This window comes from Dermochelys coriacea, chromosome 24 (genome assembly GCF_009764565.3).
Source record: "Dermochelys coriacea isolate rDerCor1 chromosome 24, rDerCor1.pri.v4, whole genome shotgun sequence".
NCBI classification, from domain to species: Eukaryota; Metazoa; Chordata; order Testudines; family Dermochelyidae; genus Dermochelys; species Dermochelys coriacea.
The window spans coordinates 13,706,891-13,774,918 of NC_050091.1; the positions used below are offsets into that span (position 1 = coordinate 13,706,891).

General features: G+C 60.4%; 4 protein-coding genes across 5 annotated transcripts; all 4 read right to left on the minus strand.

Annotated features, from left to right (window-relative positions):
- Positions 1-8,262: 8,262 nt before the first annotated feature.
- On the minus strand, positions 8,263-20,373 carry LOC119847638 (V-set and immunoglobulin domain-containing protein 10-like). Of its 2 annotated transcripts, none has more exons than XM_038382574.2 (11): positions 20,189-20,373; positions 17,013-17,345; positions 16,536-16,799; positions 16,077-16,361; positions 15,596-15,850; positions 14,696-14,968; positions 14,251-14,538; positions 13,601-13,684; positions 12,741-12,802; positions 12,469-12,612; positions 8,263-12,183 (listed from the first exon to the last, which is right to left on the minus strand). In XM_038382574.2, exons 1-11 carry the CDS (start codon positions 20,250-20,252, stop codon positions 12,091-12,093), a joined length of 2,145 nt encoding a protein of 714 aa, XP_038238502.1. In that variant the 5' UTR covers positions 20,253-20,373; the 3' UTR covers positions 8,263-12,090. The 2 variants fall into 2 exon arrangements, with proteins under 2 accessions (XP_038238502.1, XP_038238501.1); XM_038382573.2 differs by having other exon boundaries at positions 13,601-13,714; positions 20,189-20,372.
- Positions 20,374-22,579: 2,206 nt separating this feature from the next.
- Positions 22,580-31,163, minus strand: ETFB (electron transfer flavoprotein subunit beta). The gene is made up of 7 exons (XM_038382609.2): positions 31,034-31,163; positions 30,151-30,306; positions 29,589-29,747; positions 24,930-24,992; positions 24,587-24,745; positions 23,005-23,186; positions 22,580-22,768 (listed from the first exon to the last, which is right to left on the minus strand). The coding sequence occupies exons 1-6, from the start codon at positions 31,088-31,090 to the stop codon at positions 23,016-23,018; spliced, it is 765 nt and encodes a 254-aa protein (XP_038238537.1). The 5' UTR covers positions 31,091-31,163; the 3' UTR covers positions 22,580-22,768; positions 23,005-23,015.
- Positions 31,164-31,821: 658 nt separating this feature from the next.
- LOC119848105 (claudin domain-containing protein 2-like) lies at positions 31,822-33,714 on the minus strand. The gene is made up of 3 exons (XM_043501925.1): positions 32,497-33,714; positions 32,145-32,264; positions 31,822-32,055 (listed from the first exon to the last, which is right to left on the minus strand). Exons 1-3 carry the CDS (start codon positions 32,813-32,815, stop codon positions 31,979-31,981), a joined length of 516 nt encoding a protein of 171 aa, XP_043357860.1. The 5' UTR covers positions 32,816-33,714; the 3' UTR covers positions 31,822-31,978.
- A 132-nt stretch (positions 33,715-33,846) lies between these two features.
- Positions 33,847-37,202, minus strand: LOC119847671 (protein NKG7-like). Its single transcript, XM_038382622.2, is given in 7 exon segments — positions 33,847-34,149; positions 34,517-34,651; positions 34,895-35,041; positions 35,482-35,661; positions 35,664-35,699; positions 36,587-36,701; positions 37,176-37,202. Coding segments are annotated over 7 exon segments (678 nt in total). The 5' UTR covers positions 37,188-37,202; the 3' UTR covers positions 33,847-34,096.
- Positions 37,203-68,028: the final 30,826 nt, after the last annotated feature.

The following is a 68,028-nucleotide window of genomic DNA, read 5'->3' on the forward strand; positions in this document are numbered from 1 at the left end:
CGGGCAGAGAGGGAGAGCGCGCGAGAGAGACCTTCTCCTTTCCGAGAGAGACGAAGAGAGAATAAAAAGAAATAAATCTTATCAAGAACCCCAGCACTGTGAGGGAAATGTGAAAAAAGAAAAAAAGAAAAAACGACAAAAAAAAATATGAATTTCTTTCTACGGCCATTTTCCGTCACTTTCCATCCCAGACACTTCCAGCTGGACTTGTTCTAAAGGGACAAACAAACTGGCCTGCAAAGACACAGGGCTTTAAAGGGTTAACGGCCAGTGCTTCTGTGCCCCGTGGGGGCCCCTGCAATAGGGCTTGTGGTGAGGTGTTGTTCCCCTTCTCTGGGAGAGTTTGGGGTTCTCAGCTGCCGTGAAAGACGAGCTTTCCTGGCTTTCACAAATGTGGGGGGCTGGGCCTTTCTGTAGCACATGGAGTTTTTGAGTGGGGAATTTCCCTGGTTTGGGGCTGAAAAATTCCTCAGCAAACAAAGTTTCTTGGGCTGAGAATGAGCGTTGTTTACACAGGTTTTGGACTCTGAATTTCCTGATTTCATGAAGCTTTCCTGGCTGAGATTTTCCTTCGTTCACAAAGTTTTCCAGGCTGAGAATTCCCTTGGTTTACACAGGTCTGAGGCTGAAAATACCCTTAATTTACAAAGGTTTTTGGGCTGAAAATGTCCTTAATTCACAAAAAAAATTGGGCTGAGAATCACCCTTGTTTACCCGGGTTTGAGGCTGTGAATTTCCCTTGTTCACAACCTTTTTGGGGCTGAGAATGGCTCTGATTGACACAGGTTTGAAGCTGGAAATGTCCTTAGTTCACAAAATTTTGTGGGCTGAGGCTTATCCTAATTTACACTGAGTTTGGCTTGAGAATTTCCTTAATTCACAAAGGTTTTAGGGACTCAGAATTTCCCTAGTTTAGTTCACAGGATTTTGTGGACTGAAAATTACTCCAGTCCTGGGTGCAGATTTATTTCGTTCATGAAGTTTTCTGGGGTGAGAATTTCCCTGGTTTACTGAGTTTTCGGGTGAGCCTTTCCTTTATCCAGCGGTTTTTTTGTGAATTTCCTTAGTGAACAAACCAAAGCAAAAAATATCCCCCTTTTAGCTGTCAGTTGCCTCACTTAATCCAGTGATTTGCCCCAGCGGGAAGTTTTTCACCTAATAAATTCTGTTGCCTGGCAATTTTCATCGTTCATGAAGTTTTGTGGCCTGCAAATTGCCTTCAGTCAGTGCCAGTTTTTTGCCTGGGAATTCCCCAGGATCACAAAGTTTTGGGGGGTGAGAATTTCCTTCATTTTTCAATCATTTCCCCACCCCCTGGCTCAGAGAAGACAGAACTGGAAGCTGGCTGCCGCCTGGGGATTTAGATTCAACACCTTGATTCTGCTACATCCCTGCACTCTCGGCAAGAGGGGGCTCACATGCCCTGCTCAGGTGTCTGGCTTCCCAGCCCTGGACGGAGGAAGGCTCATAGCTGAGCATTGGAACCACCCGTCTCTTCGGCTGAGGAGATCCCCTGCCCTCTCTCCGAGCACGGGGGCGCGGCTGGTCAGGTCCGAGACATCTCATCTGCTGCTCTCAATCCCCACCGAGCCAGAGTGAGTCAACCGGGAGGGGACTGCTTGGGACGGGTTTCATGGGGCTCAGGCTTCGAGCAGTTGCCGGGGGGGCAGGGAGTAGGGGGGTGGGCTTCTCCTGGGGCCTGACAAATGTTTGCAAAGTTGGTGTCATTGTCCGCAAAGTGGGGACCTGGTAGCGGGAGACCAGGAGACCCTACAATAACAAAGGGGCCCACTCAGTCCCAGCTGCTGCAATGATGCACCAGTTTGCCGATCCCCTCTGCTTGTGGGAGATGTTAGAGTAACAGAACATGAATGCAGTCCTGGCATTTATGAGAGACCCTACATTAACAACCAGCATGTGTACAGCCTTGTCCTTCCCAAGAGACCCTACAATAACAAACTAGCCTGTGTACAGTGCTATCCTGCCCAAGAGACCTTACAATAATAACCAGCATGTTTACAGCCTCGTCCTGCCCAACAGACCCTACAATAACAAACTAGCATGTGTTCAGTCCTATCTTGCCCAAGAGACCCTACAATAACAACAACAGCCCTCCCCCTCCCCAAAGACCCTACCATAACAACTGGTATGCGTACAGCTCTATCCCTCCCGAGAGACCCTACAATAACAAACCAGCATGTGCACAGCCCTCCCTCTCCCAAAAGACCCTACAATAACAACTGGTATGCATACAGCTCCACCCATCCCGAGAGACCCTACAATAACAAACCAGCATGTGTACAGCCCTACCTATCCTGAGAGACCCTATAATAACAAAACCAGGGCAGTCAGTATCAACTTTCCTGAGAGATCCTACAATAACAGATGGATATTTATCACCTTAATGAAATTAAGTTAATGAATCTGACTAAGGAATTTCCTTCATCCTTTGTAATAAGGATTTGGGCTGGCTGGGAGGCATTACACAGCGGTTTGTTATCGCAGGGTCTCCTTGGAGTGCTGGAGGTTGCTCGCTTGGCTTGTTATTATGTGGCCTCCTGGGAATAGCTGGGCTGTATAGACTTGGTATAGTATTGTAGGGTCTCCTGAGAATGCCAGAAGTTGTGCAGGCTTGACGCATTATTGCAATGTCTTTTGGGAGGGCTGGGGGAGTGGTGCAGGCTTGTCTTATTATTGTAGGGTCTCCTGAGAGTGCCAGGGGCTGTGCACGCTCAGTTTATTATTGTAGGGTCTCCTGAGAATGCCAGAAGTTGTGCAGGCTTGACGTATTATTGCAATGTCTTTTGGGAGGGCTGGGGGGCGGTGCAGGCTTGTCTTATTATTGTAGGGTCCTTTGGGATGGCTGGGAGTTGTGCAAATTAGGATTATTATCGTAGGGTCGCCAGGAAGTGCAGGGACTGTGCTCGCTTGGCTTATTATTGTAGGGTCTCTTGAGAGTGCCAGGGGCTGTGCACGCTCAGTTTATTATTGTAGGATCTCCTGAGAGTGCCAGAGGCTGTGCACGCTCAGTTTATTACTGTAGGGTCTTCTGGGAGCCAGGGGCTGTGCAGGCTTAGTTTATTATTGTAGGGCCTCCTGGGAGAGGTGTGTGTTTGCATACACCATGAGAGCAGAACTCCTTCCAGGCGTATTACCTGGTAAACATCTCCATCGCTGATCCTCTAAGGTCCTAGGACGATAGGTTATTCGATGTGCTCATCTAGATGTGTAAGCAGCTCACTCCATGCGACCCCAGATCAGACCCCTGGGCCCATCGAGGCTGGTATCCCGCCTCTCTCCCAATGGATCAGCTCGGGGGGTGGGCATGTCTCCCACAGGGAGCTGCCGTTTCAGGGAACAGCGCAAAAGATCCCGCGGTTCTGGGATAGCCGGGCGGGAATCAGATCCTCCATTTTCGCAGGAAAATCCACAATTTTTGAAACTCCCGAAAAGGAACCAAACGAAATTTGAAACTTTCTGTGAAATGAAACTCTGGAAGGGGAGGGGGTCATTTTGGGTCGATCACCTCGTTCTGGTCCCGTTTTGGTACATATATATTTTTTTAACTTCGTTTTTCCCTACTATATTTTATACTATATACTCCCCACTGTATTTTCCACTGCATGCATCCAGTGAAGTGAGCTGTAGCTCACGAAAGCTTATGCTCAAATAAATGTGCTAGTCTCAAAGGTGCCACAAGTCCTCCTTTTCTTTTTGCGGATCCAAACTAACACGGCTGCTACTCTGAAACCGTTCTATAAAAGCAATCTTTAAACGAAAAAAAGAGAAAGTTCCACTGGAGAATTTCCAACTGCTCTGGGGAACACCCTGAAACTCCAGTGGGAATTTTCCCCCCACCGGATTTTTTCTCAGCACAGAACAGGGAGTAAAAACATCATCGGATCAGACACGTGGGTCAGGGCTGGGTTGACAAAGAGAATCTTGGTCACCTCGACTGAGCTGTGAACAAACGTCCCCAGGTTTTTGGCCTGGGAATTTCCTTCGTTTTTTGGGTTTTTAAAACAATGGTAAATGTCTTTTGTTCCAAGTGTGTCTGTCCATGTGCAGTGTGCTTGCCCGGGCGCTAGATTTAGCCACGTTATTTTTTTTTATTTTTTTTTTATGGTACCAGCAAACATAAAACTGCGTAACAAAGATGATTCGCTCAATAGCGGTCATTATTATTGATCAGGTGTGTGATGGTCGTGCCCAGAACCCCCCATCATGGACCAAAGCCCTATCGCACCAGGCGCTGTACGTTTGAGGGCCATTTATTAGGTGTGTTACGGTAACACCCAGGTGCTGCAGTCATGGCCTAGGACCCCAGTGAGCTGTTTATTAGGTGTATGATAGTGTCAGCCAGAACCCCAGCTAGAGAGGAGGGTGCATGGGCCCCCCCCCCGCATACCTGGGTTCTATTTCTGGCTCTGCCAAAGACTTCCTGGGCCATCTTGGGCAAGTCACACCCAGCCTCAGTTTCTAAGCCCAGCACTGGGGGCGCTGTGTGTAGGGAGTGGGGTGGGGGGTTCTCCCCTGGCAGGCAGGGCCGGCCCCGATGTCCCAGCATGGCACAAGGGGGCACTGTGCTTCAGGGGGCAGGATACCGGGCTAGATGGGCAGGCCACTCACTGGCTGGACGCGCGAGCTGGGGCTGGGGGTGGCAGGAATCAACGGGCAGCATTGACGCGCCAGCTGCTGAGTGCCCAGAAACCAGGAGCCTCTCACTGCTCATGGGTCTTGTTAACCCCTTCCACCCACCAGTGACTGCACCTCAGCCACAGAGCTGCGGGAGGGGGCAGGGCTGAGATCGCTGGGGGCTGCGGGTCAGGAGTGAGGGGCACCGGGGAGCTAAGGACTGGGCTGGCAGGGGGCTGGGGGGCAGGGCTGGGATGGCAGGAGGCTGCAGGTCGGGAGTGAGGGGCACCAGCAGAGCTGGGGGGAGAGCAGAGCTGGGGTCGCTGGGGGCTGTGGGTCGAGACACTAAGTCTAGAATCTCCCATTGTTCCAGTTTCTGTTCACGAATCTCACATCTCTCATCTCCCCCCGCAGAGAAATTCCCCCCCCCTCCGACCTTCCGCCATCAGCCGTAGGGGGACCCTGCTCCCTTCCTCATGCGTGTGGCCCCCTTGGGCCAGTTTCAGATGTTGCTCTATATGGGTATAATTCATCCCTCCATCCATGCTCCATATGCACCCATCCCCCAATCCATCCCCCCCCACCACATCCATCCCTCCAGCCCCCCCACCCCACCCCACCCCTCCAGCCATCCATCTCCCCACCCCTCCATTCATCCACAGATACACCCCTCTGTCCGTCCGTCCCACCCTCCATTCCCATACATCTCCTCCATCCTTCCATCCCCACATCCCCCCCTCTCCCCCCGCCATCGGTCGGGCAGGATAATCTAGGCAAAGCCAGTCCATGCTCGCAAGGGGCCGGGGGGGGGGGGGTCACTGGAGTCGTAAACGTCTGCAGAACCATCCATTCAATGTTATTCGCTCTGCGGCCGGTGGAGGGGGGGGGGCACTCGCTCCGCTGCCCTCCCCCCGCTCCGCCGCCGGCAGGAGGTGGCAGTTTTGCTAACACCCTGTCATTGGCAATGGGGTGAGTTGGGTATCACTGGAAAGCCCCCTCTACCCTGAACCCAGGGCGCCCCCGGCCCCAAGACCCCGCTCCCATCTCCGCCCCTTCCCCTGAGGCCCCGCCTATGATCTGCCTCTTCCCATCCCTGCTCTGCCGTCTCCCCCAAGAGCCTCCCGCCTCCCGCCGAACAGCTGTGGCTGATGGGTGCTGAGCTATTTTCTCCCCGTGGGTGCTTCAGCCCTGGAGCACCCACGGAGCCGGCTCCTCCCTGAGCCCTTCCCGAGTCACTTGCCCTCTCGCCAGCGGGTGCAACTGCTCCCCCTGTCCGCGGCACGGCTGCATCGGGGCATTGGGCTGGGCATTGGGCTGTCCCACGAGAAACGCGCCGGCGGGACGCCTCCGGGCCGGTGCGCAGTTCAGCGGTGACTGTCTCCACCGTCTCGAGAGACTCCGGGGCCCGACTCCAAGCAGCGTTACCCTGGTGCTCTGCAACCTTTTCTCATTGGCGGACCCCTGAGGCATTGGGGGGGGGGGGTGCGGCCCACATCATCTAGTCCATCTAGTCCAATCCCCTGCTCAAAGCAGGACCAACCCCAACTAAATCATCCCAGCCAGGGCTTTGTCAAGCCAAGTCTTAAAAACTTCTAAGGATGGAGATTCCTAGGGATGGAGATTATGTGCACTAACGTATGCTAAGCACGTAAGTTACATGTGCAAGCTATAGTTAGCAAATGGATGTTGTGAATTTGATTTACAGCTGTTCACGTGGGACTCAGGAAGTGCTCACAGCCATGAACCAAGTGTCAAGCCTGTGCAAACAAGGAGCAAACTCTGCGCAATAGAGGTGCAAGCAATGTGTAACCATGGCATAAGTTGTCTGTAAAGCAGGGGTGAACAAGGTGTAAACTGCATGCAAACAAGGTGTAAACTACAGGTCAAACCTATGTAAACAAGGTGCAAACTCTGAGTAAATCGAGTGCAAACAATGAGGGAGCAAGGCCTAACTACTGTGTAAACCAGCTTGTGTACAGGGCATGCAGAATCACTGTAAAGCGTGTGTACATTCAGTGTAAAGCAGATGCAAATACGTGTAAATGAATTGTACAGTCTGTGTAAAGCATGAGTCAGTTACATGCAAGCCAAATGTAAGTGCTGTGTAAAGCACATGCAAGCAGAGTGGGAGCTAGTGGCAAAAAAAAACAACCCCATACCTAAAGCCTGGCTAAAGCATGCGTAAACAGGGTGTACACACTTTGTGACCATCATATAAACAGGGTTGAAACCACATGCACAAGAGCATGTAAACATGAGTAAACCAAGTGTAAGCCACACGTAAACATGGTGTATGTTTCGGGTACAGTACATGCAAGCCGAATGGTAATTTTGTGCAAACTACTTGTCAACTTGGTGTAAACGAGGTGTAGAACGGCACCCACAGAATGTGTGAACATGTAAAACCAGGTGTAAAGGTTTTGCAACTTGCATGTAAGCCAGGTGTCAAGTGTCAGCCACAGGTAAACTGTGCAAGGCTGGTGCTGGGAGTGTGTCTATTCTGTGCAAAATACATGTCACACCCTGTTTTCAAAGCACAGGTAAACGGCGTGGCCAGTACGGGTAAATGTGGTGTAAACTCGCAGCCAAGTGTATGTAAACGTGCATAAAGCACATGTAAACTGAGTGTAAACCTGGGGCAAGACCTCTGTAAACCTAATGTAAAGTATGTGTAAACAGTGTGTAAACATTGTGCAAAGCAAGTGTAAACATGGTGTACCGAATGTATGAACAGGTTTCGACACTGTGCAAAGCAGGTGTGATAAGGGTGTGCGGACCATGTAAACAGAAATTAGCATTGTGCAAGCCAGGTGTTAACACAGTGCAAAACACAGATAGAGAGGGGGAAACCACCCACTTGACAACCCTTTTTGGTTTGTGCGCTCGGAGCTCGTGCAAAGCGGTGGCTGGCTCCTGACTTGGTTTCTCCCAGAGCCAGGGAAGTGGGCTGGTTTTGGCAAGGGGGGGGGGGTAGCTGATGTGGGGGGGCGTAAGAGCTTTGAAGGGCTGAATGGCTTCTTCAGGTGACCTAGATGGGGGAGTCCTTGTTCTCTCCATCTAGGAGTGTTGCTGGGATCTCAGGCCTGGGGGGGCAGGTTAAGGGTGGGAGGGCGGCTGGAGTGGCTGGGGTGCACCTTGCACTGGGAGGGGAGTGGAGAAGGAGGAAAAAGAGGAATGGAAGAGAGAAAGGCAAGCAGCAGGATGAAGGGAATGCAAGCAGGGAGTGCAAAGAAAAATGGAGGAAGGAGAAATGGAATACGTAAGGGAGTGGTGGGAGAGAGGGAACAGAGAAGGGACCGGGAGGAGGAATGGAGCAGAGCAGGGAGTGGAGGGGTAGCCCAGGAGAGAGGGAATGGAGAAGGGACCAGAAGGAGGAATGGAGCAGGAGGGAGTGGAGGGGTAGCCCAGGAGAGAGGGAACAGAGAAGAGAGCGGGAGGAAGAATGGAGCAGAGGAGGGAGTGGAGGGGTAGCCCAGGGAGAGAGGGAACAGAGAAGAGACCGGGAGGAAGAATGGAGCAGAGGAGGGAGTGGAGAGGTAGCCCAGGAGAGAGGGAACAGAGAAGGGACCGGGAGGAGGAATGGAGCAGAGGAGGGAGTGGAGGGATAGCCCAGGAGAGAGGGAACAGAGAAGAGACCGGGAGGAAGAATGGAGCAGAGGAGGGAGTGGAGGGGTAGCCCAGGAGAGAGGGAACAGAGAAGGGACCGGGAGGAGGAATGGAGCAGAGGAGGGAGTGGAGGGATAGCCCAGGAGAGAGGGAACAGAGAAGGGACCGGGAGGAAGAATGGAGCGGAGGAGGGAGTGGAGGGGTAGCCCAGGGAAAGAGGGAACGGAGAAAGGACCGGAAGGAGGAATGCAGCAGGGAAGGACTAGGGGCAGGCCGCCCCAAGGAGGCCAGGCCCAGCCCAGAGGCTCACAGGGGGCTCGATTCTGTATCTCAACGTTTGCAACACAAATGGGAAAAAACGACAAAAAAATCTATTGTAAAAAAGGTGGGGGGAGACTTTATTGCAAGAAGCCACTAAAAAGCCACTTTGTCTTCCATTGCCACCGGGGTCTGGGGCCGTGGGGGGGGCGGTTCATTTCTCTCCCCCCACCATGCTCCCCTCGCAAGGGACTCTCTGGGGGCTCTCGCTCGATTTTCCTTTGATCCAAACACCCTTTCATTTCATTTGTCAAAACTCCGTGGGGAGGGGGAACGATGTGAAAAAAAAAACCCCATAAAATATAAATCCCGAGAATCCTTTTTCCAATAAAATGCAATAAAAGCAGCAACTCACGCCTGGCGTTTGGTGTGGGGGGGGATGGGGCCCCGAGCCTCAGTTTACCAGCAGCTGGGAATGGGCGCCAGGGGATGGATCACTGGATGATTCCCTGTTTGGGTCACTCCCGCTGGGGCACCGGGCACTGGCTGGATGGCCCCTTGGTCGGACCCAGTGCAGCCGATCTTACGTTCCTATGTGGGGAGGCTGGATGGAGGGGTGTGGATGGAGATAGATGGTTGTGTGTGGGAGGGGTGGATGGATGGATGATAGTGGGGGAGGGGCTGGCTGGGGGCAGAGGGAAGATGGCTGGAGGGTGGACGTGGGTATGTCCATTGGGGGGCTGGGTGTCACATTCACACTCCCCAGGGTGGGGGAATCACACCCAAAACCCACTCCGCCCTGGGGAGCTGTGGGTGAGGCGGGGGAGGGGCTGTGTGAGTGCCCCCAGGGGCACTCAAAGGGGGCTGGGAAAGCAGGAGGGGAGCGAGAAAGGAGGGGAAAGGAGAATAAAATGGGGGGGAGCCCATGGCATGGGGACGGGCACTGGGGGGCACAGAGACCCCCCAGCACAGGGAGTGGGTCCCTGAACTTGAGGGGTCACCCAGGGAGGTGGGGGATGGAGGATGCCATGGGCCCGGTGGGTGCACAAGCTGACCCGACACACACCGCCCCCACCCTGTATTTCTGTATCTGGCTATTTCCCCTTGACCCGCAGAGCCCAGGGGGCAGGATCGGGCCTGGCAGGCCAGAGAATTTGCTTTTCCCGCCACTGGAAAGGGAGCCGCCATCTTAATCAAGGGCCATGGGTCAGGAATGAGGGGCACCGGCAGAGCTGGGAGGTGGGGGGAGCCCAGCACTGGGGGAGCGGGGGGCTGTGGGTCGGGAGTGAGGGGCATCGGCAGAGTTGGGGGGCGGGGGGAACGGAGGGCTGGGCTAGCGGGGCTGCGGGTCAGGAGTGAGGGGCACCGGCAGAGCCCTGCAGGACGCTGGAAACTGTTGGCTCGGGGCTGGGGGAGGGGGCGAGGCCAGCATGTGTGGGGCGGGAGGGGGCAGTACGGGGACGGGGGCAGGGGACAAGAAGCTGGCAGGAAACTGCCACTCAGCGGGGCCTAACAACGGGAACCCCCCACAGCATGGACACAGACCCCGCTTTGCCCAGCTCCCCCACCCCCAGGACTCCTGGGTTCCATCCCTGGCTCTGGGAGGGGAGTGGGGTCTAGTGTGGTGGGGGGAGGTGGTGGGGGGGGTGGAGCCAGGACTCTGGGGTCCTATTAGTGGTTGTTTGCACCTGTTTCTATGTGCAGAGATCCCATATCCCAGCCCTGCCCCCCCACCCCTTTGCTGGTACCCCTCAATCCCAAGCCACAGCCCCCTGCTCCAACTTTAGGGTCTCTCCTATTTCCCCTTCATCTCTCCTAACTGTGTTGCTCTGACATCAGTCCCCCCTCCTTTCTCTCTGAAGCCAAGGGGTTAAATGAATTAGCCCCTCCATCCTGCCTTGGTTTGTTACCCTCCTTTCCGCCCCATCGATCAACCACTCTGGGGGCTTCCCCCCCATATGCCTGGGGCTGGAGGCCCACATAGCCCAGCGCTGGGGTCATGATTCAAAGCCAGAGTCAGTCAGGGATGGATTGTCTGTGCAGGAGGGGGGTGCAGCGAGCTGGAGTTTAGGGGACCCTGTGGGGAGGGGCTGAGATGGGGGAGGTCAGTGTGGGCTGCAGGTAGGAACACACACACAGAAGGGCTCATTCCCGCCCCGAGGAGGGGGCAAACTCCTGTCCTTCATATCATGTGGGAGGGAGTTCCACAGGTTAATCGTATTTAAAAGAAAATGTGCCCCAGTGGCAGGTCTTTCCCTGTGGATTCAGGCTGGTCTAGGGAGTCAACAGCCACCAGCCTCCACCACACCCACCGGAGGGAGGGGCTTGATGGGCAAGAAAAGTTCCAAAAACATGTTAAAAATATAAATGGCTGTTACGCACAAAATAGATCAACACCTGCAAGAGCGGCGCCTTCTGCCGAAACACCCGCTGTCAATCTCCCGTCCTGCCTGTCACCACCCCGCCCCCAGCCCGCCAAACCAGGCATCTTCAATGGTGTCACAGGTGGGGGGGGACGGATCAACGGCGATGGAAGGATGGATGGATGGATAGAAGGAAGAATGTGGATGGAGGGATGAATGGACAGAGGGGTATGGATGGGGATGGAGATGGATGGATGGAGGGAAGGACGGATGGAAGGAAGGATACAGATGGAGGGATGAGTGGACAGAGGGGTATGGATGGGGATGGGGATGGAGATGGATGGATGGAAGGAAGGATGCGGATGGAGGGATGGGTGGATAGAGATGGATGGAGGGATGGAAGGAAGGATGCGGATGGAAAAATGGAGATGGATGGAGGGATGGAAGGAAGGATGAGGATGGAGGGATGGGTGGATGCGAATGGAGGGATGAGTGAACAGAGCGGTATGGATGGATGGAAGGAAGGATGCGGATGGAGGGACGGGCGGACAGAGGAGTATGGATGGGGATGGGGGATGAGGATGGAGATGGATGGTTGGAAGGAAGGATGTGGATGGAGGGACGGGTGGGCAGGGATGTGGATGGAGATGGATGGAGGGAAGGAAAGATGCGGATGGAGGGATGGGTGGACAGAGGGGTATGGATGGGGATGGAGATGGATGGATGGAAGGAAAGATGTGGATGGAAGGATGAGTGGACAGAGGGGTATGGATGGGGATGGAGATGGATGGATGGAAGGATGCGGATGGAGGGATGGGTGGACAGAGGGGTATGGATGGAGATGGATGGATGGATGGAAGGATGCGGATGGAGGGATGGGTGGACAGAGGGGTATGGATGGGGATGGAGGATGCAGGCACAGACAGATGTAATTCTCTCTCCAGAGATCTAATCAGAGCAAAAACAGGAAGTCCCACCCTCTTCCCAAGCACACCAAGAAAGACAGGAAGTCTCGCCCCCTCCAGGCCAGTCCCTTTCTCCCAGCCGAGGCCTGTGGACCCCTCCTAGTCCCATAGTCTATTCTGGGGAGGTTGGGGGGCCAGCACAGGGCCAGGGGACACTCCAGGGGTCCCAGACAGTGCCCACGGAGCCTCGTCCTATGCAGGCTCAGTCCATTGTATAGGTGCCTCCCGGACGCCTGGCTCCCATGCTGGATCTCCTGTGCCAGTCACACCCGCGTGGCACTGCGCGCAGTCCTGGGGCCCTGCCCACTGACCAGAGATGGGAGCCCGGGGCCCCTGCTGTCTCCAGGACACCTGGGCTGGGAAGAGGAAGGCGAATGAGAGACGTACAGCCAGGGGGTAGGGTGGGGGCTCTCCCCTGGCAGTCAGGGCTGCCCAATGCCCCTGGGCAGTGCTAGGGGGCACAGCAGGGGGGGGCAACAGGGTGCTGGGTAGATGGGCGAGGGTTCAGCAGGGGGCGCTGTGCTTCAGGGGGCAGGATGGTGGCTCAGCAGGGGGTGCTGTGCTGGGGGGATGGGCGAGGGTTGAATGGGGGTGGAGTGGAGACTCAGTAGGTTTTCCATGCTGCGGGGGGGGGCACTTACCCAGGAGGTGGGGGGGCCGTGGATGCGCAGATGGTCCTCGTAGCTGATGGAGGACAGGTCGCCATCCCCCCAGGAGCAGCGCAAAGATGCCCCAGAGGGGGGTGCCGGGGGCTCAATGGGGTCAGACTCTCTCCCGTTCGGGAACTGGAACAGAGCAACCCACCGTCAGCGTCCCGCTTCAGGATGGGGAAACTGAGGCACAGGCAAGTCATCATCAGCTGAACCCAGCTCTAGGCCCCGCCCCCCAGCTGGCCCCACCCCCTCTCTCTCACCTGACGGGGAAGGTAATGCTGGTGGGTCCCGGGGGGGGTCAGGGGCATCTTCTCCTGCTTTCCTAGGATGGAGAAAAGGAGCCCAATTGGCTGGTGCCAGGAACACTCAATTCTCATTGGCTGGTGGTAAGACCACTGACAGATTCGCTTTCTTTTCATTGGCTGGTGCCAGGGCACCCCCCCCCTTCCCATCTCCCTGAATTTTGATTGGCCGGTACCAGCCCCCTCTCCTCCACCCCAACTGAAACAGTGAATTCCGACTGGCTGGTGCCCGAAGCCCTGTGTCTCCCCTCAGATTCCAATTGGATAATGCCAGAGCCAGTGCGTTTGGATTGGTCAATGGCAGCAAGACCCTTTGGTGCTCACTAGCCAATGACAATGGCCCCTTCTTCCTGATTAGGCAGTAGAAGGCCACTAAGCCCAACCTGGCATCTGATTGGCTGAGAACAGGAGACTAATTCCGCCTTTTGGCTGCGATTGGACAACATCTAATTGACTCCGCCCCCTTGCAACTGATTGACCAACGGTGACTCCCCTTTGCCATGTGATTGGCCAAAGCCTGGGGAAAATCTCACCCCTTGCATCTGACTGGCTAGAAACAGCTCAATGACCATCCTGCATCTGATTGGTCAGCACATATTTTAACAACCCCACCCCCACTTGTCTTCTGATTGGTTGCGGGCATAGCAGTGATTCCAATCTGTGCATTTGATTGGATAAAACCAGCCCTCCCTCCCATTGGCTGGGACCAGGGTAGCAATTCTACCCTTGTGTCTGATTGGCCGAGAGCGGTGTATCCTACCCCCAGACCTCCTTCCTGGGATGCTTTGGGGGCGGGGGGACCCCGGCTTTGGACTCACCCCATCGCGCCCGGAGGAACCAGGTCAGGAGCACGAGGAGGGCAAGGAGCAGGATCATGCCCAGGATCGAGCCCAACACGATGCCTGCGATGGCGCCAGGACCCAGGGTAGAGGCTGCAGGGAGAGAACCCAGGAGTCCGGGCTTCCAGCCCCCCCCCGCTCTAACCACTAAACCCCACTCCCCTCCTAGAGTCCCGGCTCCCAGCCCCCCTGCTCTAACCACTAAACCCCACTCCCCTCCCAGAGTCTCGGCTCCCAGTCCCCCCACTCTAACCACTAGACCCCACTCCCCTCCCAGAGTCCCGGCTCCCAGCCCCCCCTGCTCTAACCACTAGACCCCAACTCCCCTCCCAGCCACCCCTGCTCTAACTACTAGACCCCAACTCCCCTCTCAGAGCTGGGGAGAGAACCCAGGAGTCCTGGCTCCCAGCCCCCCCTGCTCTAACCACTAGACCCCACTCCTCTCCCAGAGTCCTGGCTCCCAGCTTCCCCTGCTCTAACCATTAAACCCCATTCCTCTCCCAGAGCTGGGGAGAGAATCCAGGAGTCCTGGCTCTCAGCCCCCCTTGCTCTAACCACTAGATCCCGCTCCCCTCCCAAAGCCAGGGAGAGAACCCAGGAGTCCTGGCTCCCAGCGCCCCTGTTCTCACCTGATGGGAGCGTCTGCGTGTGGCTGGGCTCCCCAGCCTGAGCTCCCAGCAAGGGCAGCAGCTGGAAGGAATAGGGGGTGTGGGGCTGGAGCCCCATCACAGTGCTGGAGCGAGTGGCGCCCCCTAGCGTCTGCAGCGTCTGCCACTCCCTGGCCGCCCGGCCCTCAGGGGGCCCCAGGACCTGGATCCAAAACCCAGTGACCACGGAGCCCTCCGGCACCACCCAGCTCAGCCGGGCCGAGCTGGGCTCTGAACCACGCGCCAGGCTCCAGCCGGAGATGGAGGGACCTGCACAGAGGAGGGAGAGTTAGAGGGAGGGGCCTGTGCCCCTGATCTGTGGGGACAGGACTCCTGGGTTCCATCCGCAGGTAGGGGAAGGGAGTGGGGTCTAGTGGTTACAGCAGTGGTGGAGGGGAGTTGGGAGCCAGGACTCCTGGGTTCTCACCCATCAGCGTGAGGTTACTCTCCTGTGAACCCAGCGGGTTTTGGCACCGCACTGAGTAGCCCCCCAAGTCCTGCGGGGCTGTGAAGTTGCTGATGGTGAGTCGGGCCCCATCGGCGCTGACCCGGTACCGCCCGCCCGGACCCAGCGGCTCCCCGTGCCGGGCCCAGGCGATTTCCACGGGCCGGTAGGTGCCCTGGCACTGCAGATCCAGCAGGACGGTGCCCCCAGGGTCCAGGGAGGCCTGGAATGAGAGAGAGACCCCAGAGGGGGCTTCTGGGGGGAGGGGGGAAAGAGAGGGTTGCGGGGTTGATTTGGGTGGAGTTGCCAGGTGTTAACCCCGCCCCATCATTCCAGGTCCTTCCCCCTTGGAGCTATCTCCTCCGATAGCATCCTGGCCCCACCCCCTGGATGCTAACCCCACCCACAGAATCCTGGCCCCTCCCCCGGATACTAGCCCCACCCACATAATCCTGGCCCCTCCCCCTGGATACTAGCCCCACCCACAGAATCCTGGCCCCTCCCCCTGGATGCTAGCCCCAACCATAGCATCTGACCCCTCCCCCTGGATGCTAGCCCCGCCCATGGAATCCTGGCCCTGTCCCCACCAGCTAGACTTCAGCTCCACCCTCACACTCCAGGCCACACCCACTGGATGCTAGCCCCACCCACTTGCTTCATGCCCCACCCACTGGACATTCACTCCTCCCATCCCCCCCATCCATGGACACCAGCGCTGTCAACATGGCCCACATCCCGCCCATGTGGCAGGGACCCCCTGCCCCTCCCCCTCCCTAGAATTAGGGTCAGGGTCAGTGCTCTCTACCCATCGGGCCCAAGCCCGGTGCTGCCCCCGGTGGCCAAAGCCAGTACTGCACCCCGGCATTGGGGCTGGGGTCTCACCAGGAGTCATGCTGCAGGTCCCCTCGGCGGCGAGGTGTCTCGCCAGGCAGGTGACCCGGGTACCATTGAGGGCGGGCAGGAGAGAGGTCAGGGTTCGCTCGAGGGCGGGGCCGACGCCCTGCTCCCCACCCCCTGGCAGCCCCTGCAGACTGAGGCTGGGAGCCGGGGAGCCCCCCGGCCAGGAGCAGCGGAAGCGAAGGGCCGTGCCATTGACCATGGAGTCCAGGGAGCAGACGGGGGAACCGGGGGGGATCTCTGAGAGTGGGGAGAGAGAGAGAGAGAGAAACAGATCAGCCCCATAGCCCCTCCCCTGCGCCCAAGCCAGCCAATCCCTTGCCCTGGGGCTGGCTGGGAACCTGGCGCCCCCCTGGAGGGGAAAGGCCCCGTGCCCCATTCCCTGCCCCCCGAGCCAGCCTGCCCCAGCCCTGGGGACAGATGGGAGCTGGCGCCCCCTGGAGGGGAAGGGTCCAGGGGCACTCACGGATGACAGTGAGGGTCACGGTGGCGCGGAGCCGGCGCTGGGTTTGCGGGTTGCTGGCGAGGCAGGAATAGGGCCCGGCCTGGCTGAGCTGGACCCGGGGCAGCGTCAGGTCCGGCTGGGCCGGGACCAGAGGGTCGCTGGCATCGGCCAGGCTCCAGTAGATCTGGGCGGGGGGGTCCGACGGGGCCCAGCAGGACAGCCCCACCGTGCTGTTCACCCGGACGTAACGCCGGGGCTCCGGGTCACGGTCCGACGAGATGCTGATCGTGGGGGGCTCCGGCCCGTCTGGGAAGGGAACCAGAACCGAGTCAGAACCAGGGGGAGTGAGTCTGATCTCCCCTGCTGCCCCCTTGGCCCAGGCAGCCTGGGATCCCTGCCCCAGAGGGGCCCAGCCCTCCTGCCCCCCACCTTTCTGGCCCGGCTCAGGCCCATCTACCCCGACGTCCGGCCTGCACTCACAATAGACCCGGATCTGGGCGGTGCCGGTGCCGTTGCTGAAGGGGTTGGACACGGTGCAGTTGTAGGTGCCGCTGTCGTTCCGGTCAGGCCAGCTGATCTGCAGGGTCCCAGCCGAGACCCGGTACCGGGGGTTCTGGTCCGGGCTTCGCCCATCCTTGGTCCAGGTGATGGTGCCCCGCATGGGGGTGCAGGTGAGAACCGCCAACCTGGCGCCTTCGGTCACCTCCAGGGAAGGGGGCGTCACAGAGACCTTCCCTACCAGCTCTGCGGGAAGGAAACAGGCATGGGGAGAGAACCCAGGTGTCCTGACTCCCAGCCCCTCCCCCCTCTTCTCCATCCACTAGACCTCACTCCCCTACCAGAGTGGGGACAGAATCCAGGTGTCCTGGCTCCAAGCTCCCCCCCACCAAACACTAAAACCCACTCCCCTCCCAGGGCTCAGCATAGAACCCAGGTGTCCGGGCCACCCCCACTTACCGTACACCTCCACCTGGACGTCTCCCCGCCACACCTGGCCCCCCAGTGGGAAGACCTCGACCGTGTAGGTGCCGGCATCCTGGAGGGCCATGGGGGTGATGGTAAGCGTCCCCCCTTGGGGGTCCACACTGAGCCGGCCCTGGTACACCTGGGCCACGGCCACCGAGCCGTTGGGACCCAGGTGTCCGTCCGCCAGCGCCATCAGGTTCCTCTGCCACACGATTCTGGGGGGTGGCTGAGTAGGGGGGTAGGAGAGTGGGATCGAGAGGTTCCCCCCCAGCAGCACCACCAGGGGCCCGGGGGGCAGCTGGAGGGGGAAGGGGAGCGCAGCGCCTGGGGGGAGACAGAAGGATGCTGGTTAGTTCCAGGCTCGGTTCCACCCTCCCACCCCTGCCCAGGGGTCCCAGGGAGTCTTTGCCCTCCCCCTGTCCAATGGGCTGGTCCAGCTCCCCCCACCCTCAACATGGAGACTGAATCCTCTCCTCTGTCAGTCACCCCCCACCCACTGTAGCCCCCCAGACTGGCTAAGTAGCCGCTCAGATCCCCACACATTGCCCACCCCCCGTGCCAGCTGTGGGCAGCCAGTGGCAATGGAGGAATAGAACCCAGGAATCCGGGCTCCCAGCTCCCCCCAGCTATAACAACTGGACCCCACTCCCTCCTGGAGCTGGGGATGGAACCCAGGAGTCCTGGCTCCCAGCCCCATGCTCTGACCACTAGACACCACTCCCCACCCAGAGCTAGACCTGACAGGTATGAGCAGAACACTGTGTGGGGCAGGGCAGGGCTGGGCTAGCCGGGGGCTGCGGGCCGGGAGCGAGGGGCACCGGCAGAGCTGGGGAGGCAGGGCTGGGCTAGCCGGGGGCTGCGGGCCGGGAGCGAGGGGCACCGGCAGAGGTGGGGGGGCAGGGCTGGGCTAGCCGGGGGCTGCGGGCCGGGAGTGAGGGGCACCGGCACAGCTCTATCTGGGCCATTTTCCACCGCGATGACCTTGGCAGCTGGTTCTTGGCCTGGATTCTGCAGCCTCCAGCCTGGCCCCCTCCTCCCCGTTGCCCCCTCAGCTCCCTGCAGAGCCCCCCCACCCTCAGATCTCCTCCCCACCCGCCTCTGGATGAGTCAGGGACCCAGCTGCCCGGGGACAAGGGGAGAAGGAGCCTTGATGGGAGCAGCTGCCTCGTCCCAAAATAGATCAATGCAGAGAGAAAACTGGCAGAAAGTCAGCGCTGCCGGTGCCCCTCACTCCCGACCCGCACCGCCTCCTAGCCCAGCACTGGGCTCCCCCCAGCGCTGCCGGTGCCCCTCATTCCCGACCCACAGCCCCCTCCTAGCCCAGCCCTGGGCTCCCCCCAGCGCTGCTGGTGCCCCTCACTCCCGACCCGCAGCCCCCGACTAGCCCAGCCCTGGGCTCCCCACCCCCCAGCTCTGCCGGTGCCCCTCACTCCCGACCCACAGCCCCTCCTAGCCCAGCCCTGGGCTCCCCCCAGCGCTGCCGGTGCCCCTCACTCCCGACCCACAGCCCCCTCCTAGCCCAGCCCTGGGTTCCCCACAGCTCTGCCGGTGCCCCTCACTCCGGACCCACAGCCCCCGGCTAGCCCAGCCCTGGGCTCCCCACCCCCCAGCTCTGCCGGTGCCCCTCACTCCCGACCCACAGCCCCCTCCTAGCCCAGCCCTGGGCTCCCCCCAGCGCTGCTGGTGCCCCTCACTCCCGACCCGCAGCCCCCGACTAGCCCAGCCCTGGGCTCCCCCCCCCCCAGCGCTGCCGGTGCCCCTCACTCCCGACCCACAGCCCCTCCTAGCCCAGCCCTGGGCTCCCCACAGCTCTGCCGGTGCCCCTCACTCCCGACCCCCAGCCCCCAGCTAGCCCAGCCCTGGGCTCCCCCCCAGTGCTGCCGGTGCCCCTCACTCCCAACCCGCAGCCCCCTCCTAGCCCAGCCCAGCCCTGGGCTCCCCCCAGCTCTGCTGGTGCCCCTCACTCCGGACCCGCAGCCCCCTCCTAGCTCAGCCCTGGGCTCCCCCCCAGCGCTGCTGGTGCCCCTCACTCCGGACCCACAGCCCCCGGCTAGCCCAGATCTGGGCTCCCCCCAGCTCTGCCGGTGCCCCTCACTCCGGACCCACAGCCCCCGGCTAGCCCAGCCCTGGGCTCCCCACCCCCCAGCTCTGCCGGTGCCCCTCACTCCCGACCCACAGCACCTCCTAGCCCAGCCCTGGGCTCCCCCCCAGTGCTGCCGGTGCCCCTCACTCCCAACCCGCAGCCCCCTCCTAGCCCAGCCCAGGCCAGCCCTGGGCTCCCCCCAGCTCTGCCGGTGCCCCTCACTCCCGACCCACAGCCCCCTCCTAGCCCAGCCCTGGGCTCCCCGCAAGCGCTGCCGGTGCCCCTCACTCCCGACCCGCAGCCCGGCTCCTTCATAGCCACGAGTCCCCAGTGCATTGGCCCTGGTGATTTGGTAATAGCCAAGGAGGGTGATTTCCTGCTGCCTGATCCCTCCTGTGGCTGGATTTAACACAGGATCCTTCTTCGTTCCCAGCCTCAAGGCTAGCGAGCCGTCCCCGTGCGGCGTTATGTGTGGCTGTTCCCCAGATGCCCCACCCCAGAAGCAGCTGCAGCTCTGTGCTGGATGAGCCCCCCCCCCCATCCCCTGGAAGCTGCCCCAGTCGATTGCAGCCTGGCCATGGGCAGGGCCTGGGGCCACAGGCTGCGTCAGGCCGAGTCGGGGCTGGGGGGCAGCGATGGGGGGTGCTCGCAGCGAGCCTTGGCTCTGATTCATCAGGTCCCTGGGGGTCAAACGGGGCCTGCTGCTGGGGGAGGGGAATGGTGTTAGTGGTTATGGGGGGGGCGGGCTGGGAGCCGGGACTCCTGGGTTCTCTGGGAGGGGGGCTCGGGGCAGGGGGGAGGCAGGGAGCCAGGACTCCTGGGTTCTCTCCCGAACCATTTCCTCCGCCAGCCCAATTCCGTGGGCACCGAATCCCGCGCCCCTAGCTGGGGGGGGTCAGTACGGGGCGCGGGGCAGGTCCCAGGGAGCCCTGGAGGCTCCGGTGAATCTTCCCTTAGCGATGCTCTCCCGTGTTGACGTTTCCGGGACCGTAACCCCCCCGGTAGGTCCGGGGGGAGGGGCCAGGCCCCCCTTAACCCCTCCCCCCGCAGGATCCCGCTCAGCCGGCCCCCCCCCCGCACTCACCCAGCAGCAGCAGCAGCAGGAGCCGGGCGGCGCCGGCCCAGGTGTTCGGGCACCTGCCGGCCATGACAGGGGCGGGGGGGGGGAACCTGGCCGGGCGGGGGGAGGGGCAGTGGGGCCGGGACACAAACACCTTCGGGGGGGGAGGGGGGGCGGACAAAGGCTCAGTTCTCCCGGCGCTGCAGGCGGGAAACCGGTTAAGCCAGCGGGGCAGGAGGGGCAGGGAGAGGGGGATGGGGGGATAGGAGGGGCAGGGAGAGGGGGCGCAGGGTGCGGGGCATGGGGGGATAGGAGGGGCAGGGAGCGGGGGCGCAGGGAGCGGGGCATGGGGGGATAGGAGGGGCAGGGAGAGGGGGATGGGGGATAGGAGGGGCAGGGAGAGGGGGCGCAGGGAGAGGGGGATGGGGGGATAGGAGGGGCAGGGAGAGGGGGCGCAGGGTGCGGGGCATGGGGGGATAGGAGGGGCAGGGAGCGGGGGCGCAGGGAGCGGGGCATGGGGGGATAGGAGGGGCAGGGAGCGGGGGCGCAGGGTGCGGGGCATGGGGGGATAGGAGGAGCAGGGAGAGGGGGATAGGAGGGGCAGGGAGCGGGGGCGCAGGGAGCGGGGCATGGGGGGATAGGAGGGGCAGGGAGCGGGGACGCAGGGTGCGGGGCATGGGGGGATAGGAGGGGCAGGGAGAGGGGGCGCAGGGTGCGGGGCATGGGGGGATAGGAGGGGCAGGGAGCGGGGGCGCAGGGAGCGGGGCATGGGGGGATAGGAGGGGCAGGGAGCGGGGACGCAGGGTGCGGGGCATGGGGGGATAGGAGGGGCAGGGTGCCGAGCACAGGCGGGGAAGGCGGAAGGAGGTTGCGGGGCGGGGGGGGGTCGAGACCTTTCTAGCAATAGGTCCCGGAGTGGGGGTGGGGAGCAGGGTGCCGAGCGAAGGCAGGGGCGGGGCGGTTGGAGGGGCAGGGTGCAGGGCACAGGCAGGGACGGAAGGAGGGGCGGGGGGGCAGGGTGCGGAGCAAAGGCAGGGGCGTGAGTGGGGCGGGGGGTGGGTGGGAGGGGCAGGCAGGGAGGGGAGCACAAATAGGCAGGGGACAGGGTGTGGCGCACAGGCGGGGAGGGAGGAAGGAGGCTGCAAGGGGGGCGACCTTTCTAGCAATGGGTCCTGGTGTGGGGGGGGGGTCTTCCTCTGTGGGGGCACCAGCCCCCATTGGTGGAGGCGGCAGCTGCTGTAATTAGCAACAAGCAGCATCAGCTCTTTGCCCTGCTCCCCAGCTGCCCCCCCTCCCCGGAATCGGTGGCATCTCAGTGCTGAGCAAACTGCCCCCCTGCAGCGTTATATGTGGCTGCTCCAGCCCAGAGGTGGCTGCATCTGTGCGTCAGCCAAGCTGAGCCGAGCCCCCGCAGCAGTTAAATGCAGGGTAGGGAAAATTGTGTGTGTGTATGGGGGGGAGGGGGATCATCAGCCTCTTTGGCTTGGAAGCAGATGGACTCAGGCCCCCCCAGCAGGTGGCCCCGTTCATGGGGCCATGGCAGCCGTTCACCCCCTGCCCTAGCACTGAGTTTAGCCAAAACCTCTTCCCCCCTCCTTTGCCCTACAGGGCTCCACCCATGGCCCCCTGGGAACCCCCCCATGCCAGCCCTTGCTTGCCAGGACACTCTGCAACCCCCCTTTTCACACTGGATTTGGGGGGATCGTCCCCTCTTCAGCACGGATTTGATGGACCCATTAATAAAGTGCCCCCCCGGGGCTGAGCTGCCGCAGGCAGGGCCCCAGAGCCAGGGTGCAGGATGGGCCCTGAGCTGGGCCAGCTGTGGCAGAGGAAGAGGTGGGAACCGGGCTGCCACCACCAGGGGCTCATCGCCCCGGCCCTCCAAGGGCTCTGCTACGCCCAGCACATGGAGCCACGCGGGAGGATGAACATTCACAGTGCCAGGGAGTTCCACAGGGGAACAGCAAGACATCCCTCCTTTGCTTTTCCTCCAATAGCCCCAGATCCGGGGTTGCGAGCAAGGGGAGGAGGCACCTGGCCGAGCCCCCCAGGGATTGTTCCCAGCTCTGGTGAGGGGCCCCTGTCCGTCCGTGTCTCCCTGGGGGGCCTGCGCCAGCTCCTGGACATCATTCCTCCAATAAGCCCCACCCCCAGGCATCCCAACCCCAATCCTCCAATAAGCCCCACGCCTACCCCCATAATCTGCACCTCTACCCCATGCAGCCCCACCTTGTCTTCCCAAGCCATGCCCATCCTATGATAAACCCCACCCCCACTCCCTGTACACCCCACCTTTATTCCACAAAACCCACCCTCAGTCCCCCCTCTGGGCCTGGGGGGCCCCAAAGCCAGGGCCCCTCCCCAGGCACGGCTGGGGTGGAAGCGGGGACGGATGCAGGACAGACGGACAGCGACTCTCCAAAGACCCAACGGGGTTTATGGTTCCCAAGCACGGGGCTGACGAAGCAGCGGCTCGGGGGACAGCCGGCGGGGCCGGAAGGCAGCATGGTTACAAGCACGGGGGGCAGTGCCAGGTCCCGGGGACCCCCAGGGCACCGCCCGTCACAGCAGCAGGAGAGCCGGGTCCAGCGGCTCCAGGAGGGGCTGGAAGAGAAACAAGCCACAGAGAAATCAGTGCCAGAGTTGGGGGGACAACTCCAGGGTCGGGGGGAGGGGGAGGGAGGAGCCAGGACTCCTGGGTTCTACCCCTGGCTCTAGGAGTGGAGTGGGCTCTTGTGGTTAGAGCGGGGAGGTGGGGGGGCTGAGAGCCAGGACTCCTGGGTTCTCTCCCAGTACTGTCAGCATCTGCAAGGGGAGAGTGCCCCCACCCGTGCACTCACCAGCCGGGGGCTCAGATCAGGCCCCCCTCCTTCAGCTTGCCCACGAGGTCATCCACGGTCTCCACCTTGACGCCGGCCTGGCGCTGGGGCGGCTCTTCCACATGCTGCATGGCCAGCCGGGAGGAGAGATCGACCCCCAGGTCCGATGCCTTCAGCACCTCGATCTTCTTCTTCTTGGCTTTCTGAGGAGACAGCCAGGCGTGGAACCCAGGACTCCTGGCTTCCAGCCCCCCTGCTCTAGCCACTAGAGCCCACTCCCCTCCCAGAGCTGGGGATAGGACCCAGGAGTCCTGGCTCCCAGCTGCTCCCCACTCCCCTCCCAGAGCCGGGGATAGAACCCAGGAGTCCCGACAGGATCCAGTTCCTGACATTTCCCGCACAGCTAACGCCGATATCGTGGTCTGGTGTCGTGTGGCTGTTCCGGTGACACGCTGCACCTCCAGACGGCCCCTGCTGACCCCCATATTCACCACTCAAGCGTGGCTGGGATGTTCCACAGGGAGCAGGCCGGGTAGGGTATCGTCCGATCTGCTGAAACCCGCTGTCCTGTCCAAACACCCTCCCCCAACCCCTGGGGGTTATGGGATTTTGCTGCATGAAATACGCTACTGACACACACGGGACCCCCACCCAAGGGGCCGCTCACCGACCACTGCTCAGCCGGGGAGCTGCTGTCAAAGGATTTAGCTCAAGGGGGACGGATCCAACCCATGGCTTAGGTGGACACGACCCCAGCGGGGGACCGTTCAGGCTGCGTCTGGGCCCGCATCTGCCGGGCACACGGTCTGAGGGGACACAACAGCGGACGGTGGCACCGTGCCTCGGCCTGTCTCCTCCCCCGCCGACGCTGGCAGCACCCAGGGCGCGGGGAAGAGAAAACTTCAACCAAGGAGCCCGGCCCTGGTCTCGGAGGGAAACCGGCGCGTTACGGCTGGGAACGTGCAGCGGGGTGAGAAAGTGGCAGATCTCAACCTGCCCAGGGGGAGACGGTGTCAGATGGACATTGGGCCTTTAGCTTCTTGTTTCTTTGCTCTTTGCCGGCGACCGCTTACAGCCCCGTACGATCCAGCTCTCGGGGGTTCATCGCCTCTGAGCTTTCCCTCTAACGGGGCGCTCGGGAAACCTCAGCTCGGTTTGCAAAGGCTGGTGCATGTCCTCGCCGCATCGCGGGAGGGGCTGACTGGGTAACTAGGCAGCCGCCCAGGGCGGGAGGGTACAGCTGTGGGGTGCCGGGCGGGACCTTGCCCCGAGTGAGTGGCTCTGGGAGCATTCCCGCGACCTAGCTGGGTGGGGGGCGCCAGGGCCCGGAGGGGTTTGGGGCTTGTCACTAGCGAAGAGTTGAGAGAGACAGCCCAGGCCAGAGAGTGAAAGGGGCTCAGCCGTAACCTATTTCCAGGTTGCACCCCGGGGATCCTGTCACAGTTACCCGGCTGTTGCGCCCCAGAAGTGGCTACATCTCTGTGCCAGGGGAAGGCTCCCCGTATAACCAGCCCCCCGCCCCAGAGGTGGCTGCGTCTGAGCCAGGGGAGGGGTCCCCGTATAACCAGCCCCACGTCCCGCCCCAGAAGCGGCCTCCCCTCACCATGATGTTGGGCAGGGTGGCGTAACGGGGCTCGTTGAGGCGCAGGTCAGCTGTCACCACGGCTGGCAGCCTGAGCCGGATGCTCTCCAGCCCCCCGTCCACTTCCCGCTCCACCGTCAGCTGCTCCCCCTCCAGCGTCAGGGCGGAGGCGAAGGTCCCCTGCAGGGCACGGGGAGGAGGTGGGTGTTAGCGCCCCTCACCCAGGATCCCCCCCACAGGACCAGGATCCTTCGCCCCCAGCCCTTACAATTCTACACTGCCGGGACCCTCCCCCCTCCCCCACAGCTTCCAGTGCCCCCTGCTGCCAGGACACTGCCCCCCCTTCCCCCATGGGGGCAGGCACCTGGGGCCAGTCCAGCAGCGCAGCCGTCATCTGCCCTGTCTGGTTGCAGTCGTCGTCGATGGCCTGGGAAGAAGAAAAAGAGTCACACCCTGAACAGGCCCCTTGGGCCCCTTCCCATCACCGTAGGGAGCAGTGTCACAAGCCGGGATGGCACAGCAGGCGAGATACCAGGGTAGATGGGCCCATGGGACTGAACAGGGAGGAGGCAGGATACTGGGGTAGATGGGCCCATGAGGCTGAGCGGGGAGAACATAACATAAGAATGGCCAGACTGGGTCAGACCAAAGGTCCATCCAGCCCAGTGTCCTCTCTACCGACAGTGGCCAATGCCAGGTGCCCCAGAGGGAGTGAACCTAACAGGCAACGATCAGTGATCTCTCTCCTGCCATCCATCTCCACCCTCTGACAAACAGAGGCTAGGGACACCATTCCTTACCCATCCTGCCTAATAGCCATGAATGGACTTAGCCTCCATGACTTTATCCAGTTCTCTTTTAAACCCTGTTATAGTCCTAACCTTCACAACCTCCTCAGGCAAGGAGTTCCACAGGCTGACCGTGCGCTGAGTGAAGAAAAACTTCCTTTTATTTGTTTTAAACCCGTTGCCCATTAATTTCATTTGGTGGCCCCTAGTTCTTATATTCTGGGAACAAGTAAATAACTTTTCCTTATTCACTTTCTCCACACCACTCATGATTTTATAGACCTCTATCATATCCCCCCTTAGTCTCCTCTTTTCCAAGCTGAAAAGTCCTCGCCTCTTTAATCTCTCCTCACATGGGACCTGTTCCAAACCCCTAATCATTTTAGTTGCCCTTCTCTGAACCTTTTCTAATGCCAGTATATCTTTTTTGAGATGAGGGGGCCACATCTGTACGCAGTACTCAAGATGTGGGCGTACCATGGATTTACAGAAGGGCAATAAGATATTCTCTGTCTTATTCTCTATCCCTTTTTAATGATTCCTAACATCCTGTTTGCTTTTTTGACGACCCCTGCACACTGCATGGATGTCTTCAGAGAACTAGCCATGATGACTACAAGATCTTTCTCCTGATTAGTTGTAGCTAAATTAGCCCCCATCACATCGTATGTACAGTTGGGGTTATTTTTCCCCAATGTGCATTACTTTATATTTATCCACATTAAATTTCATTTGCCATTTTGTTGCCCAATCACTTAGTTCGGTGAGATCTTTTTGAAGTTCTTCAGAGTCTGCTTTGGTCTTAACTATCTTGAGCAGTTTAGTATCATCTGCAAACTTTGCCACCTCACTGTTTACTCCTTTCTCCAGATCATTTATGAGTAAGTTGAATAGGGTTGGTCCTAGGACTGACCCTTGGGGAACACCACTAGTTACCCCTCTCCATTCTGAAAATTTACTGTTTATACCTACCCTTTGTTCCCTCTCTTTTAACCAGTTCTCTATCCATGAAAGGATCTTCCCCTCTTATCCCATGTATCAGGGGGTAGCCGTGTTAGTCTGTATCCACAAAAACAACAAGAAGTCCGGTGGCACCTTAAAGACTAACAGATTTATTTGAGCATAAGCTTTCATGGGTAAAACCCCCACTTCTTCAGATGCATGGAGTGAAAGTTACAGATGCAGACATAAATATACTGACACATGAAGGGAAGGGAGTTACCTCACAAGTGGAGAACCAGTGCTGACAGGGCCAATTCAATCACGGTGGATGTAGTCCACTCCCAATAATAGATGAGGAGGTGTCAATTCTAGGAGAGGCAAAGCTGCTTTTGTAATGAGCCAGCCACTTCCAGCCCCTATTCAAGCCCAAATTAATGGTGTTAAGTTTGCAAATGAATTTTAGTTCTGCTGTTTCTCTTTGAAGTCTGTTTCTGAAGTTCTTTTGTTTAAAGTATAGCTACTTTCAAATCTGTTATCGAATGTCCAGGAAGATTGAAGTGTTCTCCCACTGGCTTTTGTATGTTACCATTCCTGATGTCTGATTTGTGTCCATTTATTCTTTTACGTAGGGACTGTCCGGTTTGGCCAATGTACATGGCAGAGGGGCATTGCTGGCACATGATGGCATATATCACATTAGTAGACATGCAGCTGAATGAGCCTCTGATGGTGTGGCTGATGTGATTAGGCCCTATGATGGTGTTGCCAGAGTAGATATGGGGACAGAGTAGGCAACGAGGTTTGCTACAGGGATTGGTTCCTGGGTTAGTGTTTCTGTGGTGTTGTGTGGTGTGTAGTTGCTGGTGAGTATTTGCTTCAGGTTGGGGGGCTGTCTGTAAGCGAGGACTGGCCCGTCTCCCAAGGTCTGGGAGGGTGAGGGATCGTTTTCCAGGATAGGTTGTAGATCGTTGATAATGTGCTGGAGAGGTTTTAGCTGGGGGCTCTACACGATGGCCAGTGGTGTTCTGTTATTTTCCTTGTTGGGCCTGTCCTGTAGTAGGCGATTTCTGGATACCCATCTCGCTCTGTCAATCTGTTTCCTCACTTCCCCAGGTGGGTGTTGTAGTTTTAAGAACGCTTGATAAAGATCTCGTAGGTGTTGGTCTCTGTCTGAGGGATTGGAGACAATTCGGTTGTATCTTAGGGCTTGGCTGTAGACAATGGATCGTGTGATGTGTCCTGGATGGAAGCTGGAGGCATGTAGGTAAGTTTAGTGGGAAGGAGTTTTCCAGTATAGGGTGGTGTTTATGTGACCATCACTTATTTGTAGTGTTGTGTCCAGGAAGTGGATCTCTTGTATGGACTGGTCCAGGCTGAGGTTGATAGTGGGATGGAAATTGTTGAAATCCAGGTGGAAATCTTCAAGGGCCTCCTTCCCATGGGTCCATATGATGAAGATGTCATCAATGTAATGCAAGTAGAGGAGGGGTGCTGGGGACAAGAGCTGAGGAAGCGTTGTTCTAGGTCAGCCATAAAAATGTTGGCATACTGTGGGGCCATGCGGGTACCCATAGCAGTGCCGCTGACTTGAAGGTACAAGTTGTCCCCAAATCTGAAATGGTTGTGGGTGAGGACAAAGTCACAAAGCTCAGCCACCAGGTGTGCTGTGGCCTCATCAGGGATACTGTTCTTGACAGCTTGTAGTCCATCATCATGTGGAATATTGGTATAAAGAGCTTCTACATCCGTGGGGGCCAAGATGGTGTTTTCAGGAAGATTACCAATGCAATGACATGCACCTGACGAAGTGGGTACTCACCCATGAAAGCTTATGCTCCAATACGTCTTTTAGTCTATAGGGCGCCACAGGACTATTTGCAGCCAAGGGATTGTAGTTTCCTCAGGAAGTCGGGGATGACTCGAAGATAGCTAGGAGTGCTATCCTAGCATAGGGTCGGAGGAGGGAGTCTACATAGCCAGACAATCTTGCTGTCAGGGTGCCAATGCCTGACACGATGGGGCGTCCAAGGTTTCCAGGTTTATGGATCTTGGGTAGCATATAGAACACCCCTAGTTAGGGCTCTAGGGGTGTGTCCATGTAGATTTGTTTCTGTGCTTTAGCAGGGAGTTTCTTGAGCAGATGCTGTAGTTTCTTTTGGTAACCCTGAGTGGGGTCAGAGGATAGTGGCCTGTAGAACGTGATGTGGGAGAGTTGCCTGGCAGCCTCCTGTTCATAATCCGACCTGTTCATGATGACGACAGCACCTCCTTTGTCAGCTCCTTTGATTACGTCAGAGTTGTTTCTGAGGCTGTGGATGGCGTTGCGTGCTGTATGGCTGAGGTTATGGGGCAAGTGATGCTGTTTGTTCACAATTTCACCCTGTGCACGTCTGTGGAAGCACTCTATGTAGAAGTCCAGTCTGTCATTTCAACCGTCAGGAGGAGTCCATGCAGAATTCTTCTTCTTGTAGTATTGGTAGGAGGGTTCCTGTGGGTCAGTGCACTGTTGACAATATTCCTTAAGTCGGAGACGATGAAAGTAGGCTTCCAGATCACCGCAGAACTGTATCATGTTCATGGGGTTGGTGGGGCAGAAAGCGAGTCCCTGAGATAGGACAGACTCTTCTGCCGGGCCAAGTATGTGGTTGGAGAGATTAACAATATTGTTAGGTGAGTTGAGGGTACCACTGTTGTAGCTCCCTGTGGCATGTAGTTTAGATCGTTTACTGTCCTTTTTCCTCTGTAGAGAAGTGAAGTGTGCGTTGTAAATGGCTTGTCTTGTTTTTGTAAAGTCCGGCCATGTGGAAGTTTGTGTGGAAGGTTGGTTTTGTATGAGAGTCTCCAGTTTTGAGAGCTCCTTCTTGATCTTCTCCTGTCTGCTGTACAGGATGCTGATCAGGTGGTTCCTCAGTTTCTTTGAGAGCGTGTGGCACAGTCTCTCACCCCCTAGTCAGTGTACTATGTCGATTGCAATGGATTTTTTATCTTGAGTCCATGACACTTTAATTTATGTAAGAGCCTTTGGTGAGGGACCTTGTCAAAGGCTTTCTGGAAATCTAAGTACACTAGGTCCACTGGATCCCCCTTGTCCACATGTTTGTTGACCCCCCCCAAAGAACTCTAATAGATTAGTAAGACCTGATCTCCCTATACAGAAACCATGTTGACTTTTGCACAACAATTTACATTCTTCTACGTGTCTGACAATTTTATTCTTTACTATTGTTTCAACCAAGCGGGCGGGATACTGGGGTAGATGGACCCATGGGGCTGAGTGGGGGAGGGGAACTCACCTGCTTGCCCAGTAGCACCAGGCTGACCCCCTCCTTCTTGGCCAGCGCCGCCAGGATCTTGGCCACCTGAAAGGGGCCGAGGGTCTCATACTCAGGGGCTGGGATCTCCACGTGCAGCCCCCGGTCAGCCCCCATGGCCAGCGCGGTCCGGATGGTCTCCTGCGGGGGGCGGAGTTAGAATTCAGGGGCAGGCCGGGCAGCTCCTGGATCCCAACCCACCCAACACATGGTCCCCAAAATGTAACCCCCGACCCCAGAACAGGGGCTGTCTCCCCAGGGCCTGCCCAGCCCTTGGCCTCTCTGCCCCCTATGGCTGGTCAACGCTTGTCCTTGTGCAAATGGGGCTGAGGCGGAGATGGGGGGGAGCCGGTACTTGGCAGGTGGGGCAGAAAAGGGGGGTACCTGGCACCGGGGAGGATGGAGGGGATGAGGAAGCACGGGGGGGGCAGGGGGTACCTGGCACTGGGGGGACGGAGGGAGGAAGCACTATGAGGGGTACCTGGCACTGGGGAGCAGGAAGCACTGGGGGGGTACCTGGCACTGGGGGAGGCGGGGGGGGTACCTGGCACTGCTGTGGGCCGCAGCTGACCACCACGATCTCCTGCAGCAGGCGCCGCTCCCGCAGCCGCACGGCCTCCTCCAGCGCGATCTCGCAGAAGGGGTTCATGGAGTGTTTCACCCCGTCCGTCACCACCCCGCCACCCGGCCGCACCCGCACCTGGGGGGCACAGCGTCACCGCGCGGACCCAGGCGTCCGAGCGCCCTCCCCCCCCCGACAGGGGCCGAGGGAGGGACCCAGGCGTCCGAGCGCCCTCCCCCCCCCGACAGGGGCCGAGGGAGGGACCCAGGCGTCCGAGCGCCCTCCCCCCCCCCGACAGGGGCCGAGGGAGGGACCCAGGCGTCCGAGCGCCGCCCCCCCCCCGACAGGGGCCGAGGGAGGGACCCAGGCGTCCGAGCGCCGCCCCCCCCCGACAGGGGCCGAGGGAGGGACCCAGGCGTCCGAGCGCCGCCCCCCCCCCGACAGGGGCCGAGGGAGGGACCCAGGCGTCCGAGCGCCGCCCCCCCCCCCGACAGGGGCCGAGGGAGGGACCCAGGCGTCCGAGCGCCGCCCCCCCCCCGACAGGGGCCGAGGGAGGGACCCAGGCGTCCGAGCGCCGCCCCCCCCCCGACAGGGGCCGAGGGAGGGACCCAGGCGTCCGAGCGCCGCCCCCCCCCGACAGGGGCCGAGGGAGGGACCCAGGCGTCCGAGCGCCGCCCCCCCCCGACAGGGGCCGAGGGAGGGACCCAGGCGTCCGAGCGCCGCCCGCCCCCGACAGGGGCCGAGGGAGGGACCCAGGCGTCCGAGCGCCGCCCCCCCCCCCAGGGGCCGAGGGAGGGACCCAGGCGTCCGAGCGTCCCCTCACCCCCCCGCGGGACAGGGACCCAGGCGTCCGAGCCCCGCCCACCTTCACGGCATAGTCTATGACCCGCTTCACCCCAACCAGCGCTCGCAACGCCGCCATTGCCCCCTCCTCGACTGCCACGCCCCCTTTTGGGATCTGAGCCAATCAACGCGCGGGATCCGGAGCTCGGGCGGGGCCAGAAAACTGCGGCCAATAGGCTGAGGGGAGGGCCGCCGATTGACCCATTCGGAGGAGCGACTTCAGGCTCGGCCAATAGAAACGTGGCATGTGGGGCGTTCAGCCAGTCGCAACTAGGCCGTGCGATGGTCCAATCAGGAGAAGGAATCCAATCAGCGCTATCCATTGGCGGATGGAGCGAAGACGACCAATCAGAACGTGCAGAGGTTCGAGAAACAGCCAATCGCGGAGGCCTGACCGGGCCTTAAACTTGTCACCAATCACGAAGGGGAGCAATACTCTTTCGAAACCAATCACCGTGCCCCGTGGGCGGGCCTCAACTCACCGGCCAATCGGCAAGCAGCATGGGCCCCCGCAGCTCAATGGCTGCCTGGCCTCGTGACGCGGAGGGCAGCGACACGTGACGCAAGCGCCAGCGGCCGGTCACGAGGGGCGGGCCTCTGCCGCCCCCTGGTGAAGATTGACGGGGCGGGACCCCGCCTGATTCCTGAAGCCCCGCCCCCTCGGGAGGGAACCCAGGCGTCCGGGCTGTTTGCTCCTCCCCCTCTTCCGGGTTCCTGCCTCCCCGGCGCCCCCCCAAGGCGGGTCCATTTGCTGCTCCCGGGTGCACCCCAGCACCGGGCAATCGACCCCCCTGTGCCCTGTTATATGCGGCTGTTCCCCAGCTGCCCTGCCCCAGAGGTGGCTGCATCCCACCACCAGAGGAGCCGAGTCGGTCCCCAGTCCCGCGGGGCGTCTCTGGCCAGCAGACAAGGTTTAATAGCTCTGCCTGGGGGGCCAGACGGGGGGACCCAGCGCCTTGGGGGGGCATCACGCCGAGCCGGGGGATCCTCTTGGGTCGCTGTGCCGGCGTCGCTCCCTCCGCCGAGCTTGGCAGTGGCAGGTGCCTGGAACAGATGGGGGGGGGTCAGCATGGCTGAAAGATGCTTCCCCTCCTTGCCCCCCCAACCACCCCCCCAGACCCCCAGGTGCTCACCTGCCAACCCAGCTGCGGGCACTGCTGCCCAGCCCACAGCCAGCGACCAGGCCCAGCTGCCACCGGCTTCCCCGGCCGATCCGCCCATGAAACAGCCCAGAGCCACCATGGCCAAGGTGCCTGCGAGACACAAGATGTGGGGCTGGGGAGAACTAGGGGGTGGGAAGTCAAGGTGGGGGGAACTGGAGGAATTGGGGGGGGCAGATGGTGGGAGAGGATGGGCAGGGGAGGAGTTAGGGGTCAGAGGGTGGGGTGGCGGGGTAGAAGGAGGTTGGGGATCAGGAGGGCTGGGAAGGGGGGAGGCAGTTTGGGGGTCAGAGGGCAGGAAAGGGATTTGGGGGGTTCCCCTTACCTGTGAGGAAGCAGAGGGCAGCAGCCCCCCGGGCCCAGTCGAGTCTCCTGGGGGCCGGGCCGGGGGCAAGCGCCAGGGCCCCAGACAGCACAGAGAGGTACCCGGCCAGGACGGCCAGAACCAGGCAGCCCCGTGATACTCCCACATACGCTGGGGGAGGGAGCAGAAATGCGGGGGGTGAGTGAGAACTCGTCCTGTCACCCCCACTCCTCTGCACACCCTGGGGTCCCCCCGAACTCCTGCCCTGGGGTCCCGCAGCACCTGGTCCAGGTTCGTCCCAGCCCCCAGGACTATTCCCCGTGCCCTGCTGTGTCCCCATGTGGCCAGTGGATGGCAACAACACTCCATGCGTGGGGCATTGACAGCAGCAAAGTGGGGAGGAAAAGGAGCTGCCCCCCCCTCCGAACCCAGGGCTTGCTCCTCGGGGGTAGAGCTGAGCTCCCCACTCTTCTTTCAGTCAGTTTCCCCATGCAGCTACTCCCTGATGATGGAGCATGCGGGACTCCCCACCTCTGGGCCTTAAATTGGCAGGGTTAAGCCGGGTCACGGCCTGCCGCTAAGTAAGAGCTGGGTTAACCCGTGGGACTCCATGCCACCGGATAAGAGCATGTTTAACCAGTGGGACTCCCTGCCAACGGATAAGAGCAGGGTGAACCCGATGTCCCTACCTCGCTGGCCCTGGAGGGGGGTGCAGGCCCCCAGCTGACACTCCCTCCACAGACCCCGGTGAATGACGATGCCCAGGACCCAGAGCCGGAGCCAGGACTCGGTGGCAGCAGATACCGCCAGCAGGACGGTCACCACACAGGAGAGACAGAGCCCGGCCACCCCCAGCTTGGAACCCATCATAGACAGGGGAGACCAGGCACAGAAACGCTGAAAAACCTGCGGAGTTAACTCCCTGCCGCTGGGCATTGGTGGGGTTAATCCCCTGGACTCCCTGCCGCTGGGCATTGGTGGAGTTAATCCCCTGGACTCCCTGCCGCTGGGCATTGGTGGGGTTGACCCCCAGGACTCCCTGCCGCTGGGCATTTGCGGGGTTAACCCCCCGGACTCCCTGCTGCTGGGCATTGGGGGTGTTAACCCCCGGGACTCCCTGCCACTGGGCATTGGCGGGGTTAACCCCTGGTACTCCCCACTGCTGGGCACTGCCCAGGTATCCCTCTGGGTCTGTCCTAGTGGTTAGAGCCAAAGAGCCAGGCTCCCCCTCTCCTGGCTCTAATCACATCTTGACTCCCGTGGTAACCCCAAGATTCTGGAACTCCCATGCTCCAGGCTGTCCCCCGATCAGTCCCGGGGCCCACACAGCCCAATCCCTGCTGTGGGACCAGTAACTGGGGGGAGACGGGGTTTGGATGCAGAGATACAGTTTATTTCAAAGCAGGAAAAGGCCCAAGGAAGAACAGACCCATAAACAATGGACAAGAGCCTCGGGGGGCGCCGGCTGCCCTTCAGCCCCAAGGCAGAGGGTGGGGACTGGCTGGGGCAGGGAATGGGGCACGGGGCCTTTCCCCTCTAGGGCTGCCGGCTCCGTTCCAGCAGGGGACAGCAGCGGCCTTTTGGGGGGTCCATCCAGTCCCCCATCTCTCCGCGGCTCCGGTCACAGACGCTCGTACCCCAAGTGGCGCTGGTGGGCCACAAGGGCAAAGGTACCTGAGGGGAGATGGGGGAGATTGGAGACAGCCCCCCAGCCCCCTCCAGCACCCCCTGCCCCACAGTGCCTTGCCCTCCCAGTGCCGCCCCCTCCCCCGATTTCCTCCTCTTGCCCTGCGCAACATTCCCCTCCCTGCAGACCCCCAGCGTCCTCCCCCCAACACGTTACCCCAGTTTCCCCCACTGCCTGCTCCCCCATGGCTCCCTGCCCCGCTCCCCACAGCACCCCATCCCCTGGCCTCTCCCCCCAGCACCTGCCCTGCCGTGGCTCCCTGCCCTGGCTTCCCAGGGCGCCCCCTCCCACCACGCCCCCTAGGACCCCGCTCCCCACAGCGCCCCCTCCCCAGCCCCCCGGCCCGGCGCTCACCGCTCAGACCCAGCAGCGGCAGGGCGGCCCAGCCCAGGTAGAAGGACCATTCATAGGTCAGCTGGATCATCGTGTCCTGGTTCTTGTGCCACGATTCGCCGCTGTACACGCCCATGGCAATGAGGGTGCAGGTGCCTGCGGGGGGGGGGAGGGATTAGAGCCCCTGAGCCGGCCAGTCTCCCCGCCATGGGGCCCGATCTGACCCTGAGCCAGCCAGTCACCCACCCTGGGGCCGGATGGGAGCTGGCGCCCTCTAGAGGGGATAGGTCCCGTGCCCCGTTCCCTGCCCCCCCCGGGCCAACCCTGGCCCCTGCCCTGTGGCCAGACCAGCACCCCCCCCCCCGCCCCCAGGGGACAGGCCCCGAGCCCAGTCCCTACCGGCGGCAAAGGCAGTGATGGCAGCCAGGAGGTTGGTGCTCACAGGGCTTTGGACGCAGGATGTGAGGGAGAACAGGAGGAACAGGAGGGACGCGGCGGTGGCCAGCGTGGCCAGGATCAGGAAGGCCTGTGTGGCTTGTATATACTCTGTGGGAGGACAGGGACACAAAGGGTTAACGGGGGGGTGGAGAGCAGGGGGCTGTGGGTCGGGAGTGAGGGGCATTGGCAGAGCTGTCTGTGTACACTCCAGGATTGGGCAAGGGGACCCTGTATAACCAGCCCCCAAGCCCCATTCCAGAGGGGCCACATCTCAGCGCCCAGTGAGGGGTCCTTTTGTAACCAGCCCCCCCACCCCAGCCCAGAGGGGGCCGCATCCCAGAGCTGGGTGAGGGGCCCCTGGATAACCAGCCCCGCTCCCGACCCCAGTGATGGCCATGTCTCAGCACCAGGCCTGGGATCCCATATAAACACCCCCCGCACCACCCCAGAGGGGGCTGCATCCCAAAGGTGGGTGAGGGGCCCCTGGAAAACCAGCCCCCCGCACCACCCCGGAGGGGGCTGCATCCCAGCCTCGGACGTCTCCTCACCGAGGATTTGGTCTGGGCTCCCGCACACGTTGTCCACGCAGGACTGCCAGAGCCCACTGTGGGACGTGCTCTTGGGGCCGTAGGCTACGAGCCAGTAGTCGGTGAACAGAGCCATGCAGAGCAGCACCAGGCTGAGCATGGCCAGGAGGCAGCTCCCCACGCTGCAGACCTGCATCTCCCACGAGCCGGGCCACCGGGCAGAGCCTTGGCTACCGGACCTGCAAGAGGAACCCCGCGCTGGGCGCATGAGCCCTGGCGTCCAGGGACCCCCCCCGCCCCTTTGCTGTCACAGCCCCTTCCCCACCCCCCAGCCCAGCGTCCCAGTTGCCCCAGCTGGGCCCCGCTGAGTCAAACTGCTGGAGTGGGGGGGCTGGGAGCCAGGACTCCTGGGTTCTATCCTCAGCTCTGGGAGGGGAGTGAGGCCTAGCAGCTAGAGGGAGTGAGGGGGGCTGGAAACCAGGACACCTGGGTCTCTCTCTACCCCGGTGGAGGCAGGGAGGAGTGTTCTCTAGTGGTTAGCGTAGCTGCTGCTCCCTGCAACTGCTTTTCACACCCCAGCCACTTCCCCGAGCTGTTCTTACACCTTCACGTCAGCCTGGGACCCACGCAAACCCAGGCCCCCTCAGCCAGCTTGCGGCCCCCGCCCTGGGGATCAGCCCCATGGATCTTAGCCCAGTATCCCGCCTCCTCCCTGCCGCCCCAGATCAGCCCCATGGACCCTCCTAGCCTGGTATCCCACACCACCCCCTCCCTGCTGCCCCAGCTCAGCCCCATGGACCCCCCTAGCCCAGTATCTGGCCCCTCATCCCCCTTCCTCACATTGCTCCATGGACTCTTCCCCTCAGCCCCTCTCTGCTACTGGGGACCCAGATCTGGGAGGACACGACCCACAGGGCTCAGGACTCCTGGGTTGTGTCCCTAGCTCTGGGAAGGGAGTTGGGTCTAATGGTTAGAGCAGGGGGGCTGGGAGCCAGGACTCCGGGGTGCTCTCCCTGGCTCTGGGAGGGGAGTGGGGTCTAATGGTTTTGGGGGTCTGTAGTGTAGAGGGTCCCAGACCATAGCTGATGGCAGGGGTTGGGGAGAGCAGAGCGTGGTGTGTCCTTACCTTTCTGGGTGCCCCCTGCACAGTCTGTGCGGCTGCACCCACACCCAGACTGTCCCTCCCCAGCGGGTGGGGTCACGGGGGCGGGGCTGATATTAGCAGGAAGCAACTTCTGGGGCTGGGTGAGGAGAGTGAGCGTCCGAGGAGACAATATGTATCCATCCCGGCGTACCCCCATTCATCCATCCCTGTGTACCCCATCCATCTCTCCAACCATCCCTGTGTACTCCGATCCTTGTGTACCCCCATCCATCCCTCCAACCATCCCTGTGTACCCCGATCCGTGTGTACCCCATCCATCCATCCCCGTGTACCCTGATCCCTGTGTAGCCCCATCCATCCCTCCAACCATCCCTGTGTACCCCGATCCCTGTGTACCCCATCCATCCATCCCCGTGTACCCTGATCACTGTGTACCCCCATCCATCCCTCCAACCATCCCTGTGTACTCTGATCCCTGTGTATCCCCATCCATCCATCCCTGTGTACCCTGATCCCTTTGTACCCCATCCATCCATCCATCCATCCATCCCTGTGTACCCCGTATCTGTCCTTCCCCAGACACTCCCTTTATCAACCTATCCCCCCGTACCCGTCTGTCCATCCCCACACCCCGCCCTTTCTCTCGCTGGCTCTCTGAGCTGTTTCTCTCTCTGCACTCGGCCGCCTTCCCCCGCTTCCTGTCTCTGCGGTTCTTGGGGGCGCGTCGCAGAAACAGCTCAGCGACTTGCCAGTTACAAGGGGACAAGAAATCCCCCCACTCGCCCCACTTTGGCTTCAATGGGATGATGGCTGCTTCTAGGCTGGCAGCCAGGACTCCTGGGTTCTCTCCTCACTCTGGGAGGGGAGTTGGGTCTAGTGGTTAGAGCAGGGGAGGCTGGGAGCCAGGACTCCTGGGTTCTCTCCCTGGGCAGGGAGTGGGGTCTCTTGGGGCGGTGTTTGGGTGACACCAGCCGGAGCGGTGCAGATGCTGTTCTGTGGCTCATACACGTTTCCAAGGTGGGCAGGGTGAGAAAATTGCCAAAGCGAAGCAGACACGTCACCGCCGGGAAGTGGAGCCAAAGCCTCCCCCAAGGGCGAGAGGCCGGGTGGGCCCAGCGCGGCGCCTTGGGTGGTCGTTGGGCCCAGTCGCTGGCCTGGATGGGCAGGGCCGGATTGACTGTCCCGTGGGCCCGGGGCAATGAGATTTTGTGGGGCCCCTGTGTACAAGTCTTTCCTGGGAGGGAGTTTGGTACAGGAGGGGGCTCCGGGCTGAGGCAGGGGGTTGGGGTGTACGAGGGGGCACGGGCTCTGGGTGGGAGTTTGGGTGCAGGAGGGGGATTCTGACCTGGGCCAGGGGGTTGGGGTTCACGAGGGGGTTCGGGCTCTGGGAGGGAGTTTGGACGTAGGAGGGGGATTCTGACCCGGGGCTGGGGCAGGGGTTTGGGTGCAGGAGAAGGTGAGGGGTGCAGGTTCTGGGAGGGAATTGGGTGCAGGAGGGGGCTCCGGGGCTGGGGCAGGGGGTTGGGGTGCAGGAGAAGGTGAGGGGTGCAGGTTCTGGGAGGGGGTCGTGCACACACATAGAGCAGGGCTCGGTCCTGCCAGCAGGGAGCGGCAGGGACATACCCACAACCCACCTCCCCCCCCCGCCCGCTCAGGGTCCCTCTCCAGGCCGGTCACTGGCTGCGCCCGCCGGGGACGGGGCACGGGCAGCGCTGGGGCCCCGGCTCGGGGTACAGGACATGCGTGAGCAAGCTGAAAACACCCGAATAGACGAGAGAAAAGAACACAGCTCAGCACCGGGCGAGGGGGCCCTGGATAACCCGCCCCCGCGCCCCACCCCAGAGGCGGCTGCACCTCGGTGCTCCGTGAACGATCCCTGGATAATCAGCCCACAAGGGGCTTTGGAGGCTGGGGGGGGGGATACCCCAGCCCTACGAAGCTGCTCCGCTGGAGAGATGACAGATGAGGGAGCCCTGCCCCCATGGCCTGCCCCCCCGCCCCCTCACCGGTCACTATGGACAGCGTGAACACCCGCCGGGCCAGGCAGCGGGTCCTGGTGATGTTCAGCGTGGCCGGGCTCAGCCGGCGTATACAGCTCCATGGCAATTAAACCAGGCAGCCCTAGAGCCAAGTGGGGCAGAATTACAGCGGCCTAGGGCCGTCCCCAGGGACCTGCTTTTCCGCCAGCCCCCGCACCCCACCCCAGAGGCAGACCAGGGGGCCCTGTATAAGCAGCCCCGCGTCTCCTCCCTGCCCGGCGCCGGCACACGGACGGATCTGGGGCGGGACGCGGGGCGACCTGCGGTGAAGGGGGCTGCTGCGGCGATCACCTGCCCGAGGCGGGCGAGCGGGAGCAGCGGCTGAGAACGGCCACGGCGGCCACGAAGCCAGCGAGAGCGGCGAAGGTCAGGCAAATGCGAGCGGCCCCCAGGAGATCAAGGGGGGGCACCAAGGGCAACGTGGGGCTAAAGACCCACCATCCGGCCCAGTCCCTGTGGGGGAGGGGCTGCGGGTCGGGAGTGGGGGCACCGGCTGAGCTGGGGAGGGGAAAGCCCGGGGCTGGGCTGGCAGGGGGCTGCGGGTCGGGAGTGGGGGGCACCGTCCCCCCGTACCGCTGGCCTGTCTCGTGTTCCCACAGGCTGGCTTGGTGCACAGCCCGGCGAGGACCCCGGCGTCCTGGGGGTGGCCCCCGTCCTGCCAGCTGGGGTCCAGCAGGGCGGCCGAGAGCAGCAGGAAACTGAGGCAGGCAGAGGCCGGGCGAGCCGTGCCTGTGAGGTGTCAGGTGCAGGCGGACGAGCCCTCCGAGGGGTGAGTTGCTCTGAGTCCAGCCGCCCCCCAGGAGGTCAGACACTGTCACCAGGGGGTCCCGGAATTCCCTGATCTGGGAAGAAGGAGCCCGGCTCCGGGGCCGTGTTCAGGACAAGAGCCTTCGGCAGCGGGGCTTAGTCGCAGTCACGCCGGAGTGTGCCGGCGCCCAGCCCCCGGTCACGCCCCCTAGTGGCTGGGTGGGGGGGGTTCCGCCGGCGCCCAGCCCCCGGTCACGCCCCCTAGTGGCTGGGTGGGGGGGGTTCCGCCGGCGCCCAGCCCCCGGTCACGCCCCCTAGTGGCTGGGTGGGGGGGTTCCGCCGGCGCCCAGCCCCCGGTCACGCCCCCTAGTGGCTGGGGTGGGGGGGGTTCCGCCGGCGCCCAGCCCCCGGTCACGCCCCCTAGTGGCTGGGTGGGGGGGGTTCCGCCGGCGCCCAGCCCCCGGTCACGCCCCCTAGTGGCTGGGGTGGGGGGGGGGTTCCGCCGGCGCCCAGCCCCCGGTCACGCCCCCTAGTGGCTGGGGTGGGGGGGGGTTCCGCCGGCGCCCAGCCCCCGGTCACGCCCCCTAGTGGCTGGGGTGGGGGGGGTTCCGCCGGCGCCCAGCCCCCGGTCACGCCCCCTAGTGGCTGGGTGGGGGGGGGTCCGCCGGCGCCCAGCCCCCGGTCACGCCCCCTAGTGGCTGGGTGGGGGGGGGGTTCCGCCGGCGCCCAGCCCCCGGTCACGCCCCCTAGTGGCTGGGTGGGGGGGGGGTTCCGCCGGCGCCCAGCCCCCGGTCACGCCCCCTAGTGGCTGGGTGGGGGGGGGTCCGCCGGCGCCCAGCCCCCGGTCACGCCCCCAAGTGGCTGGGGTGGGGGGGGTTCCGCCGGCGCCCAGCCCCCGGTCACGCCCCCTAGGGGCTGGGTGGGGGGGGTTCCGCCGGCGCCCAGCCCCCGGTCACGCCCCCTAGTGGCTGGGGGGGGGGGGGTTCCGCCGGCGCCCAGCCCCCGGTCACGCCCCCTAGTGGCTGGGGGGGGGGGGGGTTCCGCCGGCGCCCAGCCCCCGGTCACGCCCCCTAGTGGCTGGGGTGGGGGGGGTTCCGCCGGCGCCCAGCCCCCGGTCACGCCCCCTAGTGGCTGGGTGGGGGGGGTTCCGCCGGCGCCCAGCCCCCGGTCACGCCCCCTAGTGGCTGGGTGGGGGGGGTTCCGCCGGCGCCCAGCCCCCGGTCACGCCCCCTAGTGGCTGGGGGGGGGGGGTTCCGCCGGCGCCCAGCCCCCGGTCACGCCCCCTAGTGGCTGGGTGGGGGGGGTTCCGCCGGCGCCCAGCCCCCGGTCACGCCCCCTAGTGGCTGGGTGGGGGGGGTTCCGCCGGCGCCCAGTCCCCGGTCACGCCCCCTAGTGGCTGGGTGGGGGGGTTCTGCTGGCGCCCAGTCCCCGGTCCCTAGTGGCTGGGGTGGGGGGGGCTTGGTGCAACACGGTAGCTCTGGCCCTGTCCTGGGGACCGGCTCCCACACACTCTGGGAAGAATTCGGGCCAGCAAAGGAGTTTGGGGAGCGACCCCTGCGATCTGGGTTTCCTAGGAGGGCCCTGGAGATGGGCCCTGGAGATGGGGAGTGGTAGGAAACCCCCTCGTTCCCTCCTCCCCTGGGAATAGCAGCCCCCCAGGATCTCAAGACCGCTCCAGGGGAACACTGTGGTGAGCTTCCGTAGGTCTGTGTCCCCACCCCACAGTCGGAGGTTGAGGGGCCCTGGAGCCTGGGGTTGTGCCTCTGTCCGCCCTCGCTAACACCCATCGATGGGCTGCTCCTCCCTGAACTCATCTTATTCCTTTGTGAACCCCGTTGGCCCTCGCAACATCCCCCAGCGAGGCGTTCCCTGGGTTATCGGCGCTTCTGTCTCATTGGATAACACCGACCGCCTGCTCACGTCATTGGGCGACCCCTGGTTTAGTCCCATGGGATGGGTCAGGCGCATTTCTCTGGCCACCTGTCCAGCCCCTGCATAGTTTTTTCACCCTCCGTCACCTTTCCCCTTCGCCATCTTGTTCCTAAGCTGACCCACGCCAGCTTTACCAGCTCTTCCTGCACGGAAGCCGCCCCGCACCCAGGCTCGGCCTTTGCCCCTTTCTGCCCCTTTTCCCTTTCTAAGGTCTCTCTCTGGCTCTGGGCCGGCCCGATCGGCGCCGTGTCCCGGGGGCGGGTGGACCCTGGCTTTAGGGAGCCGAGCTCCGGCCTTTTCGGCCTCCTTCTTGCTCCCTGGCCCAACAGCTCCCAACTCTCCTGCAACCCGGTCAGCCACCACGGTGCAATGGGGTGACATTTTCAGCGAGGGTGCCCAGGGGAGTTGGGTACCCAAATACTTCTGGGGAGCGGGTCTCACCCGGGACACCCAATTTGGCGTCAGTTCCCCCCCGCACAAAGCTCAGGAGCTGACGGGCCGGTTGTGTCACAAATGGAGCCTTCATTTGAGTGATTAGAACTAATGAATCGGAATAATTAGGAATAAGGAGAAACAGCCTCTCCGGTCAGACAACGGGGACACGTGCGTCCAGGGGGAGATTCACTGGGTTCGGGCAAACCCCAGTCACACACACACAATCGCACCCAGCAACACAACCTCACAACCTCTCACCTCCCCGCCCCCGACCTGATCACACAATCGCCCCATCTCACATCCACAATCGCACCCCGCCCAGTGCCCGCTTTGCACCCTGGGGCTAATTGGCTCCAAAGGGGCCTATGGCAAAACACCCCCTTTGAACTCGCCCTCGGGCTCCTGGGCCGCCCCCTCCTGCCCCCACTGTGTCAGCGTCACCTGCCCCAGCGGGAGGGGCTCTGCCCCCGACCCCCCCTCTAGCCCCCGCTGTGCCAGCGTCACCTGCCCCAGCGGGAGGGGCTCTGCCCCCGGCCCCCCCTCTAGCTCCCGCTGTGCCAGCGTCACCTGCCCCAGCGGGAGGGGCTCTGCCCCCGGCCCCCCCTCCAGCCCCCGCTGTGCCAGCGTCACCTGCCCCAGCGGGAGGGGCTCTGCCCCCGGCCCCCCCTCCAGCCCCCGCTGTGCCAGCGTCACCTGCCCCAGCGGGAGGGGTTCTGCCCCCGGCCTCCCCTCCAGCCCCCTCTGTGCTGGCATCACCTGCCCCAGCGGGAGGGATTCTGCCTCCGGCCCCCCTTCTAGCTCCTCCTGGGCCAGCATCACCTGCCCCAGCAGGAGGCATTCTGCCCCCGGCCCCCCCTCCAGCCCCCTCTGTGCGAGTGTCACCTGACCCAGCGGGAGGGATTCAGCCCCTGGCCCCCCCTCCAGCCCCTCCTGGGCAGGCGTCACCTGCCCCAATGAGAGGGACTCTGCCCCTGGTCCCCCCTTCAGCCCCTCCTGTGCTGCCCCCTCCTGCCACAGGGGGAGGGGCTCTGCCCCCAGCCCCCCCTCCAGCCCCCGCTGTGCCAGCGTCACCTGCCCCAGCGGGAGAGGCTCTGCCCCCGGCCCCCCCTCCAGCCCCCAGTGGACCAGCGTCACCCGCCTCAGCAGGAGGGGGTCTGCCCCCGGCCCCCCCTCCAGTTCCCCCTGGGCTCGTGTCTCCCCGAGGTCCTGGCTGGGCTGGCCCCAGGGTCCCACGCGGGGGCTCAGCACCAGGGGGCAGCTGTGGACAAACAGAGACAGGATCCCTGTGGGGGAGAGGAGAGGGTTAAATGGCAGAAGCCCCCCCAGCTGGGGGGGCAGGGCTCACCCTCTGCGGTCTGACCCCTGGGGTGGAGGGATGGGGGGGTAGAGGTGGATAAAGATTTATAGGGGCCCTGGGCACACAGAACATTTATTCCCCCCCCCGCCACCTGGGGGCCTAGGAGCGCCAGGACAGGGGAAACTGGGGGGGGGCCATGCCCAAGCAGAGCGGGTGTTGCCCCCCCAAACTGCCAGCCTCGGGCCAGGGGCGGCAGGAGGAGCAGCGCCGCGTGTGGTTGCTGCCTCAAGCACAAAGCCCAGCTGGCAGCGTGCAGGAGGGATCCAGCGGGTACAGGAGGGACCCGGCAGGCTCAGGAGGGACCCGGCGGGCGCAGGAGGGACCTGGTGGGTGCAGCCTGGAAGCAGAGGGACCCAGTGGGCGCAGGAGGGACCTGGCGGGCGTAGCCTGGCAGTGGCAGTACCGGGCGCAGGCACTGAACCAGCCCAGGGGGAGGGTGGTGCCCGCTGAGGCCAGGCCAGTAGTAGCAGGACGGAGCCCTCCCTGGCTCCGTCCCGGGCCTCCCCACAGAGCATGTCTGCAGCGCCGGTGAGGGGGCAGGAGCCCGCAGGAGCCCGCCCCGGAGCCCCCGCCCCTGGGTCCCACTGGCAGCAGTGCACCCTGGGGGGCAGGGACATAGGCTGGGGCAGCTCTTGGCAGTCTGGGGCTCCCCACAGCAGCCTGGGCTCCCTGGGCGACTCTTACCAGGGCCCGGCTCCAGGTTCCGGCCTGGCCAGGGGGCAGAGCCCTGGGGGTTGGAGGAGGATCGGGGGGGGGTCTCACCGCTGAGGACGAAGAGGGGGCTGAGGGTCCAGGCGAGGAAAAAGGCCCATTCGAAGGAGGCCCTGGCCTGCGGGTTGACGGAGTCCAGCATCACGTGGGCCGTGAAGATCACGACGCTGATCAGCACCAGCAGCCCTGGGGAAACCAGACACCCCCAGAATGCAGCCAGTCCCAGCCCCCCCTTTTCCCTGTGCACCTGTGATGGGGTCTACAGGTAACTGCTCCCACAGCCGGGACCACTCGGGGGCGTTTCCCATCAGCTCCTTGCTCCACCCGTAACCAGCCACCAGGGGGCAATGCACAGCCTTGGCGGCTGTTCCTCAGTTTCCCCACCCCAGAGGTGGCTGCATCTCAGCACTGAGCGTGCCGTCCCTGTGCACCGTTTTGTGCGGCTGTTCCTCAGCTGCCCCGCCCCAGAGGTGGCTGCATCTTAGCACCGGGCAAGCCGTCCCTGTGCACCATTATGTGCGGCTGTTCGTCAGTTTCCCCACCCCAAAGGTAGCTGCATCTCAGCATCGGGAGAGCCGTCCCTGTGCACCGTTATGTGCGGCTGTTCCTCAGTTGCCCCACCCCAGAGGTGGCTGCATCTTGGTGCCAGGTAGCCGGGGCAGGCGGCTGCCAGGGGCTCGTGTGTTCCCCATGGGATGGGGAAGGGAAGGCAGGTGAGAATTTTACCTGCGATGAAATTGGCCGTGGCCGAGACCAGGAAGCGAGAGCCCCGCCATCGGGCGAAGGGTCTGACGGAGACGAGCAGAGACGCCACCGCCACGGACGAAGCCAGCAACGCAAACAGCAGCAGGGCCCTGATCGCCTTGAAGAACGCTGTGGGAACCAGGAATCCAACGGGCTCAGCCGAACCATCCGCACAGCTCGGGGGGAGCCCGGCGCTGGGAGAAGGGTTGGGGGGACTGCAAGTCGTGAGTGAGGGGCACCAGCAGAGCTGTTGGGGGGAGGGGCCCAGGTCTGGGCTAGCAGGGGGCTGTGGGTCGGGAGTGGAGGGCACTGGCAGAGCTGGGGGGAACCCCGGCGCTGGGGGCAGGGGGCAGGGCCCGTCCCTTACGCGTCTCGGTGACAATGCCGGCGCACACGGGGCGGGAGCAGAGCCACCAGACCCCGCTGTGGTACCCGTCGTCTGGGGAGTCGATGAGGAGCCAGCGCGGGCTCACCATGGCGACCAGGAGCAGCGCCAGGCTGCAGCAGGTGGTGCCCGCGCCCAGACAGCGCAGGGTCCACGGGCCGCAGCGGGGGGGGCCTGCGGGGAGACGAAAGGCTGAGCGGGGAAGACCCCCTCTGGCACCGTCCCCATCCCCCACCCCTCATCCATCACCACACCTGTCCATCCCTGAACACCCCCTGTCCGTCTGTCCGTACACCCCCCCCATCTGTCCATCCATCTGTCCATCTCCGTCCACCCTTGGTCTGTCTGTCCGTCCTACCCCCCATCCGTTCATCCATCCCCGTCCACCCCCCCATCCGTCCATCCATCCCCGTCCACCCCTGGTCTGTCTGTCCATCCCCCCCCCCGTCCGTCCATCCATCCCCGTACACCCCCCGTCTGTCTGTCCATCTCCATACACCCTGTCTGTCTGTCTGTCCCTGTACACCCCCCGTCCGTCCGTCCACATCTATCTGTCTATCTACCCCCAGACACACTCCCACCCTCTCTCTCTCTCTCTCTCTCTTTCTGGGCACAGCTGCTCTCAGGGTGTTTTCAGGGTCCAGATCTCTCCCCTCCCACCCGTACTCACTCACTGGCTGTTCTCAGCATCGGGACCCTTGTTTCCATTGGGGCTGCAGGCCCAGGTCGGAGAGCCAATCGCAGCCCCATCCCATGGCCCCAGAGACCCCGACCGTCCTGGCCTGTCTGCGGCCACCTCCAACCGCCACGGAACCTTCCCGGCACTAGGGGGCGCTGTGCTGCAGGGGGCAGGGTGGATGGCTCAGTAGGGGGCACTGTTGTAACCCAAGTCCCTGCCCCCTATTATCATAGAATATCAGGGTGGGAAGGGACCTAAGGAGGTATCTAGTCCCACCCCCTGCTCAAAGCAGGACCAACCCCAACTAAATCATCCCAGCCAGGGCTTTGTCAAGCCTGACCTTAAAAACTTCTAAGGAAGGAGATTCCACCACCTCCCTAGGGAACCCATTCCAGTGCTTCACCACCCTCCTAGTGAAAAAGTTTTTCCTAATATCCAACCTAAACCTCCCGCACTGCAACTGGAGACCATTGCTCCTCGTTCTGTCATCTGCCACCTCTGAGAACAGTCTAGAGCCATCCTCTTTGGAACCCCCCTTCAGGTAGTTAAAAGCAGCTATCAACCCCCCCCCTCATTCTTCTCTTCCGCAGACTAAATAACCCCAGTTCCCTCAGCATCTCCTCATAAGTCATGTGCTCCAGCCCCCTAATCATTTTCATTGCCCTCTGCTGGACTCTTTCCAATTTGTCCACATCCCTTCTGTAATGGGGGGCTCAAAACTGGACACAATACTCCAGATGGGGCCTCATCAGTGCCGAATAGAGGGGAACGATCACGTCCCTCGATCGGCTGGCAATGCCCCTACTTATACAGCCCAAAATGCCGTTAGCCTTCTTGGCAACAAGGGCAGACTGTTGACTCCTATCCAGCTCCTCCTCCACTATAACCCCTAGGTCCTTTTCTGCAGAACTGCTGCTGAGCCATTCGGTCCCCAGGCCGTAGCAGTGCATGGGATTCTTCCGTCCTACGTGCAGGACTCTGCACTTGTCCTCGTTGAACATTATTGAACATTAGCATCATTCCAGCCCCTTTCATCCTGTTCAATAATCCAGGGATGAAGGGACGAGTGTCACCCTGGAACAGTCCATTTTTCAGTTCATCTCCTGCCCCATCCGCCTCCCAGGACTCCTGGGTTCTATTCCCGGCTCGGCGCCAGCTCTGGCTACAACCTTTGGCGAGCAGCAGCTGGCGGTGGGGGCTCCCTCCTGGGCAGTTCTCTGAAACCCTCCACGCAGGGTCCAGCAGTCGTCACAACAGCCCACGGGCTGCCAGGAACCGTCAGGAATGGGACCGAGAAGCAGACAGAAAAGATCCTATTGCTGCTCCATAAACCCATGGCCCACCCAGGCCTGGGAGACGGGACACAGAGGTTGTTGCCCCATCTCCACAAAGATCGATTCCAATGGGAAAAGGTGCAGAGAAGGGCTACAAACGTGACTAGGGGGATGGAGCGGCTGCCGTATGAGGAGAGATTAACAGGAGTGGGATGTCGCAGCTTGGAAAAGACTCCACTAAGGGGGAATGCGATCGAGGTCGATAAAATCATGAATGGGATGGAGAAAGTGACTAGGGAAGTGTTATTTACCCCCTCACATTACACACAAACCAGGGGTCACCCACTGAAATTAATAGGCAGCAGGTTTAAAACAAACATAAGGAAATACTTCTTCACACACTCATGGAACTCCTTGCCAGGGGATGTTGTGAAGGCCAAAAGCAGAACTGGTCAGGGACGTAACCCCCTGCTCTGGGTGACCCTAAACCTCCAACTGCAAACCTGGGAATGGACGACGGGGTGGATCACTTGATAATTGCCCTGTTCTGGTCATTCCCTCTGGGGCACCTGGCATTGGCCGCTGTCAGAAGACAGGATCCTGGGCTAGAGGGACAATTGATCTGACCCAGTATGGCCGTATTGATGCCAACCCCGGATGGCTACAGGTCCACTTTCAACCAGTTTGGTGCTGGAACGTGGCCGGTGGGTGAAGCGGGAGTGGAGGTTTCGGAGGCGTGTGGTTCACCCCAAGGTGATGGGCAGAGGAGAATGCTGCTGGCTTTGAGAGAGCGGGGTTTCCAAACTGCCCCGGAGCCAAGGACAGGACTTTTCCCCTCTCCAGAAGCACGAATCTGAACGCTGCCCAGGGTACGGCTCCGTCGCTGGGCCGGCCCTCGGGGACCCCAGAGGCCGATGTGTGAGCACCGACACAGGCTGCACTGGGAACGTTCACGAGGCCAGAGCTGTTTGCTGAACGGGAGTGTCCGTTCCTGTGACCCAATTCCCAGCAAGTGATCCTGACATGAATGGAGATACTGTCCCCGCCGATGCCCCGCATGTCCCCCATTGTCTGGCTTCACCCATCCCCACCCGTGTGGCTGGGGCATCAGGCACACTGGTGCCATGGCTCGTGTTGGGGCTGGGCAGGATCCCGGGCTCTCAAGAGATGTGTTGTTCGGGGTGTTGATCATCACAGCAGGGGAGATATGGCTGCAGGTTCCCATCTGTTCTGGCCAGGTCTGGCGCCGCTCGGAGCTGGTGGGTCCTGGTCTGTGGGGAGCGATGATGAGCTGGGGGGTTGTTTGAAGGCCAGGAGGGGGTTCAGGAAAGAACCCCGTCGAGTCTGGTTGTAAGGGTTTGCTGATGCCTCAGGCGGTTCCAGTGGGGGGCGGTCGGAGGGGGGCAGGCTCAGCACAGTACATATTGATTTCCGTATTGAACCGGCCCCTCCTCAGCCCCCTGGCAGATCCCCTGCAGTTCTTTAGCACTCCCAGGGGTGGCGCTGCCGTTCGGATGCTGGGCAGGGGATGTTTCCAGACACCAGTTCCCATTAGCTTCCGTCCTTTGCTACGGCGGGACTTCCTGTCGGGAGGGGTTTGGCCAGGACCCTAAAGCACACAGGTTCAAGTGGTAACACCGTTTCCGGTGTCATTTCCGGTGATGTCATCATTTGCAGTGATGTCACTTCCTGTGACAGTGGGAATCCGGGTGACATCATCAGGTTCCTCTCGCCCCCCATCTCTTTGATGTTTGCAAGGGGCTCTATGCCAGCATTTCCGGGGACATGGTCATTTCCCATGATGTCACTTCCTGTTCAGGTGGGGGCGTCTTGTGACATCATCAGATTCACCTCACCCGTCCGTCTCTCTGTGACACTCGCGACGTCCAAGTAGCACCTGGAGCTCCCATGGTCACCGTGGCCCGATGATGGTGAGAGGTTCTGGACGGAGTCTGCCGTGTGAGTCTCGCCTTGCTGAACCGTATCTCCCGTTCGACTGCCCGTGCCAGCCTCGCACGGGGACTCCCGAAGCGTGACTGCGTGCGTGTTCCTGGAATAAGTTGTGAGCCTGCGAACACCCGCAGCCGGCCAAGGACCAGTCAGACATGCGTTGCTGGCCCAGTAAATGCAATCTACTGTACCAACGGCTGCCCCAGAGACTTCTCAGAGAGAGCTCCTAGGCAATGTCTCTCTGGGGGGGCTGCCTGACCCCCCACGTTGCAGCAGGGATCTTTCCAGCAAGCTGGAAGAACGTATAAAAGAGAGGAAGTGAGCTCTTCACTTGGCCTCTCCTCCCCTCCCCCATCTCAACACCTGGAGGCACATCTGGAAGACAAAGAGGTTGAACTGGGGAGGGTGGTCCCAGGCTGGAGGTGAGTCCCAGCTAGGGTGACCACGTGTCCCGATTTTATAGGGACAGTCCCGATATTTGGGGCTTTGGCTTATACAGGGTCCTATTCCCCACCCTCCCCCAGTCCAATTTCTCACCCTTGCTGTCTGGTCACCCTAGTCCCAGCCTGTGTATTGAGGGACTGTGACCTGCTTGCACCCTTTGTCAGGGTGAGACAGGGCTTGATTCCAATCCTGTCTAGTTTATTTAATTCAGATTGGGAATTTCCTTTGATTTCTCTCGGTAACCAACTGCAATCACTACGCTTGCCACTTCTAATCTTGGGAAATATCAGCTCAGTTTACAAAGGCCGGGGTGCGTCCTCTCCACTTTGAGGGTGGGGCAGATGGGGGCAATGAATTTACACTGGCCAGGCTGTGTCAGGGCAGGACCTGCCACGGGTTGTCGCTTGTCACAGCATCACTGTGCAAGAGGGCTCGGCAGGACTGCCATCAAGTGGGTGCAGAATTGCGACGGTTAGTGGAAGGTCCATAGGACGGTGGATCCCCAGTGGGGCCCTGCATGGATCTGTGCTGGGGCCTGTGTTTTTTAGCATCTTTACTCATGCCCTGGAGCAGCCTGATCAAATCTGCCGATGACACAAAGCTGGGGGTGGAGCTAAAATTCTCTTTGGAGGACGGAGCTAAAATTCAGAGGGACCCCGATAAATTGGAGAACTGGCAGCAGCACGGGGCGGATCACAACCTCGGCAGGAGTCAGCAACGCGACGCTGGTGCAGAAACAGCAAATGCAGTTTCCGGTTGCATTACCAGAGGCAGAGCATGCAAGTCCCGAGAGGTGCCAGTCCCGCTCTGCTTGGCGCTGGCTAGGCCTTAGCTGGAGGACTGGGTCCAGGTTTGGTCACCAATGTGTAGAAAGGATGCAGAGAAACTGGAAAGGATCCAGAGACGAGGGAGAAAGATGATCAAAGGGATGAAACACAAGCCCTAGGGGCACAGCCTGAAGGAACTGGGCGCGGTTAGTTTGGAAAAGAGATTGGGGGAGGAGGACATGATCGCGGTTTTCAAATACTGGAAAGGCTGCCAGAAAGAAGATGGAGAAAAGTTGTTCTCTCTGGCCCCAGAGAGCAGGACAAGGGGCAACAGGTTCAAACTGCAGCAGAGTCAATCGAGATTAAATCTCAGGATAGTTTCAACCAGTTACCTGGTACTGAAGTCAGGGTCACCGGCCTGTAATTGCCGGGATCATCTCTGAAGCCGTTTGTAAAAATTGGTGTCACATTCGCACTCCTCCAGTCATGTGGTCCAGAAGCTGATTGAAATGCTAGGTTACATACCACAGTTAGTAGTTCTGCAATTTCATATCTGAGTTCCTTCAGACCTCTTGGGTGAATCCCATCTGGTCCTGGTGACTTATTGCTGTTTAATTTATCAATTTGTTCCCAAACCTCCTCTAATGACACCTCAATCTGGGACAGTTCCTCACATCTGTCACCTAAAAAGAATGGCTCAGGTTTGGGAATCTCCCTCACATCCTCAGACATGAAGACCAATGCAAAGAATTCATTTAGTTTCTCTGCAATGGCCTTATCATCCTTGAGGGCTCCTTTAGCACCTCGATCATCCAGTGGCCCCACTGGTTGTTTAGCAGCTTCCTGCTTCTGATGTAATTTTTGCTGTTACTTTTCGAGTCTTTGGATAGCTGTTCTTCAAATTCTTTTTTGACCTTTCTAATTATATTTTTACATTTCACTTGCCAGAGTTTATTCTCCTTTCTATTTTCCTCAGTAGGATTTAACTTCCACTTTTTAAAGGATGCCTTTTGCCTTTCACTGCTTCTTTTACTTTGTTGGTTAGCCACGGTGACACTTTTTGTTGTTCTCTTATTATGTTTTTTAATTTGGGGGATACATTTAGGTTGAGCCTCTATTATGGTGTCTTTACAAAGTTTCCATGCAGCTTGCAGGGATTTCACGTTTGGCACTGGATGTTTTCATTTCTGTTTAACTGACTTCCTCATTTCTGTGTCGTTCCCTTTTCTGAAATTAAATGCTACAGTGTTAGGCCGCTTTGGTGTTTTTCCTGCCACAGGGATGTTAAATTTAATTATATTATAGTCACTATTACCAAGTGGTTCAGCTAGATTCACCTCTTGGACCAGATCCCACGCTCAACTGAGGAGTAAATCAAGAATTGCCTCTCCTCGTGTGGGTTCCAGGACCAGCTTCTCCAAGAAGTAGTCATTTAAGGTGTCAAGAAACTTTATCGCTCCATCCCGTCCTGAGGTGACATGTATCCAGTCAATAGGGGGATAATTGAAAACCGCCATTAGTATTATTGAGTTTTTTATTTTAATAGCCTCTCTAAGCCGATGAAGTGAGCTGTAGCTCACGAAAGCTTATGCTCAAATAAATTTGTTAGTCTCTAAGGTGCCACAAGTACTCCTTTTCTTTTTGCAAATACAGACTAACACGGCTGCTACTCTGAAATCTCTTACGTAGCAGCCTAAATTTGGTCTCCAGGACCTCTCTCCTATCTTTCCCTATGTCACTGGTACCTATATGAACCACAATCACTGGCTTCTCCCCAGCACTACACAGAAATCTATCTAGATGTCTGGAGAGGTCCACAACCTTCGCACCAGGCAGGTAAGTCACCACATGGTTCTCCTGGTCATCGCAAACCCAGCTCTCTATGTTTCTAATGATCGATTCACCCATTACTAATACCTGTCCCAATAACTGGAGCTCCCTCCCCCAGAGAGGTGTCCTCAGTGCGAGAGGATACCCCAACATCATCTGGAAGGAGTGTCCCAACTATGGGATCGTTTCGCTCTGCTCCAGTTGGATGTTCTCCTTCCCTGGGACTTTCATCCTCCTCAACAGCACAGAGGCAGTCGGACCGGGGTAGGACCGTTCTACCGTGTCCCGGAAAGTCTCATCTATGAACCTCTCTGTCTCCCTCAGCTCCTCCAGCTCAGCCACCCTGGTCTCCAAAGCCCCTACGCGGTCTCTGAGGGCCAGGAGCTCCTTGCACCAAACGCACACACACGCCACACGCCCATAGGGCAGGTAATCAGACATGCTGCCTTGAGTGCAATAAACTGGGTAACCCCCCTCTGCTGCTGGACTTCCATCCGCCCCTCTGTCCCCATCCCTCCATTGTCTTTTTACTCCCACAGCTCGTTCCTTTGTGGCTTTGTTTTTATCAGGGGGTGATTTTGGATCTAAGTTTAAGGAATGCTACGTGTATCTAGCTCCCCCTCCCACCCCCGGGACGCCGACCATGTGGGGCCGGCCATGGGCCCGGCTCGGCGGCTGGAAGGTTCCATGGCAGTTGGACGCGCCCAGTGGGTTCCACCAGCCATTGGGGGCCCCCAGACAGAGCCGCTGCCGGAGCCGAGGGGGGTCGTTTGTCCCCTGGGTCCCGGGTCCTGCTGCCCCCCTGGCTGCCCCAGCTCAGCGCGGCCAGCCCGGGATGTGTCTGTGAGAGCGAGCGACTGAGAGAGCCCCCGAGAGCCCCAGAGACGGGGTCGGTGGCTGGAGTAAGGGTGTGTCCCTCTGTCCCCATCTGTCTATCACTCTGTCCCCCCTCCCTCCACCCCTCCATCCTCCACCCCTCCATACATCCCTCCATCCATCCATCCATCATCTGTCCCGATCCGTCTAACTCTCAATCCCCCTCCCCCTCCCTCCACCCCTCCATCCATCCATCCACCCCTCCATCTACCTGTCCCTCCATTCCCCCTCCCCGCTCCCTCCACCCCTCCCTCCACCCCTCCACTCCCCTCCCTCCACCCCTCCATTAATCCCTCCCCTCTCTCCACCCCTCCATCCCCCGTGCTTCCCCCCTCCTTCCACCCCTCCATCCATCCATCCACCCCTCCATCTACCTGTCCCTCCATTCCCCCTCCCCGCTCCCTCCACCCCTCCCTCCACCCCTCCACTCCCCTCCCTCCACCCCTCCATTAATCCCTCCCCTCTCTCCACCCCTCCATCCCCCGTGCTTCCCCCCTCCTTCCACCCCTCCATCCATCCATCCACCCCTCCATCTACCTGTCCCTCCATTCCCCCTCCCCGCTCCCTCCACCCCTCCCTCCACCCCTCCACTCCCCCTCCCTCCACCCCTCCATTAATCCCTCCCCTCTCTCCACCCCTCCATCCCCCGTGCTTCCCCCCTCCTTCCACCCCTCCATCCATCCATTCCCCCTCCCCCCTGCTTCCCCTCTCCCTCCACCCCTCCATCCATCCCTCCATCTATCCCCCTCCATCCTTCCATCCATCCATCTGTCCCTCTGTCCCTATCCATCCACTTTCCATCATCCATCCATCCCTTCCATCCCCCCTCCCTCCACCCCTCCATCCATCCATCCATTTATCCGTCCAGCCCTCCACCCATCCCTCCATCTGTCCACCCCTCCATCCCCCTCCCTCCACCCCTCCATCCATCCGTCCCCCCTCCATCCTTCCTTCCCTCCATCTGTCCCCATCCATCCACCTTCCATCCCCCTCCCTCAATCCCTCCATCCCCCCGTCCATCTCTCTTCCATCCATCTGTCCGTCCCACCATACGTCCATCCCCCCCATCCTTCTGTCCATCCCTTTCTCCCCCCATCGCTCCATCGCACCGCATGTGTCCCCACCTCTCCATCCCCCTCCATCCATTTATCCATCTGACACCCCCGCTAGAGCAATGGGCTCAGGCTTTCTGCAGACTCAGGCGTGAGCATTCTCCGAGCTTTTCCCTCAGCCAGCGGCCCTCGAGCGCTGCCGTTAGGTCAGAGCTGCTGCTGTCCCCAGTTCCCTACTGCCCGAGCTTCAGCCCAGCCCCTCACATCCCTGGTGTCTCTCCCTACAGGTTACCTCAGCCCCCGGAGCCCGTCGCCTCACACACGATGTTCCCCTACCGGGTGGTGAGCATCTCTCTAACCTGCTTCAGTTTCCTTCTCATCCTGACCGTTGGGGTGTGTCCGTGCTGGCTGCTCTTCAGCTCGGACATGGGGCCCATGAATTTTGGGATATGGACTATGTGCAAGGGGATTGCCTGCAAGAACCTGCCCCCCAGGACAAGTACGTGTCCCCCACTGGCGTCCATTGGCCGTTGTCCCAACGGATCTGGGTCTCCCCAGCCGGTGTCAATCAGCCGTAGATCCGCTGGAGTTAATGGACCCAGATCCCCCAGCTGGTGTTGATTGGCCGTAGATCCACCAGAGTTGATGGGCCCGGATCCCCCAGCCGGTGTTGATTGGCCGTAGATCCACCAGAGTTGATGGGCCCAGATCCCCCAGCTGGTGTTGATTGGCCGTAGATCCACCAGAGTTGATGGGCCCAGATCCCCCAGCCGGTGTCAATCGGCCATAGATCTGCCGGAGTTAATGGGCCCAGATCCCCCAGCCGGTGTTGATTGCCGTAGATCTGCCGGAGTTGATGGGCCCAGATCCCCCAGCTGGTGTTGATTGGCTGTAGGTCCACCGGAGTTGACAGGGCCGGATCCCCAGCTGGTGTTGATCTGCCTTCACCCAGACCCCCCATCCAGCTTCAATTGTCTGTAGCCGATCATTGTTCATTGTTCTTGCAGCTGAGATGGGCACGTGTCCAGGGTGGGAGGGGGGTGGGTGGGTGGGTGGGTGAGTGGGCTGGGCTGCCCCTCTGATTCTCCCAACGCCCCCCAGGTGTGCTAGACACCAGCCGGGGATTCATGCTGGTGGGGATCATCACCGCCATCGTCGCCACGTTGTGCTGCCTGGATTCCTTCCTCCGCCAGGCGAGCAAGTTCTTCCCGGAAACCAACGTCTGGGCCATGACCTGTTTCACAGCAGGTAGCGTGGGGGAGGCTGGCTGAGCCCTGAGACGCAGCCACCTCCGGGGGGGGGGAGCGGTGGTTGATTGATGACCAGCGTTGGATGGAAGGATAACTCCTGTTTCTTATACAGCCCATCTCATCAGTAGATCTCAGAGAGCTTCATGGTCTGTAAGGGACTTAGCTTCACCACACCCTGTAGGCAGGCAGCCAGCCCCATTGTATAGATGGGAAACTGAGGCACAGAAAGGCTGAGTGACTTGGCCAAGGTCAAGCAGGGAGTCGATGGTGGAGTAAGGAATTGAGCCTGGGATTTATGCAGCCTAAGCCAGGGCCCTAATCAGAGGATCATCCTTCCCTCTAAATCCCCACCCCTCTGTTTGGATGGCTAGAGGGGAGGGGACGGGGGTCGCGGGTAGATGATGGATGGCTAGAGGGGTGTGTCTGCAGAAGGAAGGAGGAATAGACAATGGGGTGTGTATGGTTGGATGGACAGAGTGGGGTGTGGAGATAGGTGTGTAGGTGGGGAGGATGGATGGATAGACAGGCGTGTACGGGGATAGTTGGGTGGATGGAGGGAGGGATGGGGATGTATGTGAGTGGATGGAGGGAGGGAGGGATTGAGAGGCACATATGGGGATGGATGGGTATGTGGATGGAAGGATCGGGGCGCATGGGGATGGATGGATGAATGGAAGGATACGGAGTGTATATGAGGATGGATGGATGGAAGGATAGAGGGGTGTGTTGGGGGCATGGAGGGATGGGTGGATGGATGGGTAGAATATGTGTTGGGGGGTGGATGGGTGGGGGGATGGAGTGATGGATGTATGGATAGAGGAGTGTGTTGGGGGATGAATGGATAGAGGGGTGTGCTGGGGGGATGGAAGGATGGGTGGGTGTGTGGGTGATGGATAGTGGGGTGTTTATGTTGATGAATGAGTGGGTGGATGGAGGGATGGGTGCATATGGAGATGGATGGGTGGAAGGATAGGATAGAGGGGTGTGTTGTGGGGATGGACGGGTGGGTGGAGGGAGGGAGGGATGGATGGAGGGGTGTGTTGGGGGATGGATGGGTGGGGTGATGGAGGGAGGGATGGTTGGAAGGACAGAGTGGTGTGTTGGGGAATGGAGGGATGGATGGATAGAGGGTGTATTGCAGGGATGGATGGATAGAGGGGCGCATATGTGGATGGATGGATGGGTGGATGAAGAGATCAGGACATATGGATGGGTGCAAGGATAGAGGGGTGTGTTGGGGGTGGAGGGGGGTGTATGGAGGTGGATAGAGAGATGGGACGTTGGAAGGATGGAGAATGGATGAATGGATAGAGGGGTGTGTTGGGGAGATGGATGGATGAATGGATGGAGGGGTGTGTTGGGGGATGGATGGAAGGATAGAGGGGTGTTGGGGGGATGGATGGATGGGTGGATGGATGGATAGAGGGGTGTTGGGGGGATGGATGGATGTTGGGGGGATGGATGGATCGGGGGGATGGATGGATGGATAGAGGGGTGTTGGGGGATGGATGGATGGATTGGGGGGATGGATGGTGGGATGTTGGGGGGATGGATGGAGGGAGGGAGGGGTGTATTGGGGGATGGATGGGTGAGTGGGGTTGTATGTGGATGGATTGAGGGGATGGATGGCTAGAGGGATGTTGGGGGGATGGATGGATAGAGGGGTATGTTGGGGTGACTGGTGGATGGACTAGCCTGGAGGAGATTATCTCCACATACTGGCTCACCTGAGGAGAAGAGGAGCTTGACCCAAGAGTGCCAGCTCCCCCTGGCGGTGGTGTAGGGCATGTGCCCCTGACACTCTCCCTTTGGCCTGTAGGAGTTTGCGGGCTGATCAGCTCGGTGACGTTCCTCGTGTTTGTGCTCGACTCGCCCCAGCACCCCCAGATCCAGCAGAAATACAACTGGGCCTTCTACATGTCCTGGGCTGTGGGTCCTGCCTTTGCCCTTTCCGGTAAGCAGGGGCAGGGGACAGGGTCAAAGGGGCCCCAGACTTCATTCCATGAGACCCATCACTGGACGGCTGAGCTGGGGATCCCAGACATGCCTTGGGAGGTGAAGAACTTAGGACATTTCCCTGGGCGGTTCCCTGAGATGAGGGGTTGAGCCACAGAATGGGGGGATTTTTCACTGAGATTTTTCCTACATTAAACAGACGTTTTAACCCAAATCAAATGGGGGGGTAGGTCAATTTTTTTCATTTTGGTGGAAATTTTTCCAAAAAGAAACCAGAAATTTGTAATGAAACTGTTCACTGAATTTCCCTGTCAGCACTGTCCAGCTTTCTGACGGAAAAATGAAACGGGAAAATGTTCTGGTCTGGAAAAGTTGTTTGAGTTTAAAAAAAAAAATTCTTGGAAAATGCCTTTTTTGGGAAAAAATATCTGTTTATTAAATGTGTTGGGGGAGGGGGTAAAATCCATTTTTTGAAACCCTTCTTCAGTAAAAGAGTCTGGTTTCCATAACTGTTAAAAATAAAGTTTTGATTAAAAATGTATTTTTCATTAAAAAAGATTCAGTTTGCAAAACCGGCTTTGGTTTTACAATTCCATTTTCAAACCGTTTTTTATAAGAAAAAAAATCCGGTTTTGAAATGCATCGTTGGCAACCACAACAAAATCGGTGAAAACTCGTGTGTTAATCTTCAGTAAATGTTCCAATTTCCAGTAATTGTTCAAAAATCTGCCCACGTCTTCTCCTCTCTCACGTCCAGGGATCTCCAGCCTCATCACCCAAAAGCATTCGCCTGCCCTGGGCACGAAGCCGGGCACCCAGGTGGCCCCGGAGGGGGAGACGGGCGTGGCCCCAGTGTAGCCAGGGGGCGCCATCCCTCCTCGGCTCCCAGGGCCCGTCCCCCCACTCAAAGCAGCCCCCTACTGCGCGGGATCCTGGATGCCGATTGGTCCGTGGCTAATCCAAGCTCTGACATTACCTGACTCATCACACCATCAGGAGATCCATCCGCCAAGGGACTCATTGTTTGCAGTGCAACTTGGAACTATTGAATATCCTTCCACTGCTGGGACTACTTACCCATCGATGCTAGACAACATGATTGGATATCCCTTCGCAGTCAGGACTAATTGTCCTCTCACGTGCCTTAGCACTATTAAATATCCCTCCACTACTGGGACTTTTCCCCTTACAGTGGCACTTAGCACTGCCATCGATCCCTCTATCACTGGGACATTTTTCTCCCCCTTGCACTTAGCTCTATTGAGTATCCCTCCACGACTGGGATGTTTTTCCACTTAGCGCTATTCAATATCCCTCCACCCAGCACTATTCAATATCCCTCCACCACCACCAGGACTATTTCTCTTTTGTGACCCTTTGTGCTCTAAGATATCCCTCCACTGAGGGACTTGTTTTTCTCAGCACCACTCACCGCCGGAGAGTATCCATCCATCGAAGGCTCTCGATCGCTCAGCCCCAATTAGCTCGATGGAAGGGCCTGCCAGCGCCGGGGGCGGTTTTCCATTCTCACTCAGCACATATTGAATATCTCGCCACTGCTGGGCCTTTTTCCCCCTCTAGGCTACTCAGCACCATCAACTATTCCTCCCCTGCCAGGACATCGTCCTTCTGGCTCAATTAGCTCCATCACGTATCCCTCCACCCCCAGGACTATTTCCTCTGTATTGCACTGCTCTGCAATTGCCCCGTTACAATCGTCTCGTCCACGGGGCTCGAGCCGGGTTCTCGTTACTCCAGCCACGGCGTCTGGGCTGAGCTCAGCTGTTAGAGCAATTCCGCAGAGCCACGCCTCCCCGTGGCCAAATGGCCCCATACAAGCCCCTCGTCTGTTTCTCTTGGTGCCACCATCACTGATTGCATAAAGTCCTGAGAGTTTGTTTGGTTTGGATGTGTGAGTCATTGTGAGATCGGGAACCTGTTGTCCTGGGCCCTGCCCTGGCTGAGATCAGGGCCCCGTCGTGCCAGGCACTGCCCAGACCCAGCCAGAGACAGGCCCTGCCCGAGCTGAGATCAGGGCCCCATTGTGCCGGGCGGTGGCCAGACCCAGCGAGAAACAGGCCCTGCCCCAGCTGAGATCAGGGCCCACATCGTGCCAGGCACTGCCCAGACCCAGGCCCTGCCCCAGCTGAGATCAGGGCCCCCGTTGTGCCAGGCACTGCCCAGACCCAGCGAGAAACAGGCCCTGCCCCAGCTGAGATCAGGGCCCACATCGTGCCAGGCACTGCCCAGACCCAGGCCCTGCCCCAGCTGAGATCAGGGCCCCCGTCGTGCCAGGCACTGCCCAGACCCAGCCAGAGACAGGCCCTGCCCGAGCTGAGATCAGGGCCCCATTGTGTCGGGCGCTGCCCAGACCCAGCCAGAGACAGGCCCTGCCCCAGCTGAGATAAGTGCCCCATTGTGCCAGGCGCTGCCCAGACACAGCAAGAGACAGGCCCTGCCCCAGCGGAGATCAGGGCCCCGTTGTGCCAGGCGCTGCCTAGACACACAGACAGAGGCAGCTCCTGCCCCTCCTACATACAATCTATGTTGCCAGAGGCAGATTATCCCACTTTACAGATGGGGAAACGGAGGCCCAGCTAGCTGATGTGACTCTCCCAAGCTTGGAGTCGAAGACAGGAGTCTGGATTCCAGAGCATAACATACAATCTGTAGAAACACCGTCCACCCACAAACAAGTGTGTCACTAAATTGTACCAGTAAAAGCTCTCTGCCTTTCTCAGACCGTTTCACCCTCAAGGATCCGGATGCAATTTTCAGGTTGCCCAGCCTCACCCAGAGCTAAGATGCAGCGACCTCTGGGGCAGAGCAGCTGGGGAGCAGCTGCACATAACGCCACACCAGGACGGCTCACCTGCTGCTGACATGCAACCGCCTCTGGATGGGGACACAGTGTCTGTTTAATTCACAACAATTCAGTACAATTTCGGATGGGAAGTGAATGAAAATCTTAACTTGAGGGAGGATTTAGGGAAGCCAAATGGAATCGCCCCAGCTGGGGTTTGGCCCGGATCCCCAGGTTCAAGCCCTGCCTCTTGGAGGAAATGCTAGGACCTCTGGGAGCACAGCGCCCCTAGCGCTGCCCTCGGGGCTCACCTTGACTGCTAGGGGAGAGCCCCCTACCCTGCCCCCTGCAGGAGAGTGCTCCCCTAGCGCCGCCATAGGGCATCGGGGCCAGCCATGATCGCCGGGGGAACCCCCCCCCCTCGCCTGACCAATTCAGACTGGAAGCAGGTGCCCGGTGTGGGCAGGGAGGGGAGCTGGCCACTGGGTCTCCAGCCCCCACAGGCCGTTTCTCAGGCGCTGGTTGGAATAGGGGAGACGGGGCCCCAGACCGTGCGGCAGGAGGGGGCCCGATGACCCCAGACCCGTGTGCTGCGTAGTGGCTGAGTCGGTGCCGGGCGCCCGGGGCTGGGGGGAGGGGCAGGTTCTACGGCAGTTGGAGGCAGGCGGGGCCCAATGGGGGCTGCCGGGTCACAGGGAGGCCGTGGGGATCAGGGTTCAGAGCTGACTGGGGTGTAACCCCAGCCCCCCTCCACCCCACAGGGCATCAGGGTCACTCCCTGCAGCAAGTATATGGCACAGGGTTGGGATGGAGCTAATGGAGAGGCAGGGGGTCATTCTTGGGGTCTGAATCTGGGGGCTGTTAAGGGGGGATGTGGGTAATTGGGGTGCAGAGACTCTTTAAGGGGATATAACGGGCAGGGGGTTGTTATGAAGTGATGTGATTATTGTGGGGCGGGGGGCATTATGGGGGGAGCCAGCTAACGACAGGGCAGGGGATTGTTATCGGGGGGCGCTGGCTAATGGAGGGTACTGGGTTGTTACAGGGGAATCTAATGGGGGACCAGGATTGTTATGGGGCGATCTGGCTAACGAGGGGGCAGGAGGTCATTATGGGGGGCGGGGGTAATGAGGGGGAAGGGGGCTGTGATGTGGGATCCCTGCCCCCTATTAATGCATATCCGCCCCTCCCCCCAGTGGCTCCTGGGCTGGCCGAGAAGCTGAATTTCCGGCGGATAACCAAGGCCCTCTCCTGCCTGAGCCTCCTGACTGAGCTGCTGGCTCTGATCTCCCCGTACTGGGTGGAAGTCAGCAGCCCCGGGTTCGAGACCAGCATGGGGCTGTGGAACATTTGCATCAACTGGTTCTGCAGCAAACTGCCCATGGGGACGGGTACGGGACCCCATCTGGCCCTGGTATTCCCCAGCATAGACCACGCAACAGTGCCCCCAAACCCCTACCTGCAGCCCCCCAACCCGCCTGCCACACACAGTGCAACCAGTGCCCCCCCATCCTGACCCTCAGTCCCCTGCCCCCTGCCTGCCCAGCCCTGGGCTCCCCACTCCCCGTGCTCTGCTGGTGCCCCTCCCTCCTGACCCGCAGCCCCCTCCTAGCCCAGCTCTGCCCCACCCCAGGTCTGTTCCCACCTCCCAACCGCCTGCAGCTCTGCCAGGGCCATTGAATCTCAGGCCAGTGGGGTTGGGGTGCTGGGGGGTGCAGGGAGATTCCCCTCGTTAACCAGCCTGGCCCTTGATCCCTCAGTGGCATTCGAGGTGACCAAAGCGCTGATGACGCTGTCCACTCTGCTCGGGTTCATCGCCGTCTGCTCTGTCCTCACCTCCTTCCACACCTTCCAGAAATACAGGCTGGCTGCTATCACTAACTTCTTGACAGGTACCACTCGCCCGGCGCCGGGACGCGGCCACCTCTGGGGTAGGGCACGGGGGCTGGTTATACAGGTACTGCTCACCCAGCACTGAGATGCAACCAGCTCTGGGGTGGGGCGCGGGGGCTGGTTATACAGGGATCCCTCACCCAGTGCTGAGATGCAGCCAGCTCTGGGGCAGGGCACGGGGGTTGATTATACAGGGATCCCTAACCTGATAGCCAGCTTTGGGGTGGGGCAACTGGCTAGCAAGTGATTGGGGCTGGAGAAAGGAGGTTTGAGGCAACTGGCTAGCAAGTGATTGGGGCTGGAGAAAGGAGGTTGCAGCTTGACCCTTCCATTCCCCCCCCCCCCCAGGGATCGTCACACTGGCGAGCGTCCTAGTGTTTGGCATCTCATTTTCCATGTCTGAGCCCTTCCACCCAGAGTTGAAATGCCGGCACAGCTGGTCCTTCTACGTGGGCTGCGTGGCCTCCTTCCTCTTCCTCCTGAGCGGTGAGACCCGGAGCACAAGGGAGAGGCAGGGATGGGGACCATGTCGGGATAACTAGATACCCAGGTGGGAGGGGCTATGGGGTTGGTGGAGGGGCTGCGGAGTGGGGTTCTGGGGAGGGGGTTGGGAGTGCTGGAGACTGGGGAGGTTGGGAGGGAGGCCGGGGGGGGTTCCCCCATGGAAGCATTAGGACTCCCCCTGAGCCCACCGCTCACCCCAGCTCTGACCCTCCCCCACAGCGCTGGTGAGTGCCATCACCCACATCCAGTGCCACGAGACGCCCACCGAGAGCCTCAGCCAGGTGGCCCCGCAGCAGGGCGGCCTGCAGCCCAGCTCCACTGCCCAGCTCCACCAGGACCAAGCCCAGCTGGAGCTGCCCCTACCGGTGTAAGGGCAGGGACCAGGTTGCTCCACGCGTGTGTGTGTGTGTGTGTGTGTATCACCCCCTGCTGGAGGGGCTGAGCTCTGCGCTGTGTGTGCCTGCGTGTATCCCAGAGCATGTAGCTACACGTGACCCTGTGTCCGGCTGGCGTGTGATTGTGCGTCTGAGACAGCCTGTGTCTCCGGGCGTGTGGTTCTGCGTCCGATGGCTCGGGGATGCACTGATTCACACAGAGCGGGGACACCCCCCCCCCCGAGATCCTTGTGCGGAAGGATACAGAATCGGGACAATTTACTGCACTGAATTAAAGAGAGAGTTTGTAAATTGCTGGCTGTGCATTGCTCCAGGTGGAATCACATTAGCACCACGAGGCCTGACGGGTTCCCTGGGGTGCAACCTGGAACTGGGGTCCTGCTGCGCCCTCTGTCCCAACAGCCTGGGCTCCCTCTCGCACTGTGATGCTGTGACAAGCTACAAACCTCGGGCAGGTCCTGCCCTGACACAGCCCTCCCCAGGCAGGGACACACCCAGCTGAGTTCCATGAATGGTCTCCCAGCCCCTCATGAACCAACAACAGAGGTTCCCGCCAATCCCCCCAGCTCTCCACCTAGGACCCCAGGGCTGTACTGTCCTGCCTTGGTCCGAAGCCTGGGTAATGTAAGTCTATTGCCCAGTCCGCCCCCCCTCAATGTGGAGAGGACAAGCACCAGCTCTAGTTCCTGAGTGGATTTCCCAGGCACTTCAACCATGCCGCAGTGTTTTAGGTAAAACATAAACCAGGTTTACTGACTACAGAGAGATGGAGTTTAAGGGATTATACGTGTTGGGCAGAAAGGGGAGAGATGATGACCAAAGAAAATAAAAATAAACGCCCAATCTGAGCTCTCTAAATTAAACACGATTTGAATCTAGCTGTGTCTCACACGGATAGACAATACGAACAGGTCGCAGCTCCTCCACACACTGGCTGGGACTCCCCTTACCTATGACTCCCTCCCCAGTTCAGTCTTTGTCCTCCAGATGTGTCTCCGGGCGTTGGATTGTGGGGGGAGTGAGGCCAAGCACTGACGTCACTTCCCCTCCTTTATCGTTTCCTCCAGCTTGCCGAAACCAACTTTTGCTATGACTTGAGTCAAGCAGCCTCCATTGTCTACGTGCTCCCTCAGAGAAGTCTCCATTGTCTATAGTCCCGAGGATAGTGTGGATTCCTTTAATGGGCCATCAGCCCATCTGCCGGCTCCCTTGTTGTACCTGAAAGGCCGGTTGTGGGGGTTCCCAACCTCACAACCTATTTCAGTAATACACACATAGCAAAACGCCACAGCTTCCCATGCAATGACAGTGCATCAAATCCGGTACAGATCAAGCCTTTTAAACGGATACCTCACAAGGCAGACTTTGTACACAACACGTCATCATTATATGACAGTGGAGAATATGGGGGTTTCAGGAGGCTGCTTTGAGGCACAGAGTGTCACAGCTGAACAGCGGGGAGAGAGGGGGTGTCTATGGGGCTAGATAGATAAATAGATAGATAGATGTGCATGGGGGTGGATGGATGGATGGATACAGAGACAGATTTGTATTTATGGGATGGATGGACGGACGGACAAGGTGGTGAAGCTGATATCTTTTACTGGACCAACTTCTTTGGTGAGCGACACAAGCTGTCGGGCCACACAGAGCATCCCAGCTGAAAACACGTTGGGACAGATTGTTCAGCATAAGGGTTAACATGTATTTCAAGAGATCATTCAAGGAGAAGTGGCCTATTAACAGCTCTCCAGGCTACCGCCCTCTGCTGCCCAGCGCCCGCCTGTCTTATGGGGGCCGGCCCTGCCTGCCAGGGGAGAGCCCCCACCCCACTGCCTGCAGCACAGGGCCCCCTATTGCCACCCTGGATTATCAGAGCAGCCCTGCCTGCCAGAGGAGAGCACCTGGCTCGCTCCCAGAAGATGGCAGGTCACTAATATAGTGGGATCTGGGTCAGTTGGTAGCCTGGGCTCAAGCGAAAAAGGTGTTTCTATATAGCCAAGTGTCCCTGTAGACAAAGCCCGTTGGCCAGACTTCCAGGGTGGCGGGGATGCTCTCCTGGGGGTGGGGACTGCAGAAGATCTGGGGGGGGCAGGGAGGACAATCAACTGATCACAAGCACCCCAGGAACAGCTAAGGCCGTCCGGGGAGGCATCCAAAGGGGAATCTCCAGTGGAAACAGGATTGTCCCTCCGGATTTGGGCCTGGTGCTGCTGCGATCCCTGCGCCCAGCTGCAGCGGGGCCTGTTCCAGAAGGACAGCGAGGCTATCGGCGAGGATTAGGAACCTGCCGCCTGTCGACACCACGGCGGCCCTGCCTGTCCTGCCCCAGCGGGGTCGCTTCCTGCAGCTGAGCTGGGTTCTCCCACGATGACGTTAATCCACCTCCCCGGAGAGTCGGTACCTAGAGTTCTTCCCTCGACCCAGCCGCGGCTACGCCGGGGACCTGGTGCCCTCACTCCGGGGATCAGGGCATGAAATTCTTTCACAGTTTGGGGTGATCTCATTTTTGGACGAGGCCTTTCCAGGGTGGTTAATTCATCTGATTGCCCACGTACCACCGTGCGCTGTGCGGGCCTGGGGAACGTACACATTGTTTCGTACACAACCAATGTACGCAAAGCAGACGGAGCTTGTAGGATCCTAGACATCTGAGACAGGCAAGTGTTCTGGAGTGATGAGCTCTGGGGGCGCCAGGACTGACCGGGAGTCTCCAGGACCGACAGATTCTGTCATCTGATGAAACTCCAGGAATACGTCCCACCAAACCTGGCCACCCTCTGTGTGGATTGGTAGCTCCATAGAGCAGTGGTTTTCAAACTGTGGGTCACCACCCAGTACTGGGTCATGGCATGTAAGGCGCTGGATGGCTCTGGTTAGTGCTGCCGACTGGGACGTTAGAAGTCCTGTCGGCGGTGCTGCCCGGCTAAGGCAGGCTGGTGCCGACTTGTTCCAACACTGGCCAATAGGAGCTGGGGGGAGGGTGCCTCCGGGCAAGAGCTGCACGGACCCGCTTGTGCGCCTCCCCCTAGGAGCCGGACCGGCTGCTGGCTGCTTCTGGGGCGCAGCGCGATCCGCGTGTCAGGACAGGCAGGAAGCCTGTCTTGCACACCAGCTGCGCCGCTGATGGGAGCCACCCGAGGTAACCCCACACCCCAACCCTGCGCCCCAATCCCCTGCCCCAGCCCTGAGCCTCTACTAAACCCAGAGCCCCCTCCTGCACCCCAACCCCCTCTTCCAGAGCCTTCATCCCCAGCCCTCCCCGACCCCCTCCCATACCCCAACCCCCTGCCCCAGCCCTGAGTCCTCCAAACCCAGAGCCCCCTCCTGCACCCCAAACCCTCCATGCAGCCGAAGAAGTGGGGTTTTTTACCCACGAAAGCAGATGTCCAAATAATTCTGTTAGTCTTTAAGGTGCCACCGGCCTCGGCGTTGTTTTTGTGGATCCAGACTAACACGGCTACCCCCTGATACTTCACTCCACCAGAGTTACTGGGGTGGAGGGGCTCTGTCCTCCCGCTGATCACCCCTCCGGTCACCTTTGGCTGCTCTCCCTGTGCGGGGAGTGGGACGGAGCCGTGTCTGACGCCGGCTGAGGGTGGCTGCTCCTGGTCACTGCACGAGAGACAGCCCAGCGGGGAGGCAGCGGTGACCCACCGGGCACCCCCTCCGCTCCCCGCCCAGGCCTGGCTGCTGGGGCCGAGCATGTGCAGGGGCAGGCGCAGAGGGAGAAGGGAGCCCCTCTCCTTCTCCCCCACCCCTAGCAGGCCAAGCAGAAATCGGGGGGGGGGCACTTAACCCTGCATGCCCCCCTCGCGTCATCTCTGGTTATATCAGCCAAGCGTGGCTGGAACGCAAGGCTGACCGGCAAAACTGTACGAGTTTAACTCAGCCGGCCCAAGTGTGCTGAGCGAGGAAAAGCCCCAAGCCTGCTGCCGAAGACCTGCGGAGAGGAGAGGATGTGGGGAAAGGGACCGCGACGGACGGCGCTGGATCGGCCCAGCCGCCCGATGGGAACGTCTTTGCACGTCCGCCTGGCTGCCGGGCCCCTGTAGGTGCTAATGAGGAGAAGGGGAACCGCAGCTAGCGGGAACCGACTCCCCGGGGCTGATCGTCTTGCGTGGGGCCCCGGGGCCCCTCGAATGTCTTTCAGGATGGGCGGAGGGCTCCAGTGATCGTGCGGACATGGAGCCACGGGGCCCAGCCCCCGCTGTCCGGCCCCCGGCGCTGCTCACGGCGACCCCTGCTGGCAGTTCGCCTTCTCAGGCGGGTTTTCAGGGGCTCAGCCCCTCCGGCCGAGTGGCATGCAGTCCGTGTGTGACCACGCCTGTGTAACGGGATCAGGCTCACCACAGCGGCGCCTCCTGCTGGTCGCTCCGGGAATTAGCTCAGTCCAGCTCCGGAGCGCCCTCTGCGGGTGGTGTCTTGCCCGTTGTCTGCTCAACTCCGCAGTTTTGGACGCGCGTTGCTCCCCCGCTCGACGGTGGCCCCTTCAGGATGCTGCCCTCCGGCAGTGCCCACCACTTCTTTCTTACCCCCCTTCTGGGGGTCACGGCTGTCCTGTGGCTTGTGACAAAGCGGGACTGTTCTTAATGTTTCCTCTGAATGTTGTGGGGGTGCCTCAGTTTCCCCTCTGATAGTTCTGTAAGTGGCCCAGGTCAAGATGGGGGCTCTTAACCAAGAGAGCCCAAATTGCAGGCGTCCAGACTGGAGCGCTGGGAGAAGACCCGATCCCAGTTTGACCCTCGGGGGTTTTGGGGTGGCAAAAGGGCACGGGCTGCGTAAGCATGCCGCATGTGGGAAGGCGAGTGCTATCGACCCCGACCTAAGGGAGGGCGTGGAACTGGAAGGGCCTGGTGTAACTCCCATCAAGGAAGAGGAGAGATGCTGGGGCATCCATGGGAACGTTGCTGGCTTCGAACTTCTCCAGGTCACCAGCTAAAGTGACCCCGCTCAGTTCGGTCTCGAAGGGGGGAAGAGATGTGACGAAGTGGGACTGTTCTTAATGTTTCCTCTGAATAGTGTGGGGGTGCCTCAGTTTCCCCTCTGCAGTTCTTAAGTATCTAGGGGGTGGGATAAGGGTGTATGATCGTTGCAGAGCCCTCGAGGGCAGGTGTGTGCAGGGGTCTGGACACAGAGAAGGGCCAACATCCTATTTCCTGGCTACTGGTGGCCTGGCCCTTCCCCCCTGCAAGGTGAGAGCTAAAGGGTTGGAGAACAAAGGAATCAGGTGCCCACCTGGCCAGGGACAGGGACAAAGCCCAGAGGAGGAGGGGCTGGAGAGAGTTTCAGTTTGGGGCTGGCTGAGGACGAGGAGTGAAGTGCAGACGGGATTGTCTGGCTCACTGCCCCCCAAAATGGACCCAGCTGAGGGGTCCTGTTTTCTGCACCTACAAGCTCTGTGTTAGACCCTGTTCCTGTCGTCTAATAAACCTTCTGT

Coding starts and splice junctions, on each gene's coding strand:
- LOC119848105 (XM_043501925.1), bottom strand. CDS start 32,815: ATGGGGACACAGCAGGGCACGGGGAATAGTCCTGGGGGCTGGGACGAA. Junction 32,265..32,496: donor TGCCCTCTGCTTCCTCACAG/GTAAGGGGAACC, acceptor TGTGTCTCGCAG/GCACCTTGGCCATGGTGGCT. Junction 32,056..32,144: donor GCCCGCAGCTGGGTTGGCAG/GTGAGCACCTGG, acceptor CATCTGTTCCAG/GCACCTGCCACTGCCAAGCT.
- LOC119847638 (XM_038382573.2), bottom strand. CDS start 20,252: ATGGCCGGCAGGTGCCCGAACACCTGGGCCGGCGCCGCCCGGCTCCTG. Junction 17,346..20,188: donor CCTGCTGCTGCTGCTGCTGG/GTGAGTGCGGGG, acceptor GTCTCCCCCCAG/GCGCTGCGCTCCCCTTCCCC. Junction 13,715..14,250: donor CACGCAGACGCTCCCATCAG/GTGAGAACAGGG, acceptor CTCTCCCTGCAG/CCTCTACCCTGGGTCCTGGC.
- ETFB (XM_038382609.2), bottom strand. CDS start 31,090: ATGGCGGCGTTGCGAGCGCTGGTTGGGGTGAAGCGGGTCATAGACTAT. Junction 24,993..29,588: donor TGGTGCTACTGGGCAAGCAG/GTGAGTTCCCCT, acceptor TCTTCTTCCCAG/GCCATCGACGACGACTGCAA. Junction 23,187..24,586: donor CCACCCTGCCCAACATCATG/GTGAGGGGAGGC, acceptor CTGTCTCCTCAG/AAAGCCAAGAAGAAGAAGAT.